This window comes from Salmo trutta, chromosome 10 (genome assembly GCF_901001165.1).
Source record: "Salmo trutta chromosome 10, fSalTru1.1, whole genome shotgun sequence".
Classification (NCBI taxonomy): Eukaryota; Metazoa; Chordata; class Actinopteri; order Salmoniformes; family Salmonidae; genus Salmo; species Salmo trutta.
The window spans coordinates 24,904,233-24,976,321 of record NC_042966.1 but is presented as its reverse complement, the minus strand read 5'-3'; the positions used below and the strand labels follow the sequence as shown (position 1 = coordinate 24,976,321).

Below are 72,089 nucleotides of genomic sequence, written 5' to 3'. Positions count from 1 at the left end.
TTCCAAAGGATGCTTAGAACAGAACTATTCTCGGGAGGACTTTCATAGGGGGGCTGATTGGCTGAAACCTGTTCGTGTTTTTCTGGGTTTGTATATATAGAGTGTGAGATCAGGGCGTCAGCGCAGGAGGCTGAACCATACGGATGGCCTTTTTAAACATAGCTGCATGTTAAGTGACGCTGTTGAGGAAAGCAACCAGCTCTCACAGTCTCACTGCAGAATTAGACGTTTATCCACTTTTTCCCAACGTCAAATATCAAAGTTGCTCCAAACGTTCAATTTAAAGTGGTTTTGACACCCTGGGTTGACTCCTGGCTCAGTATTGTTCTGTTTCTCCAAACGTCAACTGTATAAGGTAAAGGGTTAACCTGTCTGGGCTAGGGGGCAGTATTTTCACGGCCGGATGAAAAACGTACCCAATTTAAACAGGTTACTACTCTGGCCCAGAAACTAGAATATGCATATTATTAGTATATTTGGATAGAAAACACTCTGAAGTTTCTAAAACTGTTTGAATGGTGTCTGTGAGTATAACAGAACTCATATGGCAGGCAAAAACCAGAGAAAAATCCAAGCAGGAAGTGAAAAGTCTGAGAATTGTAGTTCTTCTTTTGATTCTCTATCGAAGCTACAGTGTCTGTGGGGTGACGTTGCACTTCCTAAGGCTTCCATTGGCATGCCGTTCCTTCTTGTTCTTCTTGAATGAATATGCTATTGTTCGGTTGGAATATTATCGCAATTTTACGTTAAAAATACCATAAAGATTGATTTTAAACAGCGTTTGACATGCTTCTAAGTACGGTAATGGAACATTTTGACTTTTTGTCTCTCGTTCTGCGCTCGCGCGTTATGCCTTTGGATAAGTGATCTGTACGCACGAACAAAACTGAGGTATTTGTACATAAATCTGGATTATTTTGAACAAAAACAACATTTCTTGTGGAAGTAGCAGTCCTGGGAGTGCATTCTGACAAAGATCAGCAAAGGTAAGAGAATATTTGTAATACTGATTCTGAGTTTAGGTTGCCCCGAACTTGGCGGGTGTCTGAATAGCTCACTGTGATGGCTGAGCTATGTACTCAGAATATTGAAAAATGTGCTTTCTCCGTAAAGCTATTTTAAAATCTGACACAGCGGTTGCATCCAGGAGTAGTCCATCTATAATTCTTTAAATAATTGTTATATATTTTGTCAACGTTTATGATGAGTATTTTTGTAAATTGATGTGGACATTCACCGAACGTTTTGGTGGGAATAAATTTTCTGAACATCACGTGCCAATGTAAAATGCTGTTTTCGGATATAAATATGAACTTTATCGAACAAAACACACATGTATTGTGTAACATAATGTCCTAGGAGTGTCATCAGATGAAGATCGTCAAAGGTTAGTGCTTCATTTAGCTGTGTTTTGGGTTTTATTGACACATGTCCTTGCTTGGAAAATGGCTGTGTGATTATTTTTGTCTATGTACTCTCCTTACATAATCTAATGTTTTGCTTTCGCTGTAAAGCCTTTTTGAAATCGGACAATGTGGTTAGATTAACGAGAAGTGTATCTTTAAAATGGTGTAAAATAGTTTTATGTTTGAGAAAGTTGAATTATGACATTTTGTTGTTTTTGAATTTGCCGCCGATATTTCACTGGCTTTGTCCCGCAGGTGGGACGCATAGAAGTTAAGGTTTTGTATAGGGTTAAAACATCAAGTTTAGGCACTCATTCCAAATAGTTAAGGCAAGGGTTAAGGTTTGGGATAGGGTTTAAAAAATTTAAAAAAAACGAGTGTCCACCACTGGGCTCAAACATGGAACCTTCAGATCCAGAGTCATGGGATTATACTCATCTGCCACCCCAGTCCAGAAAGTGCTAGCAAAACCCAAGCTTACTTGATGGGAATAGCACTTACTATTGCCCTTAGTGGCCGGTTTTTAAGGCATTTCCCGACATCCTCAGGATAGACATCCATTTTTAAAGACCCTCTTGAGCAATCTGCCTGGAAGGGAGGCCACCAATGGGTCAGTGGTGGGGGTGGAGCAATGATATGACATTCATTCCATTCTAAATCTGAACCTCCCTGGGATAATAGTAACCCTAGCTTGGTTGCACCAAATTGAATGCATCGCTCACCAGTATGATGAGGCCGGGAAGCGTTCAGTCCCAGTATAACCAGGGCTGTGTTCAGTATTTTTTTACGTTCTGGAATGTTCAATTGAACAGAAACAGTGCTGTAATGAACATGGACCGTGTGGACCATAAGGCCCCGCCTCCCTAGAACCACTGGAGTTAAACTACAGTAGATAGTGAGAAACATAAGCCTGCAGCCCGTTGGACATTAAGTGTAGCCAAGAGCAGGTCAGGAAAGAGTATAAGAGACGCACAGTAGCAGACTACCTTGATCTTAGAAACGTATGGTATAATCTCTATGATGCACACTCTGGACCCGGTATGTCTATGAGGTTAGCGTGTCTATTGCAAATGTCTAATGCAAATGCCTAGTATCTCTGATGCAAATTGTGAGATTCACAGGTAGGGCAGCATGATTTAGCTGGTAATTCCAGTCACAACAGACCTGTGAAACACTGCCTCTTTTATAACGAACACCCACACTTTCTTACTTACTATACAATTCAAGTCTCCCAATGAATGCTGTGCCAAACAATGGTATAGGAACACATCTTCATGGAAATACACTGCCAAAATCTCTGGCTTTCAAAGCCCCATTAGTTCAGCATTACTGGGGAGTGTGACTCAGTGGGAATAGCTTTTAACTTTCTGTTTGAGAGCAGCAGACCTGGGTTCAAATACTATTTGAAATCATAAAAAAATATTTTTTTCTGGGATTGATTTAGTTTGCCTGTTGCAATATAACCAATAGACAGTGCCAAAAGTGCAAACCCTACCCACCTGACACTCCAGGTGAGCTAAAGCAAATGCTCAACGTATTTGAATGATTTCAAATAGTGTTTGAATCCTGGTCTGGGGGCATCAGTCAGTCCAGTCATCCTGTTAAATCAGGCTGGTGGAAAAACAAAGAGGTAATGCAGTGTTATTGTAGTGAAAGCACAGAACCCCAGGGGAGACAATCACAGTAGAGTAATACTGACAGGCTCATGCCATGGAAAACAAAACAATGAGGAGTCCTATCACTAAGACAACAGTCCAGCATGAGGCACTGTCTATATTAGGCAGAGGAGGGGAGCCGTATTGGGCTGACTGTTGGGTGAGAATATTTACATCACTGTTAGGCTACAATAGCTCAACTATGTGAGTGTATCTACTACGGAAGGACCTAAATCATTCACAACCACCGCCTTTCATTGTGTAACTACATTCAAAAGGAAAAGAAATAGGAAGTGATCCTCAGTCATTTGCTGTCAGGATCATATTCATGTGATCAAGCAGAGACAGTAGCACTTATATAGTTCCTGCTGTTGTGTACATATTCCTCCTTGTGACACCCATTCCGCAAACAATCCAAAAAACTCTCCTGAGTAACTGCAGCTATGAGATGACATTGATGACAACCAGGGATGACGATACATCACAAGTTACTCTTACAAAATACCCTGAAGATAAATGTATCGCAAAACAATATAAGATACTATTGCAAAGAATTGTAATTAATTAAAATACATATATTTTGTATTTAAAACACAAAAATAAATGTGCAAGTAGGTGGCCAAACAGCAACAACATTCTCAGTAAAGGTTACAGAAACCTCTTCCTTGCTATAACTGTGATATGTTGTTTATCTACATTAGTTTAAATCACTGTCACTCTGAATTAGAGCATCTGCTAAATTACCAAGATATAAATGTTTTTGTGAAAATGAACAACTGCAAGGCATTGCCATCGGTCTTGTTTCGGAACGGTGCATATCAGAGCAATACTCAGCATGCTATGTAATTGTTCATTTTTAAAAGACCATGCCTATGGAAAGTCTACATCCCCTTAAACTTTTTTTCAAATTTTGCTGCCTTAAAATTACATTTTAAATTACAGATCTAAACAGATCTGCAGATCTTAACAACTTACTCCATTTCAAAGTGAAAGAAAGTCACTCAAATTTTTCCAAATGAATGGTGCAATATGCAGAAATCGCTCCACAATTTCCTGGTTGCTGAAGTCTAATAGTTTGCCTAAGTTCAGTTTATGTGACAAAACAGCATCATGTTATGGGTGTTTGTCACCGGCAGGACTGGGGAGTTTGTTAGGATCAAAATAAATATGAAAGGAGCAAAGACCAGCTAAAACGTTAGAGGAAAACTCAACCCAGTCTTCTGAAAACCTAACCCTAGGATAGAGTATAATTTTTCAGTGGGACAGTTACACACATTTTTATGCAAAACACACAAAATTGGCTATTCAAGAGGTGTTGGGTGTTCCTGAGTGGTCTAGTCTCAGTCCTGACTTAAATCTGTTAAAAATAAATCTGAGACAATGCTTGAAAATTGCTGTCCATCAATGATTCCCAACCAAATTTAATGAGCTTATGCAATTTTGACAAAAAATGTGGATGCCTTCAGAAAGTATTATTTTCCACATTGTTTTGTGTTACAGCCTGAATTGAAAATGAATTAAATTGAGATTTGTTTTTTCACTGGCCTACACAAAATACCCCATAATGTCAAAGTATGTCAAATGTTTTTAGAAATTCTTACAAATTAATAAAAAAATGAAAATCTGAAATGTCTTGAGTCAATAGGTATTCAACTCCTTTGTTATGGCAAGCCTAAATAAATTCAGGAGGAAAAATGTGCTTAACATGTCATATAATCAGTTGCATGGACTCACTCTGTGTACAATAATAGTGTTGAACATACTTTTTTTATGACTACCTCATCTCTGTAACCCCCAGATACATATGCAAGGTCCCTCAGTCGAGTAGTGAATTTCAAACACAGATTTAACCACAAAGACCAGGGAGGTTTTTCTAATGCTTCGCATTTTTTGTTGTAATTTCTTCAAATGTAACCTTTATTTAATTAGGCAAGTCAGTTAAGAACAAATTCTTATTTGAAATAACAACCTACCCGGCGACACTGGGCCAATTGTGCGCCGCCCTATGGGACTCCTAATCACAGCCAGATGTGATACAGCCTGGATTCAAACCAGGTACTGTAGTGATGCAGTGCCTTAGACCGCTGTGCCACTCTGGAGCCCTAAAGAAGCAAAGAAGGGCACATACTGGTGGTAAAGTAACACAAAAAAAGCAGATATTCAATATCCCATTCAGCATGATGATTTTATTAATTACACTTTGGATGGTGTATCAATACTCCCAGTCACTACAAAGATACAGGCATCCTTCCTAACTCGGGCTCATGACCAATTGTGCAATTTTTGTGCAGTGTTTACATTTTTTTGTACATAATGTTTCTGCCATCGTTTCCTATGACTGAATAGAGCTTCTGGACATCAGAACAGCAATTACTCACATCGAACCGGACAAGGATTTTTTTCTTTAATGAGTCGGACGCGAAGGATATACTGCACTTCCTGGACCAGGCCCAAATCCCCGTCATTGGTAAGAAGAGGAGAGGCCACTACAGAGGACGATGAGCCGGATGCCTGGAGAGACTGCGTTGGGGAGTGTATAATCCGCCTTCACCTCCGTTCTACTGGAGAACATGCAAGGACATGGATGATAGACAGTTACAGTGAATTCGGAAAGTATTCACACCCCTTGACTTTTTCCACATTTTGTTACGTTATAGCCTTATTCTAAAATGTATTAAATAAAATAAAAAACCTCATCAATCTACACACAATACCCCATAAACAGGTTTCTAGAAATGTTTGCAAATCTATTAAAAAAAACTAAAACAGAAAAACCTAATTTACATAACTATTCAGACCCTTTGCTATGAGACTCTAAATTGAGCTCAGGTGCATCCTGTTTACATTGATCATCCTTGAGATGTTTCTACAACTTGATTGGAGTCCACCTCTGGTCAATTCAATTGATTATTTAGAAAGGCACCTGTCTATATAAGGTCCCACAGTTGACAGTGCATGTCAGAGCAAAAACCAAGGCATGAGGTCGAAAGAATTGTCCTTAGAGCTCCGAGACAGGATTGTCAAAGCACAGAGCTGGGGAAGGGTTCCAAAAATGTCTGCAACATTAAAAGACCCCAAGAACACAGTGGCCTCTATCATTCTTAAATGGAAGAAGTTTTGAACCACCAAGACTCTTCCTACAGATGGCCAGCCCGGCCAAACAGAGCAATCAGGGGAGAAGGGCCTTGGTCTGGGAGGTGACTTGAACCCGATGGTCGCTCTGACAGAGCTCCAGAGTTCTTCTCTGGAGATGGGAGAACCTTCCAGAAGGACAACCGTCTCTGCAGCACTCCACCAATAAGGCCTTTATGGTAGAGTGGCCAGACGGAAGCCACTCATCAGTAAAAGACACATGACAGCCCGCTTGGAGTTTGCCAAAAGGCACTTAAAGACTCTCAGATTATGAGAAACAAGATTCTCTGGTCTGATGAAACCAAGATGGAACTCTTTGGCTTGAATGCCAAGCGTCATGTCTGAAGGAAACCTGGCACCATCCCTACGGTGAAGCATGGTGTTGGCAGCATCATGCTGTGGGGATATTTGTCAGCGGCAGGGACTGGGAGACTAGTCAGGGTCGAGGGAAAGATGAATGGAGCAAAGTACAGAGACATCAGGACCTCAGACTGGGGCGAAGGTTCACCTTCCAACAGGATAACAACCCTAAGCACACAGCCAAGACAACGCAGGAGTGGCTTCAGGACAAGTCTCTGAATGTCCTTTAATAGCCCAGCCAGAGCTCGGACTTGAACCCAACCGAACATCTCTGGAGAGACCTGAAAATAGCTGTGCAGTAACACTCTCCATCCAACCTGACAGCTTGAAAGGATCTGCAGAGAAGAATGGGAGAAACTCCCCAAATACAGGTGTGCCAAGCTTATAGCGTCATAGCCAACAAGACTTGAGGCTGTAATCGCTGCCAAAAGTGCTTCAGCAAAGGAATGTATAGGGTCTGAATGGTTATGTAAATTTGATACTTCAGTTTTTTATTTGTAATACATTTGCAGAAATTTCTAAAAACCTGTTTTTGCTTTGTAATTATGGGGTATTGTGTGTAGATTGATGAGGGGAAAAAATGATTTTAATACATTTTATAATAAGGCTGTAACAACAAGTCAAGGGGTCTGAATACTTTCCGAATGTACTGTAGCTGGGTTTTCATGCATCGGCAATAAATAGGCCCTAGAGGCGAAATAATACAAAAATTTAGCATTAATACTGGAGTGATAGATGTGCAGATGATGATGCAAGCAGAGATACTGGGGTGCAAAAGAGCAAGAGGGTAAGTAAGAATATGGGGATGAGGTAGTCGGGTGTGCTACAGCTGAAGTCGGAAGTTTACATACACCTTAGACAAATACATTTAAACTCAGTTTTTCACAATTCCTGACATTTAATCCAAGTAAAAATGTCTTAGCTCTGTTAGGATCACCACTTTATTTTAAGAATGTGAAATGTCAGAATAATAGTAGAGAGAATGATTTATTTCAACTTTTATTTCTTTCATCACATTCCCAGTGGGTCAGAAGTTTATATCCACTCAATTAGTATTTGGTAGCATTGCCTTTAAATTGTTTAACTTGGGTCAAACATTTTGGGTAGCCTTCCACAAGCTTCCTACAATAAGTTGGGTGAATTTTAGCCCATTCCTCCTGACAGAGCTGGTGTAACTGAGTCAGGTTTGTAGGCCTCCTTGCTCGCACACCCTTTTTCAGTTCTGACCACACATTTTCTATAGGATTGAGGTCAGGGCCTATTTATTGCCTACCACCCTACTCTTCTACATTTGCACACACTGTACATAGATTTTTCTATTTTTCTTTTCTTTGTGTTAATGACTGTACGTTTGTTTATGTGTAACTCTGTGTTGTTGTTTTTGTCGCACTGCTTTGCTTTATTTTGGCCAGTTCGCAGTTGTAAATGAAAACTTATTCTCAACTGGCCTACCTGGTTAAATAAAGGTGAAATAAATAAATGCCTGTCATGGCTGTGGGGGCAGCTGCTGCAACAGATACCAGAGCTAAACAACATCAGTTACACAGCACTCTCAAATGGACAGACAGACAGACAACCACAGCAGCCTCCGGTAAGATCAAGGAGCGTGAGGTGTGTCTCTTTGTCAACAACAGCTGGTGTGCAATCTCTAATATTAAGGAATTCTCAAGGTTTTACTCGCCTGAGTTAGTGTGGTCTACAGCTTATCATGAAGTACTCTATCTACCAAGATAGTTTTCATCTATTTTCTTTGTAGCTGTCTATTTACCACCACAAGCCGATGCTGGCACTAAGACCGCACTCAACGATCTGTATAAGGCCATAAGCAAATAAGAAAATGCTCCTCCAGAGAAATCACTCCTTGTGGCCGGGGACTTTAATGCAAGAAAACCTTTACTCCACACACAGAGACGCATACAAAGCTCTACCTCGGCCTCCATTTGGAAAATCTGACCTTAACTCTATCCTCCTGATTCCTGCCTCAGAGCAAATGCTCAAACAGGAAGTACCAGTGAAGCGCTCAATAGGGAAGTGGTCCGATGAAGCAGATGCTAAGCAACAGAACTGTTTCGCTAGCACAGACTGGAATATGTTCCGGGATTTATCCAATAGCATTGAGGAGTATACCACATCAGTCACCAGCTTAATTAATAAGTGCATCGACAACGCCATCCCCACAATGGCCGTACGTACATATCCCATCTAGAAGCCATGGAATACAGGCAACGTCCGCACTGAGCTAAAGGCTAGAGCTGCCGTTTTAAGGAGTGGGACACTAATCCGGACGATTGTAAGAAATCCTGCTATGCCCTCCGATGAACCATCAAACAGGCAAAGCATCAATACAGGACTAAGATAGAATCCTACAAAACCAGCTCTGACGCTCATCGGATGTGGCAGGGCTAGCAAATTATCATGGACAAATGGAAACCAAGCCGCGAGCTGCCCAGTGACGTGAGCCTACCAGACGAGCTAAATGCCTATTATGCCCGTTTTCTAGGAAAACAATACTGAACCAAGCATGAGAGCACCAGCTGTTCTGGAAGACTGTGTGATCACGTTCCCCATAGCCGATGTGAGTAAGACCTTTAAACAGGTTAACATTCACAAGGTTGCAAGGCCAGACGGATTGCCAGGACACATACTGACCAGCTGGCAAGTGTCTTCACTGGCAAGTGTCTTTTTCAACCTCTCCCTGACCCAGTATGTAATACCTAGCAGACCACCATAGTCCCTGTGCCCAAGAATGCCAGGATAACCTGCCTAAATGATTACCGCTCCGTAGCACTCACATCTGTAGCCATGAAATGCTTTGAAAGTGTCATGTCTACTTCCGCTTCTCATTCTTCTTCATACCGGCGAGTTTGACGTCGCCGGTATGCTAACCACCAGTCCTGGGATCCATCATTACGCACACCTGGCATCAATGATTACGCGCACTTGCACATCATCATGAGGCATACCTGGACTCCATTACCACAAACATTACCTCCCCTATATCTGGCACTCCCTTAGGTTCCTTCCCCAGTCAGTATTGATCCTGTGTTAGGCTAAGATGCTACAGTTATGTTGTCTTGTTCCATGTTTGTTGTTTTATTAAACGTTTCACCTGCACCTGCTTCTCGACTCACAGCTTCTTCACTACAGAAAGGCTGGTAATGGCTCACATTAACACCATCATCCCAGAAACTCTGGATCCACTCCAATTCGCAAACCTCCCCAACAGATCAACAGATGACGCAATCTCTATTGCACTCCACACTGCCCTTTCCCACCTGGACAAAAGGTACACCTATGTGAGAATGCTGTTAATTGACTACAGCTCGGCGTTCAACACCATAGTGCCCTCCAAGCTCATCACCAAGCTAAGGATACTGGGACTGAACACGTCCATCTGCAACTGGATCCTGGACTTCCTGATGGGCTGCCCCAAGGTGGTGAGAGTAGGCAACAACACATCCACCACTCTGACCCTCAACACTGGGGCCTCTCAGGGCCACGACTGCGTGTCCACGCATGACTCCAATACCATCATTAAGTTAGCCGACGACACGTTGTGGTAGGCCTGGAGCGGGTCGAGAGCTTCAAGTTCCTTTGTGTCCACATCACTAAGAAACGATCATGGTCCAATCACACCAGCACAGTCGTGAAGAGGGCATGACAACGCTTATTCCCCCTAAGAAAGCTGAAAAGATTTGGCATGGTTCCTCAGATCCACAAATGTTCACTTTGAACATTTGGAGTATGTGTCAAAAATGTGAAAAAATGTAAAGGGGGTATAGACCTTCTATAGGCACTCTATACATATACATTTAGCAGATACTCTTATCACACCATAGGGCCATCAGACTTTTGATACCAATGTAGGGTAAAAGAGGGCCAACAAGGAATGGTATAGAAAATGATTTTGTATTTTGAAAATACAAATTACAGCTTTCCAAAGTGTCTTATTACAAATACATTGGAGTGCAGTTCAGCTCAGAAGTAATTAAAATCCATATTTCAAATACATGTAGCAGAAATAAAGCCCATCTCTGATGACAACCAATGCCAATAGTTGCCGGCCACCATCACTCTGCCATACAAAATGTTTTGCTTTTGTATCTGTGCCCAATTTGCATATAATACAGTACATCTCATCACCTGTCTCACACTGACGATAACTGGAGACAAGCCCTGGGAGTGGAGGGCTACTGTCATTGTCAGTCCAAACCCAAAATCCTGATTACCCAGATTAGTGTCAAAGATTCTGGTAACATGACACACATATTGTTATTGTGTGCTACATTAGCTTACTGTGTGGACTCTTCCTGTGCTATGAATTATTAACCAGGAGACTGTAACCTATAGGCCCCAGGGTAGTTACCTCAGAGTGGGGTTAGGTTGTATGTTGTTGTGTCCAAAATGGCACCGTATTGCCTATGCGGTGCGTTACTTATTGGGCTCTGGTCAAAAGCAGTGCACTATGAAGTGAATAGGGTGCCATTTGGGACACAGCTCTGATGCTGCTGGAAGTGAAGACTGACTGAACTCATCTGCTTCAAACACTACCCATACAGAAATACAGAAAAAAATACATTTAAAATATACTTTTACATACATTTTTTAGGATACATGTGAAAAACGTCAAATTGGAGAAATAACCTCCCTCCGTTTGTTTTGTACACTGTTGCTACTCACTGTTTACTATCTGTGCATACTTCACCCCCACCTACATGTACAAATTACCTCGACTAACCTGTACCCCCGCACACTGACACGGTACCGGTACCCCTGTATATAGCCTCATTATTGTTATTTTATTGTGTTACTTTTTATTCCTTTTTTTTTTACTTTAGTTTATTTGGTAAATATTTTCTTAACTCTTCTTGAACTGCACTGTTGGTTAAGGGCTTGTAAGTAAGCATTTCACGGTAAGGTCTACACTTGTTGTATTCGGCGCATGTGACAAATAAAGTTTGATTTGATGTACTTTGTAACAAAATACTTTTGAGAGCTGAAATTAGTATTTTCAAAACACAAAATACTGTTCTATAATTTTTCTTTTTTTTCACAATTTTATGGCCTCCCCTTTCACCCTGCAGTGGTATTAGAAGACTGATAGCACTTTGGTGTGATAGAACTAAATATCTTTTGCCTTAAGAAAGTGTTCATCAACATAAAATACTCCATAATGACTAAGTGAAACATGTTTTTAGAAACACATTTATTGAATATGAAATACATAAACAAACCATTTACATAAGTATTCACACCCCTGAGTAAACACATGTTAGCATCGCCTTTGGAAGTGATTACCGCTGTGAGTCTTTCTAGGTCCCTAAGGGGCTTTGTACACCTGGATTGTACTATATTTGCACATTATTCTTTTTAAATTATTTAAGCCCTGTCAAGCTGGTTGTTGATCATTACTTGACAATCAGTTTCAAGTCTTGCCATATATTATCAAGCCAATTTAAGTCAAAACCGTAACTAGGTCACTCAAAAACATTCAACGTCGTCTTGGTAAGCGTCTCCAGTGTATATTTGACCTTGTGTTTTAGGTTATTGTCCTGCTGAAAGGTGAATTTGTCTCCCAGGGTCTGTTGGAAAGAAGACTGAACCTGGTCTTTGTGGCTGAATGTGTTTGAAATTCACTGCTCGACTGAGGAACTTTAAAGATTGGATTGGATGTGTAGGGTACAGATAAACACTGTTATTACACACAGATTGAGTCGATGCATTTTATTTTATGACTTGTTAAGTGCATTTCTACACTGAATTTATTTAGGCTTACCATAACAAAGGGGTTGAATACTTATTGACTCAAGACATTTCAGCTTTTCATTTTTAATTAATTTTTAAAGATGTCTACAAACAGAATTCCACTTTGACATTGTAGGGTATTGTGTGTAGGCTAGTGACACAAAATTTCAATTTAATCCATTTTTAATTCAGGCTGTAACACAACAAAATTTGAAAAAAGTCAAGGGGAGTGAATACTTTCTGAAGGCACTGTATGTACAGTACATGCATCTCTAGCCATATAGAAATCGGTGGTGGTAGTTAAAGTCGTTTTTAAGTGTGATGCAGTTGAATAGTGACAATGTCATGAACATGTATTGCAGTTGACATCCAGTGAAGCATTATACTCCAATTTGTACCCCAATGTGTGAAATATATACAGAACCAGTCAAAAGTTTGGACACACCTACTCATTCAAGGGTTTTTCTTTATTTGTTTTACTATTTTCTACGTTGTAGAATAATAGTGAAGACATCAAAACTATGAAATAACACATATGGAATCATGTAGTAACCAAAAAAGTGTTAAACAAATCAAAATATATTTTATATTTGAGATTCTTCAAAGTAGCCACCCTTTGCCTTGATGACAGCTTTGCACACTCTTGGCATTCTCTCAACCAGCTTCATGAGGTAGTCACCTGGAATGCATTTAAATTAACAGGTGTGCCTTGTTAAAAGTAGATTGTGGAATTTCTGTCTTTCTTAATGCGTTTGAGCCAATCAGTTGTGTTGTGACAAGGTAGGGGTGGAATACAGAAGATAGCCCTATTTGGTAAAATACCAAGTATTATGGCAAAAACAGCTCATATAAGCAAAGAGAAACGACAGCCCATCATTACTTTAACCTCTATGGGCTAGGGGGCAGCATTGAGAATTTTGGAAAAAATATGTGCCCATTTTTAACTGCCTCCTACACCAACTCAGAAGCTAGAATATGCATATTATTGTTCAGGTTTGGATAGAAAACACCCTAAAGTTTCTAAAACTGTTTGAATGGTGTCTGTGAGTATAACAGAACTGCTATGGCAGGCAAAAACCTGAGAAGGTTTCATGCAGGAAGTACCCTGTCTGACAAGGTGTTGTTGTTCTTGCTTCTGTTTATTGAAGAGTCAGGATCTTAGCTGTAACGTGACAATTCCTAGGGCTCCAATAGGCTCTCAGAACCCGGGAAAAACCTGAACGATGACGAGGCAGCCTCAGGCTGAAACACATTATCTCCTTTTCCAAGTGTCCCATCAGTGGTCAATAGAATTAGGCGCGTGCGCGATTCGCCCCCGTAGAGTATTTTCATTCGGCTGTTTAGCTAATTGCAGATTCCCGGTCGGAATATTATCGCTTTTCTACGAGATAAATTGCATAAAAATTGATTTTAAACAGCGGTTGACATGCTTCGAAGTACGGTAATGGAATATTTAGAATTTTTTTGTCACATTCTGCGCCATGCGCACGACCGTGATTTAGCATTCTGATAGTGTCTAGAACGCACGAACAAAACGCCGCTGTTTGGATATAACGATGGATTATTTGGGACCAAACCTACATTTGTTATTGAAGTAGAAGTCCTGGGAGTGCATTCTGACGAAGAACAGGAAAGGTAAGACCATTTTTCTTATAGGAAATATAATTTTGATGAAGGCTAAACTTGCCGGGTGTCTAAATAGCTAGCCCGTGATGGCTGGGCTATGTACTTAGAATATTGCAAAATGTGCTTCATCCGAAAAGCTATTTTAAAATCGGACATATCGAGTGCATAGAGGAGTAATGTATCTATAATTCTTAAAATAATTGTTATGCTTTTTGTGAACGTTTATCGTGAGTAATTTAGCAAATTGTTAGTAAATTCCCCGGAAGTTTGCGGGGGTATGCTTTTTCTGAACGTCACATGCTAATGTAAAAAGCTGTTTTTTGATATAAATATGAACTTGATTGAACAGACATGCATGTATTGTAGCTCAGTTGGTAGAGCATGGTGTTTGCAACGCCAGGGTTGTGGGTTTGATTCCCACGGGGGGCCAGCACAGAAAAAAATGTATGAAATGTATGCATTCACTACTGTAAGTTGCTCTGGATAAGAGTGTCTGCTAAATGACTAAAATGTAAATGTAAAAAATGTATAACATAATGTCCTAGGTGTGTCATCTGATGAAGATCATAAAAGGTTAGTGCTGCATTTAGCTGTGGTTTAGGTTTTTGTGACATTATATGCCAGCTTGAAAAATGGGTGTCTGATTATTTCTGGCTGGGTACTCTGCTGACATAATCTAATGTTTTGCTTTCGTTGTAAAGCCTTTTTGAAATCGGACAGTGTGGTTAGATTAACGAGAGTCTTGTCTTTAAATAGCTGTAAAATAGTCATATGTTTGAGAAATTGAAGTAATAGCATTTCAAACGTTTTAAAAATCGCGCCACAGGATTACACTAGCTGTTACGTAGGTGGGACGAATTCGTCCCGCCGGTCCCATAGAGGTTAAGACATGAAGGTCAGTCAATCCGTCAGTCAAATTTAACCTCTCTAGGGTCGGCGGGACGAAATATTCAAATACCTTAGAAATGCTATTACTTCAACAACAAAAAAACACCTAGGACATTATGTTATACAATGCATGCATGTTGTGTTCAATCAAGTTCATATTTATATCAAAAACCAGCTTTTTACATTAGCATGTGACGTTCAGAACTAGCATACCCCCCGCAAACTTCCGGTGAATTTACTAAAAATGTACTAAATTACTCACGATAAACGTTCACAAAAAGCATAACAATTATTTTAAGAATTATAGATACAGAACTCCTCTATGCACCCGATATGTCCGATTTAAAAATAGCTTTTCGGTGAAAGCACATTTTGCAATATTCTGAGTAGATAGCCCGGCATCACAGGGCTAGCTATTTAGACACCCAGCAAGTTTAGCACTCACCAAAGTCAGATTTACTATAAGAAAAATGTTATTACCTTTGGTGTTCTTCGTCAGAATGCACTCCCAGGACTTCTACTTCAATAACAAATGTTGGTTTGGTCCCAAATAATCCATAGTTATATCCAAATATCCTCTGTTTTGTTCGTGCGTTCAAGACACTATCCGAATGGTAAAGAAGGGTGACGAGCACGACGCATTTCGTGACAAACAAAATCTAAATATTCCATTACCGTACTTCGAAGCATGCCAACCGCTGTTTAAAATCAATTTTTATGCCATTTTTCTCGTAAAAAAGCGATAATATTCCGACCGGGAAATCGTTTTTTAATACAAAGAGAGCGAAGTAAAAGCATGGGATCCCCTCATGCACGAGCCTCAGTCTGATGGCCCTCTGATAGAGCACTTGCCAAAAGCGCTAATGTGTTTTAGCCTGGGGCTGGAATTACATCATTCAGCTTTTTCCCGCCTTCTGAGAGCCTATGGGAGCCGTAGGAAGTGTCACGTAACAGCAGAGATCCCCTGTTTTGGATAGAGATGATCAAGGAGGGCAAGAAATGGTCAGACAGGCCACTTCCTGTTAGGAATCTTCTCAGGTTTTTGCCTGCCATATGAGTTCTGTTATACTCACAGACACCATTCAAACAGTTTTAGAAACTTTAGGGTGTTTTCTATCCAAAGCCAATAATTATATGCATATTCTAGTTACTGGGCAGGAGTAGAAACCAGATTAAATCGGGTACGTTTTTTATCCGGCCGTGCAAATACTGCCCCCTATCCCCAACAGGTTAAAGAACTTTGTGCTATGGTGAAACTGGTTGCCACAGGAAAGGAAGACCCAGAGTTACCTCTGCTGCAGAGGATACGTTCATTAGAGTTAACCAGCCTCAGAAGTTGCAGCCTAAATGCTACAGAGTTCAAGTAACAGACACATCTCAACATCAATTGTTCAGAGGAGACTGCGTGAATCAGGCCTTCATGGTCAAATTGCTGCATAGAAACCACTAAAGGACAACAATTATAAGAAGAGACTTGCTTGGTCCAAGAAACACGGGCAATGGACATTAAACCGTTGGAAATCTGAGTCCAAATTTGAGATTTTTGGTTCCAACCGCCGTGTCTTTGTGAGATGCAGAGTAGATTAAGGGATGATCTCCGCATGAGTAGTTCCCACCGTGAAGCATGGAGGAGGAGGTGTGATGGTGTGGGGGTCCCTTGCTGGTGACACTGTCAGTGATTTATTTAGAATTCAAGGCACACTTAACCAGCATGGCTACCATAGCATTTTGTAGCGATACGTCATCCCATCTGGTTTGCGCTTAGTGGGACTATCATTTGTCCTAGAAAATGCAAAATAGTACAAATAAAGAAAAGCCCTTAAATTAGTAGGTGTGTCCAAACTTTTGACTGGTACTGTATATAAACAATAACCTAAAAGTAGGCTAATTTTGATTGGTGTCAATGAGGAGATTCTGAATCTTTCCCCCACAGAGGGATGCGTGAATGGCATTTCCATTGCATTTCCATCATCTTCGTTGAATACCGTTTATATTGTAACGAGTGCTATGAGATTCGGGAAGCAAGTTCAGGGAGTGAGTGTTTTAATGAATGAATGAATGAATGCGAACAATGAACATAAACCACAAACAACGCACCGACTTGAAAACAGAGTCAATAACACCTGAGGAAAGAACCAAGGGGAGTGACAAATGTAGGGAAGATAATCAAGGAGGTGATGGAGTCCAGGTGAGTGTCATGAGGCGCAGGTGCGCGAGACGATGGTGACAGGTGTGTGGGATAATCAGCAGCCTGGTGACCTAGAGGCCGGAGAGGGAGTATACCTGACAGATATTTTTATCACATCTATAAGTCAGGGGGGAGCAGAAATGTTGCCATGTAACTCCTGAAATGCAAAGAAGCAGTAAATAATCATAAGGATAGTTAATAATAGAAATACAATTTTACGGTGAAGAAAATATAGCAGCTTACCACTTCTGATGTGATATTGCACCCCAAAATGAGGAGATCCTACCAGAAATTCCAAAGTGACAGCAAATTTACGTTGCTATTTTCCATCCATCAACCATTTTCAGGTTGTTATAATGCAAACACTTATCCATATGACTCACAGATGTCCACTCTAAAGTAATTTTTCCCCTATAACATTCCTTCATGGCTATGCAGAAGGTTTTCAGCTCTGCTGGTGTTTGAGTTCCTCCTATTCTGATTTGACTAAAAGTTATCCTGGGAGGGTGGTGGTGGAGAAGTCCAGTTGTGTGCTCTAATGTGAGTTATTATACACAGCTGTAGTGCGAGGGAGGCCCATACTCCCTCTCCTGCCAAGATTTACAACCACTGTCCAAATGCACCCGCCAGATGTATCTGCCACTCCTAGGCCTAACCAACAGGAGCCAATGTCCAAAATCACACCATGGAGATATTATCTCTCTCACACACACACCCCCACACACACATGGTCCATTTCATCTGCACATGGATCTAGGCCTAGATCCAACAGAGCCATAGATGATTTAGCTGAGGGGCTTAACGCCCAGACAGACTGCACATATTACAGACACGTTTACCGTCCAGATGTTCAACATTCACATTTCATCGGGTCATAACCAGGCAGGAAGCCTGATTTTAAAAACCATAAAGTTGATATTCACATTTAGAGGCCTTGAAATGCGACCTTCAAGGCATTTAGCATTCATTTGATATTTTCATCAGCAAAGGATCTCCTCATTTTGGGGTGCAATATCACATCAGAAGTGGTAGGCTGCTGTATTTTCTTCACCATAAACTTGTATTTCTATTATTAACTATCCTTATGAGTATTTACTGCTTCTTTGCATTTCATGGTGCAGCAAGTAGCCTAGTGGTTAGAGCATTAGACTAGTAACTGAAAGGTTGCAAGATCAAATCCCTGATCTGACAAGGTAAAAATCTGTTGTTCTGCCCCTGAACAAGGCAGTTAGCCCACTGTTCCTAGGCTGCCATTGAAAATAAGAATTTGTTCTTAACTGACTTGCCTAGTTAAATATATATTTGCATTTCAGGAGTTACATGGCAACCTTGCTGCTCCCCCCTGGCTTATAGATGTGATAAAATATGCTTGAGGCTCAAACAGGTGAGCATGTGTTGAACCTTTTGAAATGTATTGCTTTGTTTTCATGGCAAATTAATTCAGAATGTCTCCAACTGTTACAGCTACTGCAATGGCTGTGGATGGCTGCTATTCAAATGGAATAGGCTATACTGTGACTATGTCCAAGGAGAATAGTGGATTTGGGGGTTAACTCTAAACTCCAACTGTCCTCTAAGTCACAGCAAATCCCATAATCAAAATTAATAATTATTTTGCTGTCAAGAGACACAATGCATGCAGTTGTGTGGGGACTCTCTCTGTACCCATTGATGTTGAAAGTATAACATCTGCAGTATGTCCATCAAGCACATTTTTTGATGGATTCAATCTATAAGGAATAGCCCTGAGCAGTATGCAGAAGGAAAAGGTTCTGTGTAACCGCATACTCGTATGCAGTGGCCTAGCCTACCTTGAAATATTAACCCCCCCCCAAAATGCTTCTCACTGCTTCTCATAGCAACCCATAGCAACTACCTCTGTGGCAACCGAAATGTAGGACAACTCACCTCCCAACTGAAGCAACCAGCCTTTCGGATGGTCCAAGATGCCATTGGCTTGTTTGAGCCCACAGCAGGAGTGGCCTGCGAACTTGTCCATCAATAATGTATCTTGGATTACCTTTCTAAATTCTTCAGCTCATTCTTAGGTGAGGACCAGTCGAGGTGAGCCTGTGTGCCGTTAGCGCTGGATGTCGGGGAAACCTTTGTCTATTCACGTGTAAGTGTATTTTATTTCAATTCAGCCTACTGTTATTTACAAAAGATGCTCACATACCTGTGACTAAATGGCTATTTTTGCAGGCAATTGGCCACGTGATATTTCTTTCAATTTACGTTTTTTCTGGTGGACATTTAATTTTCTCATATTATTTGCAATTACTCTATATATCAATGATAGTTAATGATGCCAAAAATGTGCGACATTCATGCAAATGTGGAATATTTAAATATTCTAAAATATTTTAAAAATCTTAAAATGTATTATAGGTGCGTGCACAAGTCAACGTCTGGCAGCAGAAAGTAGCCTAATTTTCCAAATCACATCCCAGAAACTGAAATGGGAGTAGCTGCAGCCCAATATGGCGACTGGAGTATGGGTGAGTGGGTGTGTGGAAGGGAGTGGGTAAGTGGAACTGAAAGTAGTGGACATGTGGAAGGGAGTGGGTGAGTGGAAAGGAAAGTAGTGGGCGTGTGGGAGGGAGTGGGTGAGTGGAAAGGAAAGTAGTGGGCGTGTGGAAGGGAGTGGGTGAGTGGAAAGGAAAGTAGTGGGTGTGTGGAAGGGAGTGGGTGAGTGGAAAGGAAAGTAGTGGGTGTGTGGAAGGGAGTGGGTGAGTGGAAAGGAAAGTAGTGGGCGTGTGGAAGGGAGTGGGTGAGTGGAAAGGAAAGTAGTGGGCGTGTGGAAGGGAGTGGGTGAGTGGAAAGGAAAGTAGTGGGCGTGTGGAAGGGAGTGGGTGAGTGGAAAGGAAAGTAGTGGGTGTGTGAAAGGGAGTGGGTGAGTGGAAAGGAAAGTAGTGGGCGTGTGGAAGGGAGTGGGTGAGTGGAAAGGAAAGTGATGGGCGTGTGGGAGGGAGTGGGTGAGTGGAAAGGAAAGTAGTGGGCGTGTGGAAGGGAGTGGGTGAGTGGAAAGGAAAGTAGTGGGCGTGTGGGAGGGAGTGGGTGAGTGGAAAGGAAAGTAGTGGGCGTGTGGGAGGGAGTGGGTGAGTGGAAAGGAAAGTAGTGGGCGTGTGGAAGGGAGTGGGTGAGTGGAAAGGAAAGTAGTGGGCGTGTGGAAGGGAGTGGGTGAGTGGAAAGGAAAGTGGTGGGCGTGTGGAAGGGAGTGGGTGAGTGGAAAGGAAAGTGGTGGGCGTGTGGAAGGGAGTGGGTGAGTGGAAAGGAAAGTAGTGGGCGTGTGGAAGGGAGTGGGTGAGTGGAAAGGAAAGTAGTGGGCGTGTGGGAGGGAGTGGGTGAGTGGAAAGGAAAGTAGTGGGCGTGTGGGAGGGAGTGGGTGAGTGGAAAGGAAAGTAGTGGGCGTGTGGAAGGGAGTGGGTGAGTGGAAAGGAAAGTAGTGGGCGTGTGGAAGGGAGTGGGTGAGTGGAAAGGAAAGTAGTGGGCGTGTGGAAGGGAGTGGGTGAGTGGAAAGGAAAGTGATGGGCATGTGGAAGGGAGTGGGTGAGTGGTAAGGAAAGTAGTGGGCGTGTGGAAGGGAGTGGGTGAGTGGAAAGGAAAGTGATGGGCATGTGGAAGGGAGTGGGTGAGTGGAAAGGAAAGTAGTGGGCGTGTGGAAGGGAGTGGGTGAGTGGAAAGGAAAGTGATGGGCATGTGGAAGGGAGTGGGTGAGTGGAAAGGAAAGTAGTGGGCGTGTGGGAGTGGGTGAGTGGAAAGGAAAGTAGTGGGCGTGTGGAAGGGAGTGGGTGAGTGGAAAGGAAAGTGATGGGCGTGTGGAAGGGAGTGGGTGAGTGGAAAGGAAAGTAGTGGGTGAGTGGAAAGGAAAGTAGTGGGTGTGTGGAAGGGAGTGGGTGAGTGGAAAGGAAAGTAGTGGGTGTGTGGAAGGGAGTGGGTGGGTGAGTGGAAAGGAAAATAGTGGGCGTGTGGAAGGGAGTGGGTGAGTGGAAAGCTCTCTGCTATATGTTAGAAGGTTTTGATTGAGCAGTGTTTTATTTCAACATTGAGTGGTAAGAAATTGAGCTACGATTTGTGTTTTGAAGCCAGAGGATTTATTTATTTTATTTAACCTGGAAGGGCTCATTGAGATTTGAAATCTGTTTTTCAAGAGCGTCTTAACCAAGATAGGCAGCACCAAGTCATTACACAATTACAGGCAGACAACATGAAAAACTACAGGTAGTCTAGTAAAAAAACAAAATTCACAAGAGTATACAAAATCATAAAACAGCAAATTAAAAACATTGACAGGTCAGGGAATCAGCCTCAAAATCCTTCATCAATGATTTAAAAACACCAATCGGGACAAGTTCTTCCAGTTTAAAAGTATTTTGTAAGGCGTTCCAAGCCGATGGCGCAGAGTACATAAAAGCCCTTTTACCAAATTCAGTTCGGACCTTTGGAACAGTTAGCAGGATTAAGTGCTGCGAACGAAGAGTATACCAACCACATTTCTGAACAATAAAAATGTCTAAATAAAATGGTTTTAAACCCAAAATGGCTTTGTAAATAAAAGTATACCAGTGACTGAGCCTACGATTGACTAGAGAAGGCCAGCAAACCCTTGTATATAATGTACAATGGTGCGTAAGGGTTTTGCAGTTTAAAATAAATCTGAGTCGTAATTTCACTGTTAGTTTTACACAAAGAATTGTACATTGTCGGTTATTAAACTGGCAATTGTTTATTTTTTATTAAAAGTACTGACGATGGGTGTACTGTTTCCTTATGTGTTGTACAGTATGTTTGTGCTTACTGTGACTGTCAGCCTGACTACTCCAGTAGGTAGCTACTTCCCATGCTGTTGCCGGTCAGTGGTGCTTGTTAAGCGGGAGCGAAGGGCACTGTGTCCCAGTGTTGTTACCATTCTTGCCCTCCCCATTGAGTAGTAGACTGTATGTATCTATCAAGATGACATCTAGATGATTATCAACCTTAGTTATTTCTTGTGTAGGCTGCTATCCTACTTGAAATAAAATCATAGGAGGGAAAGAAATTGGCCACCTCAGCAACAGATAGCGACACAATGGTGATACCAAAGCTATATATTAGTAACCCAAGATTGTTCATCTGTGTCGTTATCAATGGGAGCAAATTAAGCATAGTGGACAGAACAAGCAAAGAGGTGGTCAGAGCCAAGCATGAGCTAACGAGATCCTATTGGCGGGTTATAGGATGTTTTTGCATATTTCCATTGGGGAACACCTTCTCTGTAAAGTGAGTGAGCACAATAACTCAGTTCACCCTTGCACTCCTTGTAAACAACGCAAAGGGTCACGTCTACAAAACTTAATGCACTCTTTTTGTAACAGATTGTAGTTTTGGCAACAGAAAACTGTATTGAGATCAGGCTTTTATTTGATGAGAAAATCAGCAGAATGTTGGCCCAGTTCCATCTCGCTGGCCCAGTTCCATCTCTCTCACTGATGGCCACTGGGCTTCCTCTCCTCACCGTATTGTTGGGGAGTGGAAATTCCAACCAGATGCTTCAGAATTATACATCCAGTGAAACATCTGGCCCGTTGTTCTATCTGTGGTGATAACCAGTAGGAAGCAGGGACGTCAATACAACACCGGTGATCTGGTCGCCGGCTTATCGGCTCCTTGTGTAGCCGAATCAGTCACGCAAAACGGTCTTGTGGCAACAAATCTGCCCAATTTCCTGATTCGCTTTCCATACACCCACTCCTTTCGACATACCCACTTGCCTATACTCCCGTTGCCAAATTGGGCTGCTTCTACCCATACTTGTGGAAACTGTAAGTATAGCAAGTATAGCATCATCACTTCAGACTTTTGTATCTTACTGCCTTCAAAGATTGTCAATTAAATCAGTAGTCATGACATGTTCAGTGAAACATTTGTTGACTGTAAACGGCAGTAGAATGACTCAACTGTTTGACAGATAATCATCAATTTATTGACAAAATGTCTAAATCACGACTCTTTTTCAATCCTAGAAGACATTAGAATGTGTTGGGCTTGTGAAAATATAAGAGACAGATACCAATCTTTCTCAGTCTTATAAAGACTTATTGATAACAGATGACATGTGATATGCAAATACACTAATACACAGATCCAATATTGCATGTTTTCAGGAGAAAAGAAGAGCCCTGAGAAGAAGAGCGACAGATGGAGCTAATGGGATCCACCCTGACGGCGGAGTACACCCGACCCAAAACCAGCCAATTCTTCCCAGCCATCTCCAACATGGTGTCCTCCTACCGGAGCAACCAGCCTGTGCTGGCCATGAACCCCAGTGCTAACCAACCCTGGAGGACTAACGCCTATTACCGCACAGGCAGCGCTACCACCATCCCCTCCCTCTCCTCCATCCAGAGGGAGAACCTAGGCTTCGACCTGGTCCGGGCCAAGACCATGTTCTACCCGTCAAACCGGTCAGCCATGATCACCCGCTACACCCCAGACGACTGGTACAAGTCCAACCAGAGCAACTACCGTGAGTCGGAGTCATCCAGGAACAGTGCGGAGCGGCTGAGGAGGGATACCATCAGGTTGATGCAGGATAAAGAGCAGCTGACCAGGAGGACCCAGGAGACCACCAGTAAAAACATCGGGGAACGCCTCAACGACATCAGCTTCTGGAGGTCAGAGTTGAACCATGAGATAGACAACATGGTGAGCGAGATCATGGCCCTCACTGAGGTGAAGAGAAGGCTGGAGAGAGCCCTGCAGGAGACCGAGGGGCCTCTGCAGGTAATGGTGTGTGTGTGCGTGCGTGCATGCACGCTTGCACGTGTGAGTGCTAAGCTCTAAGTGAGGGACATGTGCGTGCTAAGTGTCCTGTAACTCCAACAGTACACAATGCATTCACACAGAAATGCAAATTGTACAGTATAAAGCACAACAAACTCCATCTCCAGTGCACCTATTTAATCATCCATGCATGTCACTTACTCAACACAGGGTCTTACTGTGTCTGATGGTGGTGGATAAAGTGACAGTAGAGTTATTGGTTCTTCACACCACTTCAGAGCAGATGGGTTGAGCATTCACAATACTCTAAATTAGGTCACATGTGTCCTGTTAAGGTTGCTGGGCAACCAGACAACCTTCCACAGAACAGCACCAGTGGTGGTCATTTGTCCTAACCCAAAGTGCTTTGGGGTGTATAGTAGCGTCAACTTGATCTGGCTGGAGATCTGGTGACATGAAGGACCCACACAGGGTAGTGGAGATCAGGTAGCAACAGATAGTTTTCCCGAGAGGAACTCTAATAAGTAATTGGAACCTATGAATAGAATGTATACTCACTGTATAGAGAGACATACAAATCAAATCAGCATTTTTGTATATACAGTACCAGTCAAAAGTTTGGACACACCTACTCAAATCAAGTGGAGAAGATGCAGGTCTCCCTCTACAGTATTCACCCAAGGAATGCTCTTTGTTTCAAAATACTTTTTCCCGTCGAAACTAACACATTCAGAAGTGAATACTAGAGCAATAATTCTAACATAGAACGTTGGGAATGGTCAGAGGCGATCTATAGAACACTAATGTAAATTGTATTTGTTATTTTGTGATGTCATTAAAAATGTTATAAAGGAAATACTGTAACTTGGAAAGTATACCCACTACATGTGCAGTTTCCATGCTATGCATTGTGCATGTAATTTGAAAAATGATTAAACTGTTTTTGTTAACAGGGATGTGATCAAATAACCTCTTGAGCGCCTCATCCCGCAAGCGGGATCAACATCCAGCGAAAAACTCCTAGCGACATTAGCATAACGAAATTCAATATATTTTTTTTCAAATATAGGACTGTCTCATATCGTTTTATAGATACACCTCTCCTGAATCGACCCACGTCGTCCGATTTCAAAAAGGTTTTACAGGAAAAGCAAAACATTAGATTATGTTAGAGGAGTACATGGTAAAAGTAGCAACATAGCAATTTTCCGACCAACCACATGCATCACAAATAACCAAAAAACAGCTAAATGCAGCACTAACCTTTTACAAACTTCATCAGATGACACACCTAGGACATCATGTTACACAATGCATGCATTCTTTTGTTCAATAAAGTTCATATTTATATATAAAAACAGCATTTTACATCGGCACCTGACGTTGACTAACTATTTTCCCTCAAATGCATCCCGGGAAACAGTGCTACAATTTACTAAATTACTATTCGAAAACATTTTTTAAATGTAATATTGTCATTCTAAGATTTATAGATGAATATCTCTTGAAAGCACCTGTCATACCAGATTTAAAAATAACTTTACTGGGTAATCACACTTTGCGATAAAAGGGGATGCGATACTCAGAAAATTAGCTGGTAAACCTAGCTCGGCGCCATCTTGGAACAATCGCATATCACATCTAATCTTGTATACTATTGTCAATAATCCCTTACCTTTAGTTGTCTTCATCAGAAAGCACTTCCAGGAATCCCAGGTCCACAACAAATGTATTTTCGGTCGAAAAAGTCCATCCTTTATGTTCCATTAGCTTGCTGTTGTTAACGCGTCTGAAGGGTGTATCCAAATGCTCCGTCGGGCGCGGGACAGCGGTTTCGAAAAATAACTTTTTTACCCCATTTAGGTTCGTTCAAACATGTCAAACGTTGTATAACATAAATCTTCAGGGCCTGTTTCAACAAGAGAGCCAATAAGATTCGAGGGGGACGATTGTATTGTGTTTCAAAACGTTTCGAAAGGAGGGGGTAGACAGGGCCGCCGACGTCACAATGGTGATGGCCTTCCTACTGTGACCAATTTCCACAGCGTCTCATTCATTCAGTTTCGACAGTAGAAGGCTCAAAACACTTTGTAAAGACTGGGGACATCTAGTGGAAGCAATAGAAAGTGCTCAATGAACGACAGCTGACGGTGTGATTAATAGGCAAAGATGTGAAGTTGAGTCCACATTTCAGAATTCCACTTCCTGTTTCAATCGGTCTCGGGGTTTTGACTGCCATATGAAGTTCTGTTATACTCACAGACACCATTCAAACAGTTTTAGAAACTTTAGGGTGTTTTCTATCCACAGGTATTAATTATATGCATATCCTAGCTTCTGGGTTTGATTAGTAGGCCGTTGAAAATGGGCACACATTTTTTCAAAATGCGCTGTGGCGCCCCCTATCCTAGGGTGAGCCCAAGAGGATAAAATCAAACTTTTTGTCACATGCGCCAAATACAACAAGTATAGACCTTTCCGTGAAATGCTTACTTACAAGCCCTTAACCAACAGTGCAGTTCAAGAAGAGTTAAGAAAATATTTACCAAATAAACTAAAGTAAAAAATTATAAAAAGTAACACAATAAAATAACAATAACGAGGCTATATACAGGGGGTACCGGTACCGAGTCAGTGTGCGGAGGAACAGATTAGATGAGGTAATTTGTACATGTAGGTAGGGGTGAAGTGACTATGCATAGATAATAAACAGCGAGTAGCTGTCAATGTAAATAGTCCGGTGGCCATTTCATTAATTGTTCAGCAGTCCTATAGATTGGGAGTAGAAGCTATTAAGGAGCCTTTTGGTCCTAGACTTGGCACTCTGGTACCACTTGCTGTGATTTGAGAAACTATAAGAGATAATTGTTTTACATTACTTTGTACAAGTGACAAGTCACGCCCCCGAGTGAGGTCAGAGAGCGTGTCAGCCTGATGGAACCGTCCCTTTGGGTCAAACTGTGTAAATCACTGGTACGACTGATTAGCTGTCCTAAGTAAAGTATCTTCGAAAGCGAATTTAAGTAGGACCATCCTACTACTCTGCTCAAACCATCGTATTACGCTACTCTCATCACTGGGAACCATCGACCTGGCTGGCTAGCCTATCTTCATGTTCGAATGTAAGGAAAATAAACTCTGTTGTTCTGTTCAGGATTACACAACAAGTCACCGGATACCGGACAACTACAGAAGAGAACAACCCTTTTGGACAATCAGAGCCTTACAAGCATGCCGGGAAAAGGCCCAACCCCCTTTCCAAGGAGGCCTGGTTCAGAGAGAGATACACGGCGAACCCAGACATTTCACATATAAACATTCATGAATACTGGCTCAAAGAGGGTGGCGGTTTGTGCGTAAAGTATATGATTACTGTAAGTTAGAGTAACAAGCAGCCATGTTGTGTCATTCCACTAGGGACCTGTTTTTAACATGTTAACTGTGTATGTTTATCCTGTGTTACCATTTAATTAGCTAGTAAATAAATAATTAAACCTATATGTGTAATACTGAATCATAAGTAAGGCTCGGGTTTTTGCAGATGCAAGGAGGTTACAACTGTTCAGAAGGATGATATGATACAAGGTTATGATTTAGAAGTTGACTGTTTATAGATGTGATAGGTAAAGACCTTTTAGAGTTGAATTCGGGAGATGGTAACTCTTAAAAGAACCGCTCTCAAGGTGCCCCAGATCCTAATGAGTTAATTGTTGCATGATTAATTTAAAATCGGGTAACAATTAAACATAGTTAGTTGATAAGATAAATAACAGTCCTCAAATGAACGTTAAAGTCAAGTCACACATAAGTATTCAGACCCTTTGCTATGAGGCTCGGTATTGAGCTCAGGTGCATCCTGTTTTCATTGATCATCCTTGAGATGTTTCTACAACTTGGAGTCCACCTATGGTAAATTCAATTGATTGGATATGATTTGGTAGGTTTACAGCCTTATTCTAAAATTAATGGAATAGTTTTTTTCCTAATAAATCTACACACAATACCCCATAATGACGAAGCAAAACAGTTTTTCAAATTTTTTTGCTAATTTATTAAAGATGAAAATATCACATTTACATAAGTATTCAGACCCTTTACTCAGTACTTTGTTGAAGCACCTTTGGCAGCGATTACAGCCTCGAGTCTTCTTGGGTATGACACTACAAGCTTGGCACACCTGTACTTGGGGAGTTTCTCCCATTCTTCTTTGCAGATCCTCTCAAGCTCTGTCAGGTTGGATGGGGAGCGTCGCTGCACAGCTATTATCAGATCTCTCCAGAGATGTTTGATCGGGTTCAAGTCCAGGCTCTGGCTGGGCCACTCAAGAACATTCAGAGACTTGTCCCGAAGCCACTCTTGTGTTGTCTTGGCTGTGTGCTTAGGGTCATTGTTCTGTTGGAAGGTGAACCATTGTCCCTGTCTGAGGTCCTGAGCACTTTGGAGCAAGTTTTCATCAAGGATCTCTCTGTACTTTGCTCCGTTTTTCTTTCCCTCAAGCCTGACTAGTCTCCCAGTCCCTGCCGCTAACAAACATCCCCACAGCATGATGCTGCAACCACAATTTTTCACCGTAGGAATGGTGCCAGGTTTCCTCCAGACATGACACTTGGCATTCAAAGAATCTTGTTTCTCATGGTCTGAGAGTTTTTTAGATGCCTTTTGGCAAATTCCAAGCAGGCTGTCGTGCCTTTTACTGAACTGTGGCTTCCGTCTGGCCACTCTACCATTAAGGCCTGTTTGGTAGAGTGCTGCAGAGATGGTTGTCCTTCTGGAAAGTTCTCCCATCTCCAGAGAAGAACTCTGGAGCTCTGTCAGAGTGACCATCGAGTTCCTGGTCACCTCCCTGACCAATGCCTTTCTCCCCCAATTGCTCAGTTTGGCCGGGCAGCCAGCTCTAGGAAGAGTCTTGGTGGTTCCAAACGTCTTCCATTTAAGAATGATGGAGGCCACTGTGTTCTTGGGGACCTTCAATGCTGCAGGCATTCTTTTGTCTCAGAGCTCTAAGGACAATTCCTTCAACCTCATGGCTTGGTTTTTGCTCTGACATGCACTGTGAACTGTGGGACCTTATATAGACAGGCGTATGCCTTTCCAAATCATGTCCAATCAATTGAATTTACCACAGATGGACTCCAATCAAGTTGTAGAAACATCAAGGATGACCAATGGAAACAGGATGCATTTGAGCTCAATTTTGAGACTCATAGCAAAGGGTCTGAATACTTATGTAAATAAGGTATTTCGGGTTTTTTATTTTTATAAATTCGCAAAGAAATCTAAACAGTTCTTTGCTTTTTCATTATGGGGTATTGTGTGTAGATTGATGAAGAAAAATATTTATTTAATCCATATTAGAATAAGGCTATAACATAACAAAATGTGGAAAAAGTCCAGGGGGCCAAATACTTTCCGAATTCACTGTAAATCAGGAATGCAGACAGGTTAGCTCATTATATCTATATGAGTGACTGTGTCCAACACAATACCCCCTGTTGTTATGTTGGACACATAATGACCAAAAAAAGGATGTTATTTTTCTCAATGACATGTAAAAAATAAAGGTTTAAGGAAATACATTACTACACATCAAAACTGCTAACTAAATCAAGCCTGATGGTCTTGTAAGTATAAAAGCAAAGCTTGCTTTCATGTAATAAAAAAAAACTGAAAAGATAGTGGAATGGGATGATGTCTTCGTGTGTGAAGTGTGTGTGTGAAGAATCAAATACTTGCCTTGTATGCAGTACAATCACATTATTGTGGGAGCACCTCCTGTAAGAGAATAAATTAGGCTGTTTGAGAAGGTTTAAATTCGAAGAAACCTGCCTACACATTGTTTGAAGTACAACAGACCAACATAGCTACTTTAGTAGGTCAGAGCTGTGTGCTGGAAAATCTGGGTAGAGAACAGGTGAAGTAGGCATTGTGGTGCACATGTGAATTTCCATTATTTTTCAGCTTCAGACCAATGCCTAATTTTCAGCTAAAACATTGTTTTTTGTTTTTAATATTAGATAATGTAGAGTAATTTGGCAATTAGATTGGAAGACAATCCTTCTACCAGACCAGACTCTGTCTGTGCTTTACACTACTGCACAAATATATTTCCTATATAGTGCCTACTTTTGGCCAGAGCCCATAGGGCTCTAATCAAAAGTAGTGCACGATGGGCTCTGGTCAAAAGTAGTTCACCATGTAGGGGAATAGGGTGCCATTCGGGACACTGAATTAATATTGTGTGACCATCAACAGGTGTCCCAAGAATGCCTGTATCACAGAGAGAAGCGAATGTCCATTGATCTGGTTCACGACAACGTGGAGAAAGATCTCATAAGGGTACAAACAAAGACGTCAATACAATCATGGCATGACTTATGACTATTTATCCTAATGATCAGAAACGTATTAACTGAACTGATACCTGTTTTGCTCATTATGTAACCAGGAAGTGGAGACCATTAAGTCATGCCAGGAGAGGATGAGGAGACATCTAGACAAAGCCATCAATCAACTAGCGTGAGTCTACACTCCTAGAGTATGACACAAGACTACAGTAAAATAGGCCTTCACTGTTTGATAACTACATATCAAATTCTCCAATGTAATTTTTTTTTAAATTAACACAGAGTGTTAAATCAACACTGACTGTGTTAAGTCTGTGGACCCATATAGACACCAGAACCGTATTAAAATACATACTGTTTAGTGTAAAGCCTTTTTCAAATATTTCCCAGAGTGCCTTGCCTTTCGTGTAAATTGTATAACCACTCATGACTGTATTTGTTAGTGACAGTGACATGGTTGTTGCATTCATCCATTTTCAGTCCTATGGACTTCACCAAGTGAGATCCTAAGTGAATAAGTTATTTTTTTATTATTTAACACAATACCATATGTATTTCATAAGGCCTTATATTAAGGGGCTGGTTCTACCCTAATACAGGGGCCTGAAACTCATACGCATCACTTTGAACCAAAACCATGCCCATCATTATCGTATTTCCCAGCATGCTCTATAGCAGGTTGATTTTGAGAATTGTTTATTTCAATATCTATGTTTGTGCATAATTGATTGGTTACTCTTATGCTTCACAAAGATAAATCACAGATATTTTTCGAAACTAATCCAATCAGTTTGTTAGATTTTTTTGCATCCGTTACAGAAATGTTTGTTCCAGTTTAAATGAAATAGGTAGTCTCTTCATAACATTCCTAAATGCAGGTGAATAAAAACTATTGGAATCTGACCTCTAGCTAGTTTCCAGTAGGAATCACCCAAAACTTTGTAGGACAGCACTATGTGACCTGCGGGTAGGGTTGCAAAACAAACTGGCAGCTTCATTAAATAGTACCTGCAAAACACCAGTCTCAACATCTACGATGAAGAGACAACTCTGGGATGATGGCCTTCTAGGAAGAGTTCCTCTGTCCAGTGTCTGTGTTCTTTTGTCCAACTAAAATCTTTTCTTTTATGGGCCAGTCTGAGATATGGCTTTTTCTTTGCAACTCTGCCTAGAAGGCCAGCATCCCGGAGTCGCCTCTTCACTGTTGACATTAAGACTGGTGTTTTGTGGGTACTATTAATGAAGCTGCCAGTTGAGGACTTGTGAGGCGTCTGTTTCTCAAACTAGACACTCTAATGTACTTGTCTTCTTGCTCAGTTGTGCACCGGGGCCTCCCACTCCTCCTTCTATTCTGGTTAGAGACAGTTTGCACTGTTCTGTGATGGGAGTAGTATGCAGCGTTGTACGAGATCTTCAGTTTCTTGGTAATTTCTTGCATGGAATAGCTTTCATTTCTCAGAACAAGACTAGACTGACACGTTTCAGAAGAAAGGTCTTTGTTTCTGGTCATTTTGAGCCTGTAATCGAACCCACAAACGCTGATGCTTCAGATACTCAACTAGTCCAAGGAAGGCCAGTTGTATTGCTTCTTTAATCAGCACAACAGTTTTCAGTTGTGCTAACATAATTGCAAAAGGGTTTTCTAATGATAAATTAGCCTTTTAAAGTGATAAACTTGGATTAGCTAACACAACATGCCATCGGAACACAGGAGTGATGGTTGCTGATAATGGGCCTCTGTACGCCTATGTAGATATTCCATAAAAAACCTGCCGTTTCCAGCTACAATAGTAATTTACAACATTAACTATGTCTACACTGTATTTCTGATGAATTTGATGTTATTTTAATGGACACATTTTTTTTTTAAACTCTTGTCCTTCCGCTACCCTCAACCTCTCCCATATATTATTTTTCTATTTGCCATATCTTTCAAACTGTGCTCTTTCAAAAAAGTTCTTAACCTATATACGTTTTACGGGCACAGTATGTTTTACATTAGTTATCTTGTTGTTATTAGTCCCAACCTTCAGCTCCATTCAACCCCTCCCATCTATATCTTAACACCATCCTAATTGGATTTCTATTTGCCATATATTTTTCAACTGAGCTGGAATGTTTAACAAAAGTTCTGAACCTTTCTATTCTCATAGTTCTTGTTCATTGTTTCTACAGATTGTAAATTGAAAATAAAATGTTTTGCTAAAAGTATTATTATATTATTGATTGATTGACTATAACTTTTCAGATTGCCCAGTAGTGCTATCTGCAGGGTTAGCTCCAGGTAAATATTGCAATTCTTCAGCCATTCCTGGACTTGTGACCAAAAACATAAGATTAATTAATGAATCAATCAATCAATGTACATCCACAAACATACATTGCATTCGGAAAGTATGCAGACCCTTTGACTTTTTCCACATTTTGTTACATTACAGCCTTATTCTAAAATTGATGAAATGTCAGGTCCCGAATGCACTGTAGATATTGAAACAAACAATTCCAAAAAACAACCTGTAATAGAGCATGCTTGGAAATATGATAATGATGGGCATATTTTTGGTTCAAAGTGTATGTGTATTAGTTTCAGGCCCCTGTATTAGGGTAGAACTAGCCCCTTAATAAAATAAGGCCTTATGAAATATGTATGCTAGGCAGCGTTTATACCGGCAGCTCAATTCGTTTTCCACTTATTGGTCTTTTGTCCAATCACATTAGATCTTTTCACATCAGCTATTTTTCAGTGCTGATATGATTGGTCAAAAACCAATTTGTGAAAAAAAGATCAGAATTGGGCTGCCTGTCTAAAACATGCCATATTGTGTTAAATAATATATTTAAATAATATATTTATTTAATGATAACGTTTTCGCTTAGGATCTCACTTGGTGAAGTACATTGGACTGAAAATTGATAAAGCAACATTGATGTCTCTGTCACTAACAAACCACAGTCATGGGTGGTAACTGTACAATTTACTCGAAAGGCAAGGCACTCTGGGATATTTTTTAATAATGCTTTACACTAAGCAGTGTGTTAGTGTAACACTGCTCCAGTATCTATATGGGTCCACAGAGTGTTGATTTAACACTCTCAGTTTTGTTTGTTTTTAACACAGGAGAATTTGCTGTGTAGGGGCCATTTTAACCAATAGTCCTTCTCAGGAAAAAGTAAGCTAAAAAAAGGTTTCTCTCCAGGTATAGAAATATATTTAATATGATGAGACTTATAATAAAACATTACAACGGCTCATACATGCTCATAACATAATAAAAAATGACACCTGTCGGCGCAACGTCAAGTGTTTAAGTGTTACTATGCCTCTGTGTGTGTTACTTCCATCAGGTCAAACCGAGCAGCTCAGCATGAGCTGGAGAGAGACCTCAGTGACAAGGTGACAGCCCAGAGAATAGATAATAGGTGTCACCATCTCAGGAATGCGTCAGACGGGATCAGCTACTACAGAGGGATCGAGAGACTGGACCCATCGTAAGTCATACCTACCCACTACTTTAGATGTTTGATGCTATACAGCTTTGTGATTGAAATGGGAGATACTGTATATGCTGTGAAAGGAACTGCCCCCTCAGCCATGAACTTTGTAAAAAAAAATCATGATCTTCAAGCGCGAAAACTTTCAAAAATGAAAACAATTAAAAATCTTAATAAATGGCATCTGGTAGAAGTAAATGAATCCACAAACAAATACAATTGTAGATACAGTCGAAGTCGAAGGTTTACATACACTTAGGTTGGAGTCATTAAAACTCGTTTTAGAACCACTCCATAAATTTCTTGTTAACAAATTATGGAATGGCAAGTTGGTTAGGACATCTACTTTGTTCATGACACAAGTAATTTTTCCGACAATCGTTTACAGACAGATTATTTCACTTATAATTCACTGTGTCACAATTCCAGTGGGTCAGAAGTTTACATACACTAAGTTGACTGTGCCTTTAAACAGCTTGTCCTAACCGACTTGCCAAAACTACTGTTTGTTAACAAGAAATTTGTGGAGTGGTTGAAAAACAAGTTTTAATTACTCCAACCTAAGTGTATGTAAACTTCCGACTTCAACTGTATAATCTGTAGATTTATTGTATAGCAGATGTAACAGATATACCAGCCACCCCTATCTTTATCAAAGCTGTGAGGACGTGATGTAACAAATAAACAGACGCCCTCGCTGTAACTTTAACGAAACTGTGGGAAAGCTCGGCAGGCGGAGGCAAAAGACACGGTTTACCGGTGTCCTAGCTAGCTAACTACCAGTGTCGTCCCCACCTGTGTACCGGAATCTAGTGATGGAGAAACAAAGCTTCCTGAAGTATTGTGGTTTTCCAGCCAATCGTGTCAAAAATAGGTTCATTACGAGGCTTTGATCAACACAGTGTACAATAGTGGCACCTGCTGGTCAAAATAATTATGAGCAGCCAAATTATTATAGATGACATCCCACACTCCGTAGCGCATGCATAGCATAGCCTTTTTGTCTTCTACCAAACCAATACCAAACCAATCAGGTGGTTGTTCGATGAAACTGAGCTTTGCACACTGATCCTGTGTGTCTGATAAAGTAATACAGGCATCGGCACACTACTTCAAATTACACTGCTTAGTAATTTCAACACATGCCTCAGAGCTTCTGTATCAAACATAACATCACTACCGGAGGCCCAACTAACTAGCAAGTACCCAGTGTCCTTCGCCCCCGCCTGCCGAGCACCTGCCCTTGCCGTAACATTAACAGACCTGCCTTGAAAGCAGTGCTCGGTAGACGGGGGCGAAGGATACTGTCTACTGGTGTCCTAGAGTGCTAGCTACCTACATCTGCCCCCGCCTCCCGCCTGTGTAACGTTACCAGAGTCCTAGCTTAAAAATGGACCGGTAGAAGTATAAAGAGGGCTTCCTACAGATGCAGGAATGCCCACATGCAGGAACGCCCCGAGTTGCGGGCGGCAATCACACCCTTCTCTGCACATGTGCAGAAACTGTGTGTGACTATGTAAGAGCGAAGTCTTGCATCTCGCTCATCTCAAAATCTGCGGTGCTGCTCATGGCAACCTCATTTTGCTACCTTTAGTCTACCTTTAAATGACTGCATTTCCACAAATTGGATGATATTATCTTTAATCCCATTCAAACTAGTACGGGACTGGATATGGAAGTAAAGCAGAAGGGGACATCACATTCAGATTGTATTGACACAGGTGCTTCACATTTTCTCTGAATATAAAGCACCAATCCCAAATTCAACTCTAGCTACATCCACCCCAGTGTATGTCCTGCATGCCTTCCAAAGGCATCCCAATCCATTGACCATTGTGTCCATTGTCATTTCTCACCCACTTGACCAGGCTCTCCCTGCCCGACTCGTGGTCAAAGTTCACGGATGACAACATCCTTCACTCCCAGAGCGAGCGGGCGGCTTCCCACAAGCTGCGTGATGTTATTGAGATCCTGCTGAACGCCACGTCCAACGAGATGTGGAAACATTTCAACACGGTCAACGTGGCCTTCACCAACCGCATGTCAGAGACCGCCGACGCCAAGAACAGCCTGCAGACACACCTGGCTAAGGTGACTGACCATTACCTGACCAATGACCATGAAGCTCGTCTTTCATGTTTAATTCCTTTTTTGTTTAGTTCCATTCAAATCAGTGAAACGCAGTTTGGTTGTATCTTGTTAAACATCATTGTACTTCAACATCAGGTCCAGGGGACAGTAAGGAAGGCGTTGTAAACTGCCTGCATACCATAGTTGATGATTGCTGAAAATTTACTGCTGTCTTTAATTGCTTTTCCTGCTGAAAAAGCAGCATAGACCAGCATAAATTTCAAGCTGGTCCATGCTAGTTCTTGCTGGTCTATGCTGGTCAGCGCTGGTCAGATGCATGGCAGGGTTGTAGTACTCGAGACCCATCAAATTATTGTATTTTTTGAGAGTGTAATTTTGAGAGTGAAAATTGGAGAAGTCTAGGAAAACTCATTAAAAAAAAATAGGATTTTGTATTCAGACAGGGTGCCTTTCCTTCACTGGGCGGGCTATTTGAGAACTTTAAGCAAAATTAGAGTATACCCACTTCTCAAGGCATCACTCACGACACCACTGCATAGGGCCAATGGAAAGCAGTCACACACAGCATGATGTTAAAGGTTAAGCGATCCATAAACTCGGCCATAATAGGCCAGTAGGTTCCAATCATAAGAATACAAAAACACAACCATTAAGCATTTACCAATTGAAATGTACAACTATTACTTCCCATTGCAAAAAACATTTAAAATTAAGCACACAAAGTAACTGGTGATCTAAAGTTTGAAGTGGAAATGACAGCGTTTTAACAACTTTGCAGATATGAACAAACAGACAATTAGAATATCAGTCAAAAATATCAAATTCCCAGTTTATGCTACAAAAGCAACTTTATAAGAGGTTTCAAAAATAGGCTATATTTAACTCAACGTTCCATGACGTACACTAAGATATTGTTGGCAGAATAGATGGATGCAGTTCAATGCATGATTCATATAATTCACCAATACATTTCATGGTAGTCCAAAAAATATTGCTATCAGGTTGTAAATCACAGCTGGCCTAGTACATTGTTTGCTGCCTCCATTTGGGATGCAATGTTTCAGTTTCAATGACTCAATATTCTGGACAAAAACTGACAAAGCTGGGAATGTCAATACAATCAAACTAGCAATGATCACAAGTCAGTCATAACGTGGCTAATATGCTAGAGTATTTATGTAGCAAGCTAAAAACACGGAGCCTAACATTAGCTTGATAGCTAGCTGCTAGGAGAAGGTCATGTCATGCCATTCGAGGAGTGGGTGAATGCTAGATTTTTTTTACCCTCATATTGTTTTCCGGTGGCTATACACAGCTAGAGATGCAGGTGTCATTTGGTTAGCTAGCAAGAACGTGAAAGACTGCTATACAGATAGCATATTTGCATTGCAAATTCACTTTGGCTATCTACTCCGATTACAGAGTACTCTTGTTTGAGTGTGCCAGAGCACAGAACAAATTATGAATTTACAAACATGCAACACCTGCTGAATATGACCGGTGTCAGTAAATGTAGGGGGGAAAGTGAATTTGCAATGCAAATATGCTATCTGTATAGCAGTCTTTCAAGTTCTTGCTAGCTAACCAAATAACAACCCACAAAATAGACCTGAATGGATATCAGCAAATATGTAAACACCACAGGAGTCTGATCAAACAGTCCTATTGATCAAACAACCATGAAAAGGTAGGCTCTCCCTCCCTCAGTTATGCACATCAATAATAACAAGATCAACAACTATTGTTAGTCAAGAACGCTCTAGATATCATGTAAACAGCCTAATCAGCTTTGCATCGGAGAGTAAAATGGCAGAGTGAGGTGTTCTCTCATTTGTGTCTGGAAGTAGCTAGCTAACAAGCTTGCCAACTTTAGCCAGTTAGCTTTGGTGCTTGGTTGGGACAAGTATGCATTGGCAGGCAAGCTGCAGAAGGATGAGGAGGCTACAATTCCCCATTGTTTATCAGTGCAATTTTGATAGGCAACTAGCTGAAAAAGTTTGAGAGGGTTTATCTAATGTTCCCTCGTTAGATTTTTTCTCATCTTGCTCTGGCTAGCAATAGTTGTTGATCGTGTTGTTATTGATGTGCATAACTGAGGGTGGGAGAGCCTACCTTTTCATGGTTGTTTGATCAATAGGACTGTTTGATCAGACTCCTGTGGTGTTTACATATTTGCTGATATCCATTCAGGTCTATTTTGTGGCTTTAGCGAATGTGTTCGCCAAAAGAAAGTTGTAAGAATTCTTTTTTTTTTAAGTGCCATATTATTCCTGGGGGTGTATATGAACAAATTTTTATAAGATTTCATGTCGCTAAAGTGCTGTCGCTTCCACTTTAAACGCAACAATGTTTCACACACACGTTATTTTCAAAGAGATGACTAACAACAGCAACAGCTTCTGATGGCCTTGCCCATAGCTGACTTAGCTAGCTAGATTTATCTCCCCAGAGACCAGCAAGGAAAAATCCTAATTGAATATTTTTTTCTCTTCTGTGTTAACCCTTTCCTTTCCAACAAAACTGAAGGGATTAAATCAGGAAATCAGGAAATCATTGAAAATAATAATCTAATTATCATTATTATAATCACCTTCTCTGAAGGTGTAGAAGGCTCATAATTTGTATAGTGGCTCTATTTTCCCTCAGCCTGCATTTATTCACTGTTCTGAATGTCTAAAGAATCCATATGTTGTTCTGAAATATGAACACAGAAATATTGGACATTTTGAACTCTTGTTATGGTGGGTATTTGACAAAATTACAATCATGGTCTTTAATTGGACTCGGCCTCGATACAGTCTCGGACCTCTTGTCACCCTCCCAGTCTCGGTTATGACTCGGTCTCGCCCCCAACCGGCCTTGGTCTTGACACGGATTCGATTTGCTCCGATCTTGGCCTTGAATCGGTCTCGCTTTAGGTGGTCTCGAACACAATATTGCAGCATGGTCTAGCTTGTCTGACCAGCATGGTCTAGCTGGTTCTGCTGGCCGACCAGCATGGTCTAGCTGATCAAGCTGGCAGACCAGCCTTCGGTGTGTTTTCGCTGGTAACTAGCCTTCGTTGTGATTTTGCTGGTGACCAGCCTTCATTGTGTTTTCACTGATGACCATCATTCGCTGTGTTTTGGACACTGGTGACCAGCATAAGCTAAAGTAAAACCAGCATGAAGTCACATTATGCTGGCTTGCAAAGTAATGTTTATAAAGGTCATGAACAGTAAAAATCATGTTTTTCAAGAAATTGGATGATATTTGAAGGAAACCAGATCAAAGTATGATGACGAAAGTATAAAAAATGACTATTGCTTCAACATTGATACAGTTTAAACATAAAGTTACTCGTCCCCTCCCCATGTGAAACACTTGGATTCATTATTAAGGGAACAATGAGAAATCGCCTGAACTCTGATTTTAATACAACGATAGTAACATGATATTCTCTTACCTAATTTAAATAAGTACTGTCTCGTAAACAATATCGGAACAGGCATTTTTGCAGAGGATTGTGGTTTATATAGATTAGATACAGTGCCTTCAGAAAGTATTCACACCCCTTGATTTATTCCACATTTTGTGGTGTTACAGCCTAAATTCAAAATGGAATCAATATATATTTTTTACCTATCTACACACAATACCCCATTATCACAAAATGAAAACATGTTTTTAGACATTCTTGCTATTTTATTGAAAATCAAATTCAGAAATATCTAATTTACATACAGTACCATTCAAAAGTTTGGACAAACCTACTCATTCAAGGGTTTTTCTTTATTTTTACTTTTTTCTGCATTGTAGAATAATAGTGAAGACATCAAAACTATGAAATAACACATTTGGAATCATGTAGTAACCAAAAAAGTGTTAAATAAATCAAAATATATTTGAGATTCTTCAAAGTAGCCACCCTTTGCCTTGATGACAGCTTTGCACACTCTTGACAATATCATAACCAGCTTCAACTGGAATGCTTTTACAACAGTCTTGAAGGAGTTCCCACATATGCTGAGAACTTGTTGGATGCTTTTCCTTCACTCTGCGGTCCAACTCATCCCAAACCAGTTCAAATGGGTTGAGGTTGGGTGATTGTGGAGGCCAGGTCATCTGATGCACCACTCCATCACTCTCCTTCTTCGTCAAATAGCCCTTACACAGCATGGAGGTGTGTTGGGTCATTATCCTGTTGAAAATCAAATTATATTGTTGCAGAATGCTGTGGTAGCTATGCTGGTTAAGTGTTCCTTGAATTCTAAATAAATCACTTACAGTGTCACCAGCAAAGCACCCCCACACCATCACAACTCCTCCTCCATGCTTCACAGTGGGAATCACACATACGGAGAGCATCCGTTCACCTACTCTGCGTCACACAAAGACACAGTGGTTGGAACCAAAAATCTCAAATTTGGACTCATCAAATCAGACCAAAGGACAGATTTCCACCGGTCTAATGTCCATTGCTCGTGTTTCTTGTACCAAGCAAGTCTCTTCTTATTATTGGTGCCCTTTAGCAGTGTTTTTTTTGCAGCATTTCGAACATGAAGGCCTGATTTACTCAGTCTCCTCAGAACAGTTGATATTGAAATGTGTCTGTTACTTGAACTCCATGAAGAATTTATTTGGTCTGCAATTTCTGAGGCTGGAATCTCTAATGAACTTATTCTCTGCAGCAGAGGAAACTCTGGGTCTTCCTATCCTGTGGCGGTCCTCATGAGAGCCAGTTTCATCATAGCGCTTGATGGTTTTTGCGACTGCACTTGAAGAAACTTTAAAAGTTCTTGAAATTTTCCAGATTGACTGACCTTCATGTCTTAAAGTAATGATGGACTGTCGTTTCTCTGTGCTTATTTGAGCTGTTCTTGCCATAATATGGACTTGGTGTTTTATCAAATAGGGCTATCTTCTGTATACCACCCCTACCTTGTCACAACACAACTGATTGCTCAAATATATTAAAAAGGAACGACATTTCTCAAATGAACTTTTAACAAGGCACACCTGTTAATTGAAAAGCATTCCAAGTGACTACCTACTGAAGCTGGGTTAGAGAATGCCAAGAGTGTGCAAAACTCTCATCAAGGCAAAGTGTGGCTACTTTCAAGGATCTCAAATATAAAATATAAATATTTTAATTTGTTTTACACCTTTTTGGTTACTACATGATTCCATATGTGTTATTCCATAGTTTTATGGCTTTTCAACCTCTGCCATATTGTGGATTCCTAGCTTTCTATCTAATCGAACTCAGTTTTTTTATGGAAGCTTCTCTCATGTCAAACATGTAGGGTATGGTGTACCACTGGGCAGCTCTCTAGGTCCTCTACTATTCTATTTTTACCAATGACCTGCCACTTGCATTAAACAAAGCGTGTGTGTCCTTGTATGCTGATGATTCAACCATATACATGTCAGCAACCACAGCTAATTAAGTCATTAAAACCCTTTACAAGGGGTTACAGTCAGTTTTGGAATGGGTGGCCAGTAATAAACTCTAAAACTAAGACCATTATATTTGGTGCAAATCATTCCCTAAGCTCTAGATCTCAGCTGATCTTGATAATGTTGAACAAGTTATGGAGACTAAATTATTTGGTTTTACCTTGGATTGTAAAACTGTCATGGTAAAAACATATACTGTAGATTCAATGGTTGTAAAGATGGGGAAGAGGTCTGTCCATAATAAAGAGATGCTCTGCTTTTTAGAGTCATACTGTCCTCTAGTTTTGTCTTATCTTGACTATTGTCCAGTCATGTAGTCTGCAAACAAAGACTTAGTTAAGCTGCAGCTGGCACAGAACAGAGCAACACGTCTTACATTGTAATCAAAGGGTAATATAAATACTATGCATGCCAGTCTCTCTTGGCTAAGAGTTGAGGAGAGACTGACTGCATCACTTCTTTTTCTAAGACATGTGAATGTGTTTCAAATTCAAATTGTTTGCATAGCCAACTTACACACAGCTCTGACACACACATATACCCCCCCCAGACATGCCACTAGGGGTCTTTTTACAGTCCCCAAATCCAGAACAAATTCAAGAAAGCGTACAGTATTATATAGAGCCATTATCGCGTAAAACTCCCATACATCTCATGTTGCTCAAATGAACAGCAAACCTGTTTTTTTTTAAATATATAAAGCAACACCTCACGGCACAATGCCTCTCCCCTAATTTACCTATATATTTTGTGTGTATGTGAGACTTTTTAAAATGTATGTAGTTCTGTCCTTGAGCTGTTCTTGTCTCTTAATATTTCATGTTTTGTGTGGACCCCAGAAAAAAGTAGCTGCTGCTTTCACAACAGCTAATGGGGATCCTAATAAAATACAAAAAACCTGATGTAAAACTGTGCAAATGTGAAGGTGCATTATAACTCTGCCAGAATTGTCACCTTTTATGGTGACAATAACACCCTTATTTGCTGTCTACTTTGTAAGTATTGGAATTAGGCCAAGACAGTATATCTAAGGGAAATACAAATGGTAAACTTGATCAAATGTCTTTAGCGGTGTTAACAGAATGTTTTTTTCAATGACATTTGCTGTATCTGACCGTTTCTGAAACACAAAAACAATAACAAATTGCCATGGACCTGTAAACAGATCATTTGAATTCAATACTGTTTTGCAATTACTTTCTCTTATTTTGTATTTTTTTGGAGAAAAAAATTATTCACATTTTCACAGTCCATTTATATTTTCCAAAGGGGCTATACATTTGAGTTTTTTTTCTCACCTAAGTCGCCTCGTTTCACTGCCAAAAATACAATTAAACCATCTAGTGTTCAGTGAAATAACAACACAATGTCAAATACAGGTAGCCTTGTCAAATAATTAACATCCAATCACATTAACCATTATCATCTCGCAGGAATTCCACTAATGGTCAGTATGTAGCCAAACATAGCTGCTGGTTTAAAAAAAATGAGGCCCACGTCCATAGAGACACATACCAGCAGTACTACACCTGCACCTGGACGTTGGACCATCGAAGAGGCGTAAATATGATGAGAACTACATTGATTTGGGGTTCACTTATATTGGGAGTAGTGCCTTTCCTCAGCCACAGTGTGTTATATTTGCAAAAGTACTATCTCATAACTCGATGAAACCTTCACTCTTGCACAGACATTTAGAAACAAAACATGCCAATTTGAAAAATAAGAGAATTCAGACAACTTTCGAGTAGTAAGTCATGTATAAAAGCAACAGATACCATTAATAAGAAGGAGCTAGAAGCATCTTATATGGTGAGCTACTGAGTGACTAGGACAGGCAATCCCCATACTATTGTGGAGGACTTAATTCTTCAATTATTTTTAAAGTACTGGACAGCTTTGTGACATCAAATGGATTTGATGGGAATGCCATCAATGGGAATGCCAAGGAAATGCCTGACAGCTTGAAAGACGTTTTGGACACTACAGTGAAAATGGTTAACTTTGTTAATAAAGCAAGGCCCCTGAACTCTCGTGTATTTTCTGCACTATGCAATGATATGGGCAGTGACCATGTAATGCTTTTACAACATACAGAAGTGCATTGCTTGTCAAAGGGCAAAGTATTGACATGTTTTTTTGAATAGAGAGACAAGCTTAAAGTTTTCTTTTACTGACCATAATTTTCACTTGTCTGACCGCTTGCATGATGACGAGTTTCTCACATGACTGGCCTATCTGGGGGATGTTTTTTCTCGCCTGAATGATCTGAATCTAGGATTATAGGGACTCTCCACAACTGTATTCAATGTGTGGGACAAAACTGACGCTATGATTAAGAAATTGTAGTTCTTCTCTGTCTGCATTAACAAGGACAACACACAGGTCTTTCCATCATTGTATTTTTGTGTGCAAATGAACCCAATCTTACAGGCAATGTCAAATGTGATATAGTGAAGCACCTGAGTGAGTTGGGTGCGCAATTATGCAGGTACTTTCCCGAAACGGATGACTCAAACAAATGGATTCATTATCCATTTCATGTCCTGCATCCAGTTCACTTACCGATATCTGAACAAGAGAGCCTCATCGAAATTGCAGCAAGCGTTCTGTGAAAATTGAATTTAATCAGAAGCCACTGCCAGATTTCTGGATTGGGCTGCGCTCAGAGTATCCTGCCTTGGCAAATCGCGCTGTTAAGACACTGATGCCCTTTGCAACTACGTACCTATGTGCGAGTGGATTCTCGGCCCTCACTAGCATGAAAACAAAATACAGGCACAGACCGTGTGTGGAAAATGATTTAAGACTGAGACTCTCTCCAATACAACCCAACATTGCAGAGTTATGTGCATCCTTTCAAGCACACCCTTCTCATTAACCTGTGGTGAGTTATTCACAATAGTCGATGAACAAATAAGGTTTTATATGTAAGATAGTTAAATAAAGAGCAAAATGATTGATTATTATTATATTATTATTTGTGCCCTGGTCCTATAAGAGCTCTTTGTCACTTCCCACGAGCCGGGTTGTGACAAAATTTCACACACATTCTTATGTTTAATAAATGTATTGTATAGTGTTTGTGTGGCAGGCTTACAATGATGGCAAAAAACAACATTTGAGAGTGCGCTGACCCTGGTGCTAGAGGGGGTACGCAGCTGGAGGTTGAATGTTTGAAGGGGTACGGGACTATAAAAAGTTTGGGATTTTGTACAAAAAGTTTCATCCGACTGGTACAGTAGCTTAGCAGGTCAACAATGGAATACTCAAAAGAATGAGGGTATGATGTCGAATCCTGTTGAAGGCAAACTATTTTGAAAATTGTTTTATGTGAAACCACACTGTTGTTAAAATAATTTGTTTTATTTAGTATAGTATACGCTTCTGTGTTAAGCATCCTAAATATTGCCATAAATTCTGTTTTTGAAAAATAGTAAAGTTCAAGGCAAAAAAGTTAAGCATGATGTATGCAAACCTGGTATTCCAATTGATTATAGGTTACGAAAGTCAACAACTTACCGCTGCGCCACGAAATTTTGATGAAAACAGTGGAGAAAAAAATGTCTATCTGATAATAACAGGCTGCTATTTATTGTTGAACGGCAAATGTCACTCATGTGCATTGTGAACAGATAATGAAGCTCTGAGTAATGAACCGTTTTTCGGAACAATTTGGTGAAAGCCTCGATGTCTTCAGACAGCCTCGGTTTCCCATCACTAGCGAAAACACAACGAAGGCTGGTCACCAGTCTATGCTTGTCTATGCTATTTTTTTCTCCAGGGTTGTTTCAAACTATTCAAGGGTCTGTTGCATTTTCACGTGACATCTTTCATGATAATGGAAAACAAAGGTTTATTCCTATCACATTGCTTTTACTGTTCAATGAGGAGAAAAATACAACTCCTTTCAGCCCCTTTTACTTGTGTGTCACAAGATCAGCGTTTAACGGGCGAAGACGTGAGTATTGTGGAGTGATCACCCTCTTCACTGGTCTAGGGCTTATTTTTACTGTAATCGTGTTATGGAACCCAGGCATGCAAACTAATTCACCCAACTCTGTTACTGCTAGGCTAAATAGTCTTGTCAAAAGAAGGACACCAAAAATAGATTTATCTTGCATTGCCTGTGTTCAACATTTTCCACTGATACATACCCTTGGTAGTAGAGTAGTAGACACTGGAGCCCATTGTTGTCGAAGGGTTAATTGGATGTTGCAGGGCTCTATCCACCTCGGCTGTTCTCTGGGCTTATCCATTGACAGCAGCTATGATGTGAGGCACACAGTCTTTAATAACGGCAGTCAGCCAGCCAGTCAGTCAGCCAGGGATGGTTCTGAGGAGTTGTTGAGTGATTCAGGGCAATGAGATTACATGATAATGTGATGGTGGGATGAGAAGGAGGAAAGTACTGTACAGTACAGTGTTAATCTGATTTGATCTACAGTTACATTTGGTGTTAGTTTTGCTTTTACAGACACCTGCATCTGTACTATACATTTCACATCACCTAACTGTGTGGTGTAAATAAACAAGTTCTTTGAGTTTCCTACACCTCTTTACCTCAAACCCTTACACAGCAGGCAAAACTGGTTGCAATGACGTCCATAGCATTATAGCCATTTCCGGTTGTAAACTGGTTGTAACAGCGCCATTTCAACCACTAGAACTGCTCCATTCCTGACCACTTAAATTCATCTGTTTCCTTACTCCCTGGATCGTCTCACCATCCCTCTCGCCTATTTCTACTGGCAGACCCTCCAGGAAATCTTCCAGACAGAGATGCTGATAGAGAGCCTAAAGAAGGCTCTGAGGGACAAGGAATGCCCCCTGAAGGTGGCCCAGACCAGGCTGGACGAGAGGACACGCAGGCCCAACGTGGAGCTCTGCAGGGACAACCCACACCACAGGTAGGGCTCGAACGTGTGGTGGGTATTTTATAGCCTGTAAAATGAGGACGTTCAACACGTACATTCCCTTCCTCACTCCTCCATTTACTTGTCCCTATCCTTATCGCTATTTCCAGACTGGTGGGAGAAGTGAGGGAGATAGAGGACACCATCCACAAGCTGCGTGAGAGACTGATGGAGGCAGAGAACACCCTGCAGAAGCTGGTGAAGACCAAGGCTGCCCTGGAGCATGACCTGTCTATCAAGGCTAACTCCTTGTTCCTGGATCAGGAGAAGTGCATGGGCATAAGGAAGAGCTTCCCCAGCACCCCACGCCTGGTGGGATATACCTAAAGCCATCACATACAGTGCATTCGGCTTTTACAGCCTTATTCTAAAATGGATTAAATGGTTTGTAGTTTTTTTTCTTCTAATTTATCAATAATAAAAACTGAAATATCACATTTACAAAACTATTCAGGCCCTTTACTTAGTACTTTGTTGAAGTGCCTATGACGCTACAAGCTTGGCACAGTTGTATGTGGGGAGTATCTCACATTCTTCTCTGCAGATCATCTCAAGCTCTGTCAGATTGGATGGGGAGCATCGCTGCACAGCTATTTTCAGGTCTCTCCAGAGATGTTAGATCAGGCTCAAGTCCCTGCTCTTGCTGGGTCACTCAAGAACATTCAGAGACTTGTCCCGAAGCCACTACTGCATTGTCTTGGCTGTGTGCTTAGGGTTGTTGTCCTGTTGGAAGGTGAATCTTCACCCCATTCTGAGGTCCTGAGGACTGGAGCAGGTTTTCATCAATGCTCTCTCTGTACTTTTCTCGGTTCATCTTTCCCTCTATCTTTACTAGTCTCCCAGTCCCTGCCACTGAAAAACATCCCCACTGCATGATGCTGCCACCACCATGTTTCACCGTAAGGACAGCGCCAGGTTTACTTCAGATGTGACTCTTGGCATTCAGGTCAAAGAGTTCAATCTTGGTTTCATCAGACTAGAGAATCTTGTTTCTCATAGTCTGAGAGTACTTTAGGTGCCTTTTGGCAAATTCCAAGCGGGGTGTCGTGCCTTTTAATGAGTAGTGGCTTCCCGTCTGGTCACTCTACCATAAAGGCCTGATGGTTGCTGCAGAGATGGTTGTCCTTCTGAAAGGTTCTCCCATCTCCACAGAGGAACTCTGGAGCTCTGTTAGAGTGACCATCGAGTTCTTGGTCACCTCCCTGACAAAGGCCTTTCTCCCCCAATTGCTCAGTTTGGCCAGGCGGCCAGCTTTAGGAAGAGTCCTGGTGGTTCCAAACTTGTTCCATTTAAGAATGATGGAGGCCAGTGTGTTCTTGGGGACCTTCAATGCTGCAGAAATGTTTTGGTACCCTTCCCTAGATCTGTGCCTCGACACAATCCTGTCTCGGAGCTCCATGGACATTTCCTTCGACCTTATGGCTTGGTTTTTGCTCTGACATGCACTGTCAACTGTGGGACCTCATATAGACAGGTTTGTACCTTTGCAAATCATGTCCAATCAATTGAATTTACCACAGGTGGACTCCAATCAAGTTGTTGAAACATCTCAAGGATAATCAATGTAAACAGGATGCACCTGAGCTCAATGTCGAGTCTCTTAGCAAATAGTCTGAATATTTATGTAAATAAGGAATTTCTGAAAACCTGTTTTCACTTTGTCATTATGGGGTATTGTGTGTAGATTGATGAGGAAAACATTTAATACATTTTAGAATAAGGCTGTAACGTAACAATGTGGAAAAAGGGAAGGGGTCTGAATACCTCCTGAATGCACTGTAGTACTGTACATGTATACCACAGGAGGTTGGTGGTACCTTAATTGGGGAGGACGGGCTTGTGGTAATGGCTGGAGCGGAATGAGTGGAATGGTATCAAATACACCAAACACATGGTTTCCATGTGCTACACTTGGACGATGACAAAGTACTGTATACACTAACTAAGGCCCAGAATTTTTCCTGGTCAAGAGCATTGCAGAAGGGAAAACTCCTGGATCCTATAGCAATGAGCACCACATAGGGATAGGGAAATGCATATCCTTTCCATGCTATTGTACTGACCTGACCTGTACTGTTCTGGCTCCGCTTTTCACATTTTCCTTTCTAGCATGGTTCCAGCCAAGCCCATCTGAGCTATACTGCTCTGGCCTGGTTCTTCCTACGCTGAGGAACCAGGCCAGAGCAGTAATACTCAGATGGGCTTGGCTTGGCCATATAGAAGGATATAGACGACTCTAGTGCACAAAGCTTGTTTTAGCATGAGCACCGCCATTGAGGGCTTTTACCATTTTGGAGTAGTCAGCTGGGTGTGACTTCCTTTAGGTTAAGGAATGATTCAATAATTTCGTCCAGGTCATCAGGAGGGATCAGCCAATGAATTTTACTTGTGAGTAAACATTCCATAACTGCAGGTGGCAGTAAATCGCTAACTTTGGCTTTATACCTTTTCAAACAACACACTACAGGTGGCAGTATATACCATTTCAGTTTGTTTGCCAACTCATATAAGTAGTAGAAGAAAACAATTGACTACTTCCAAAATGTAGATAGCCTCAATGGCACTGTCCATGCTCTAACATATGCCATAATGGGACAGATACAATGATGTGATTTCTATCTAAGTCTGTGGTGGAACATTATCACGACAATATATTATACAGGTTTGGGACTCAGGTTAGGGGACAGCCCTATTGGTCTGACAGTCCATGGAAACCAAACAGTGGTTCTGGGCGAGCAGCAGATGTGGCAGTAATCTCCAAACAAAAATACAGGATTAGCTCCTGTAGCAGAGAGGCTAGAACAAATATATAGGACTCTGGAGGGTTACTTAGTCAACCTCTGATCTGTCAGAGTCAATAACTAGCCTGGATGATACCTTTGTGAGCCATTGACACTCACTGGTGGTGGTTTTACTACTGTTTGAAGGAAAGCTCAGGCCCTGGAAAGACACTAAAAGTTCAAGGGAAACTGACACAGGTGGCCATCTTTTTATTACTTCCAGGCTGCTTAGTATACCATTATTAGTATACCATATATTTAAACCATTCAGTGAGTGAGATTCCTTGTATTGTCAACTTCATTTAGTATTTGATTGCCTTTACTGGTGGTATATAAATAATATGACACAATGGTGGAGCTGTGTATTTAGTACATTCTCCACCCATCTTCTTCTTCTCCCTGTATAGATTATAACTATCACCCTCTTCTCCCCCTTTCCTTCTCCTCCTCTTCCTAATGTCTTTATAGTCCAGCATTGGGCGGTGATGGTGATGGATTGTTGTAATAGTTTTCCAGACACATACGATAACACACAGAGAAAGACATCACCCTGTAGCACTCACTTCTATCATCATGAAGGCTAGTTAAGGATCATATCACCTCTACTTTATCTGACATCCTAGACCCACTTCAATTTGCAACACAACAGTAGTAGGCCTGATTCCCAACAATGACGAGACAGCCTACAGAGAGAAGGTGAGGTCCCTGGGAGTGTGGTGGCAGAAAAATAACCTCTCACTCAATGTCGATAAAACAAAGGAGCTGATCGTGGACTTCAGGACACAGCAGAGGGAGCATGACCCTATCCACATCGACAGGACCACAGTGGAGCAGGTGGAAAGCTTCAAGTTCCTCGGCGTACACATCACTGACAATCTGAAATGGTCCACCCACACAGACAGTGTGGTGAAGAAGGCGCAACCTCAGGAGACTGAAGAAATTTAGCTTGGCACATAAAACCCTCACAAACTTTTACAGATGCACAATTGAGAGCATCCTGTCAGGCTGTATCACTGCTTGATATGCCAACTGCACCGCCTGCAACCACAGGGCTCTCCAGAGGGTGGTGCGGTCTGCCCAATGCATCACCGGGGGCAAACTACCTGCCCTCCAGGACACCTACAGCACCCAATGTCACAGGAAGGCCAAAAGATCATCAAGGACAACAACCACCAGAGCCACTGCCTGTTCACCCCGCTATCATCCAGAAGGCGAGGTTGGTACAGGAGCATCAAAGCTAGGACCGAGAGACTGAAAACCCGCTTCTATCTCAAGGCCATCATACTGTTAAACAGCCATCACTAGGCGGCTTCCGGTTTACGTAACCCTGCACCTAAGAGGCTGCTGCCCCATATACATAGACTTGAAATCCCTGTCCACTTTAATAATAGAACACTAGTCACTTTAATAATGTTTACATATTTTTGCTTTACTCATCTCATATGTACAGTGGTTTTTCCTTTAAATCTTTTTAGCTTATGCAGCGACTGTTTGTGGAAGAGTGTGGCAGACTGTGGGAAATTGCATAATTCTGGCAACAATGGCTGACACTTAAATAACGTGCCATAGAATTCTGTGGCACCCTGCAAGCTGTGCTGCAGTACGCCTCAACTTCTAAAGAAAGAACCACTGTACATGCTGTATTCTATTCTACTGTATTTAGTCTATGCCACTCCGACATTTCTCATCCTAATATTTACGTATATATTCCTTAATTCCATTCTTTTACTTTTTGGTTGTGTGTATTGTTGTGAAGTGTTAGATTTGACTGCACTGTTGGAGCTAGAATCACAAGCATTTCGCTACACACGCAATAACATCCGCTAAACATGTGTATGTGACAAATAAAATTAGATTTGATGAACAAAATTGATTTCCATTTAACTCCTTTGAGCGCCTGTACTAACCATTAACCTGATATGGATATGGGGCAGTATTTTTACGGCCGGATGAAAAATTCGTACCCGATTTAAACTGCTTACAACTCTTGCCCAGAAACGAGAATATGCATATTATTAGTAGATTTCGATAGAAAACACTCTGAAGTTTCTGAAACTGTTTGAATGGTGTCTGTGAGTATAACAGAACTCATATGGCAGGCAAAAACCTGAGAAAAAGTCAACCAGGAAGTGTAGGATCTGAGAAATGTAGTTCTTCTTTCTAGTCCCTTTCGAAACTACAGTATCTGTGCTGTTACGTTGCACTTTCTAAGGCTTCCATTGGCTGTCTAAAGCCTTCAGAAAGTGGATTGAGCCTTCTCCTGTCTCTGGGCAGAGTATAGGAGCTCAGTTACTGAGTGGTCTGCCTGAGGACAAAGAGATTGAATATGCGCGTTCCCGCAAGCACGCTGTTTTTTCTTTTTCTCCTTGAATGAATACACTATTGTCCGGTTGGAATATTATCGCAATTTTACGTTAAAAATACCATAAAAATTGATTTTAAACAGCGTTTGACATGCTTCTAAGTACGGTAATGGAACATTTTGACTTTTTGTGTCTCGAATTGCGCTCGCGTGTTACCCTTTGGATAGTGACCTGAACGCACGAACAAAACGGAGGTATTTGGAAATAACTATGGATTATTTTGAATAAAAACAACATTTCTTGTGGAAGTAGCAGTCCTGGGAGTGCATTCTGATGAAGATCAGCAAAGGTAATACAATATTTCTAATACTAATTCTGAGTTTAGGTTGCCCCGAACTTGGCGGGTGTCTGAATAGCTCGCCGTGATGGCGAGCTATGTACTCAGAATATTGAAAAATGTGCTTTCGCTGAAAAGGTATTTTAAAATCTGACACCGCGATTGCATAAAGGAGTTCTGTATCTATAATTCTTAAAATAATTGTTATGTATTTTGTCAACGTTTATGATGAGTTTTTTTGTAAATTCCCCAGAAGTTTTTGGTGGGAATACATTTTCTGAACATCACAGAAAGTTGAATTATGGTATTTTAGATGTTTTTGTATTTCACGCCATGCGATCCCATTGGCTGTTGGCTAGGGGTTCGACACTCGTCGTATGTGGCAGGGTTTGAAGACGATAACAGATTACAAAGAGAAACCCATCTGTGACATGCCCAGTGATGCATTTTATGCATGCTTTGAGGAATGCAACAACGAGTCTTAAGTGAAAGCCCCTGTTATTCCAGATGACTCTGTGATCACGCTCTCCATGGCCAAAGTGAGTAAAACATTTTAAAAGGTTAACACTCGCAAGGCCACCGGTCCATACAGAATACCAGGGCGCATTCTTAAAGCATGCGCAGACCAGCTGGCAAGTGTCTTCACAGACATTTTCAATCTCTCCTTGTCCCTGTCTATAATCCCAACATGTGTGAATACGCTCTTTATGGCCGATGTGAGTAAAACTTAAAAAGGTTAACACTCATGAACCGCCGGGCCAGTTGGAATACCAGGGTGCATTCTTAAAGCATGTGCAGACCAGCTGGCAAGTGTCTTCACTGATATTTTCAATCTCTCCCAGTCTGTAATCCCAACATATTTCAAGTTTACCACCATTGTCCCTGTTCCCAAGAACTTCCAGGTAACCTGTTAAAATAACTATTGCCCTGTAGCACTCACATGGTGAGGGTAGGCAATAAACAACACCTCCACCAAGCTTACCATCAACATAACTCCAACCCCATCATCAACTTTTCTGACTACAAAATGGTGGTTGGCCTGCTCACCGGCGGCGATGAGACAGCCTACAGGGAGGATGTCAGAGACTTAGCAGTGTGGTGCCAGGACAACAACCTCTCCCTAAATGTCAATAAGACCAAGGAGCGGATCGTGGACTACAGGAGGAGAGAGCACGCCCTCATCCACATCAAGAGGGCTGTAGTGGAGCGGGTCAAAAGCTTCAAATTCCTTGGCATCCACATCACTAAAGACTTAACATGGTCCCCACAAACCCGCATAGTCGTGAAGAGAGCCCGACAGCACCTCTTCCCCCTCAGGAGGATGAAAAGATTTGACATGGGGCCTCGGAGCCTCGAAAGGTTCTACAGCTACACCATCGAGAGCATCTTGACTGGCTGCGTCACTGCTTGGTATGGCAAATTCCCCTCCTTCGACCACAAAGAGCTATAAAGGTTGGTGCAGACAGCCTGGTACATCACTGGTGCTGAGCTCCCTATCATTTAGGACCTCTACTGGTACTGGTACTCCATGTACATAGCTCCATTCTTGTATTTTATTCCTCTTGTGTTACTATTTGAATTTTTACTATAATTTTTTTGACTCTGCATCGTTGGGAAGGGCTCGTAAACAAACATTCACAGTAAAGTCTAAACCCGTTCGGCGCATATGACAAATACAATTTTACTTAATTTGATACTGTTTGAGTCTGTAACGGTCGTCGTAGTGAATGGACCAAGGCGCAGCGGGTACGTGAATGCTCATGTTTATTTACCAAAAAACAAAACAAGAAAACGAACAGACAACGAACAGTCTTGCATGCACCACACAGCTATGCAAAGAACAAACTCCCACAATTCCCATGACAAACACATTCCTAATTATAGGACCTTCAATCAGAGGCAACGATAGACAGCTGCCTCCAATTGAAGGCCCCAATCCCAATTACCTAAACACAGATCTAAACACCCTAGAACACACATAGAAATATACAAACATAGAACAATGACCAAAACCCCGGAATACATAAATCAAACACCCCTCTACATACACACACACACCCCGAACCATATAAAACAAATACCCCCTGCCACATCCTGACCAAACTATAATAACAAATAACCCCTTTACTGGTCAGAACGTGACAGAGTCCCTGCCCATCTTCCGAGAACTTCTGAAACCCTACCTCTTCAAAGAGTATCTTAAATAATACATTTCAGTCTTACCCCCCAGTATTTTTGTCACAAAATGTTGCATTAACGCAAAATTGCGGGACATAGCCAGTGAAATATCAAGGCGGCAAATTCAAAAACAACAAAATGTCATAATTCAACTTTCTCAAACATACAACTATTTTACACCATTTTAACGATACACTTCTCCTTGATGTAACCACATTGTCCGATTTCAAAAAGGCTTTACAGCGAAAGCAAAACATTAGATTATGTTAGGAGAGTACATAGACCAAAATAATCACACAGCCATTTTCCAAGCAAAACACAGCTAAATGAAGCACTAACCTTTGACAATCTTCATCAGATGACACTCCTAGGACATTATGTTACACAATACATGTATGTTTTGTTCGGTAAAGTTCATATTTACATCCAAAAACAGCATTTTACATTGGCGCATGATGTTCAGAAAATGTATTCCCACCAAAAACTTCCGGTGAATGTGCACATCAATTTACAAAAATACTCATCATAAACGTTGACAAAATATATAACAGTTATTTAAAGAATTATAGATGGACTACTCCTGGATGCAACCGCTGTGTCAGATTTTAAAATAGCTTTACGGAGAAAGCACATTTTTCAATATTCTGAGTACATAGCTCAGCCATCACGGTGAGCTATTCAGACACCCGCCAAGTTCGGGGCAACCTAAACTCAGAATTAGTATTAGAAATATTATTTTACCTTCGCTGATCTTCGTCAGAATGCACTCCCAGGACTGCTACTTCCACAAGAAATGTTGTTTTTGTTCCAAATAATCCATATTTATGTACAAATACCTCCGTTTTGTTCGTGCATACAGATTACTTATCCAAAGGCATAACGCGCGAGTGTGAAACGAGAGATGAAAAGTCAAAATGTTCCATTACCGTACTTAGAAGCATGTCAAACGCTGTTTAAAATCAATCTTTATGGTATTTTTAATGTAAAATTGCGATAATATTCCAACCGGACAATAGCATATTCATTCAAGAAGAAAAAGAAGGAACGGCGTACTCGCGTGAATGCGCATATCCAATCCCTTTGTTGCCAGGCAGACCACTCAGTGAATAAGCTCCTATACTCTGCCCAGTGACAGGAAAATGCTCAAACCACTTTCTGAAGGCTTTAGACAGCCAATGGAAGCCTTAGGAAGTGCAATGTCCCCCACAGACACTGTAGGGGGAGAATCAAAAGAAGAACTACAATTCTCAGACTTTCCACTTCCTGCTTGAATTCTTTCTCAGGTTTTTGCCTTCCATATGAGTTATGTTATACTTCACAGACACCATTCAAACAGTTTTAGAAACGTCAGAGTGTTTTCTATCCAAACCTACTAATAATATGCATATTCTAGTTTCTGGGCCAGAGTAGTAACCTGTTGGGTACGTTTTTCATCCGGCCGTGAAAATACTGCCCCCTAGCCCAGACAGGTTAAATTGCAAATATACCAACTCTGGTCTTGGCACATGCCTTCTAGCCAACAGCTCGCAGATACAGTGCCGGTAGGCTGGTCTACATGATGAGATTATTGTTGATAAGAGCATTCAAGCATCATGTCACCAGAATAAGACCCTCAATATGTATTGGAAAGGAGCATCAAGCTCATAGTGTGCACTTTCAACACCCTGTGAAGTTCATTGTCATTTATTTAATCTGTAGCCTAATAATCTGAATGGTTTTCCAAGTCATAGTGGGAGGACCACACACCATATCTATCAGGAATCAAGGTAAGACCCAGATGCAGACTGTCGAAGTAACAATGTTTATTATAGCAACAGGGGCAGGCAACAACAAGTCAAGGTACGCAGGGGTCGATAATCCAGAGTATAGGGGCAAAGGTACAGGATGGCAGGTGGGTTCAGGGTCAGGACAGGCAGAGTAGTCGGGCAGGCGGGCTCAGAGACAGAACCAGCAAGGGTCAAAACCAGGGGGGGGCGAGAAAAAGGGAGACTGGGAAAAAGCAGGAGCTGAGAAAAATGCTGGTTGACTCGACAAACAAGACAAACTGGCAACGGACAAACAGAGAACACAGGTATAAATACACAGGGGATAATGGGGAAGATGGGCGACACCTGGAGGGGGGTGGAGACAATCACAAGGACAGGTGAAACAGATCAGGGTGTGACAATATCATCTGTGTCTCCAGGTTTGCTTTGATATGATGGTTATTAGATCAGTATTTGCGCATAAAGCTGTTTCCACCGCCATTTCTCGCATAATTCATTTTCCGAACACAAAAAGATCCCACCATGTCGAATTCACACATTATTTGTCTGCATTTATAAAATTCTACCGATAATTTCTGTTTCCATCACAGCTGTCATCATTTTTTTAAATAAATGGTATGACTGCAAAAAAAACTGATTGGCCCTCTGATTGGATCAATTAACACAGGTTGGGTGAGCTAGCGCAGTGAGAAGGTTTTTAGGGTTGCCAGTCTGAAACTGAATGGGAAAAATATATTCATACATATTTTAATAGGCTACATATAGTCTACCATTTGTATTTTATATGTATCTTTGCTTATTTGATCTGGTCACTAACATAGGCCTACAGCATTGCACCAAAATCTTGTTTCAAAAACAAGAACCAAAAAAGTGCGCTTCTTGACTGTTGACCAATGACCAGTCATCAGCATTGGGGCGCAAAGGCAGGCGCACATGTGCAGATTAGTGACCAGAAAACTTTGTTCAATTTTCTCTGGTTTTGCATAACTCTGCCTACCTACATTAATATTATCCAAAAACTACTATTTAGCGATCTGCTTTAGATATCTTTGCCACAACACTACCTGGTGATGATTGAATTTATCATTTTCATATTTGTGCACGGGGTTCGCAAGCTTTGAACCACGTCTTATTGGTGGTCATGGGTCAAAGCATCTGATTTGCTGTACAGCTATAGGATTAGGTGCAGCGCAAACATCAAAACATCAAAATATCATATCAAAATATCATATCATAAATGAATATGCATCTGCAGCTCCAAAAATTGTTTGGTGATCAAGAATATGAACCGTTTGCTTTGCATGCTCACCAGCAATGGGGCATCAAGCAACAATTACTAGCATAGGCATAATGGTCTTTTGGTGTGTCAAAATTGCTTGAAATTGATCATTTGCTTATCAACAAAGTCATTGCCTATAAGGCCAGAGGGGAAGCCATCCTTATCAGAAAAGGCACCCCGTTTGTCTCCTTCAAAGTAATTTCAGACACTAATGGCAGTGATGGGGAAATTGTTTAGCACACAGGTTGTTCTGGCTAATCTCTATGGTCCTAATTGGGATGATGCTACATTTTTCTCTGACCTCATTGCAACACTTCCTGACCTTAAACCAAGTCTAGACATATCCAGACTGATGCCCAACAATGTAATTTCAAAATTAGGCTCGGTAATCAACTCATTTTTAGAATCCTATAATTTGTCTGTTCCATGGAGGAGGAGCAATCCCACTGCTAAACAGTACTCCTTTTTTTCTCCAGTCCACCAATCATACTCTAGAATTGACTTTTTCCTGCCGGACAATAGAATTCTTCCTTTTGTAACTAATAGCCAATATCACAGCATCTTTATCTCAGACCATAGCCCTGTCCGGCTAGATATCCGTTTTCCGGACAGTACCATGTCACAACACGCGTGGCAACTTGACCCACTACTACTATCCTGTAGTGCCTTTAAAAAATATACTGCTGAAAAAAATAAAGGGAACACTTAAACAACACATCCTAGATCTGAATGAAATACATAATCTTATTAAATACTTTTTCTTTACATAGTTGAATGTGCTGACAACAAAATCACACAAAAATAATCAATGGAAATCCAATTTATCAACCCATGGAGGTCTGGATTTGGAGTCACACTCAAAATTAAAGTGGAAAACCACACTACAGGCTGATCCAACTTTGATGTAATGTCCTTAAAACAAGTCAAAATGAGGCTCAGTAGTGTGTGTGGCCTCCACGTGCCTGTATGACCTCCCTACAACACCTGGGCATGCTCCTGATGAGGTGGCGGATGGTCTCCTGAGGGATCTCCTCCCAGACCTGGACTAAAGCATCCGCCAACTCCTGGACAGTTTGTGGTGCAATGTGGCGTTGGTGGATGGAGCGAGACATGATGTCCCAGATGTGCTCAATTGGATTCAGGTCTGGGGAACGGGCGGGCCAGCCTATAGCATCAATGCCTTCCTCTTGCAGGAACTGCTGACACACTCCAGTCACATGAGGTCTAGCATTGTCTTGTATTAGGAGGAACCCAGGGCCAACCGCACCAGCATATGGTCTCACAAGGGGTCTGAGGATCTCATCTCGGTACCTAATGGCAGTCAGGCTACATCTGGCGAGCACATGGAGGGCTGTGCGGCCCCCCAAAGAAATGCCACCCCACACCATGACTGACCCACCGCCAAACCGGTCATGCTGGAGGATGTTGCAGGCAGCAGAACGTTCTCGATGGCATCTCCAGACTCTGTCACGTCTGTCACGTGCTCAGTGTGAACCTGCTTTCATCTGTGAAGAGCACAGGGCGCCAGTGGCGAATTTGCCAAACGTCCTGCACGGTGTTGGGCTGTAAGCACAACCCCCACCTGTGGACGTCGGGCCCTTATACCACCCTCATGGAGTCTGTTTCTGACCGTTTGAGCAGACACATGCACATTTGTGGCCTGCTGGACATCATTTTGCAGGGCTCTGGCAGTGCTTCTCCTGCTCCTCCTTGCACAAAGGCCTCCTCCATGTCTCCTGATGTACTGGCCTGTGTCCTGGTAGCGCCTCCATGCTCTGGACACTACGCTGACAGACACAGCAAACCTTCTTGCCACAGCTTGCATTGATGTGCCATCCTGGATGAGCTGCACTACCTGAGCCACTTGTGTGGGTTGTAGACTCCGTCTCATGATACCACTAGAGTGGAAGCACTGCCAGCATTCAAAAGTGAACAAAACATCAGCCAGGAAGCATAGGAACTGAGAAGTGGTCTGTGGTCCCCACCTGCAGAACCACTCGTTTATTGGGGGTGTCTTGCTAATTGCCTATAATTTCCACCTGTTGTCTATTCCATTTGCACAACAGCATGTGAAATTTATTGTCAATCAGTGTTGCTTCCTAAGTGGACAGTTTGATTTCACATAAGTGTGATTGACTTGGAGTTACATTGTGTTGTTTAAGTGTTCCCTTTATTTTTTTGAGCAGTGTACATATCAACTTACATTGATATCTTTTTACAGATCAACTGCACACCTGACGTGTCTCATTCTACTGTGTGGGAGTCGTTAACAGCATATCTAAGGGACAAATGATTTAATACACAGCGTATGACAACAAACAGTGCACTAAACGCTTATCGGCGCTATCTCAACTCATTCTAGATATGTGTGTGTGTGTGTGTGTGTGTGTGTGTGTGTGTGTGTGTGTGTGTGTGTGTGTGTGTGTGTGTGTGTGTGTGTGTGTGTGGCAGACAGGGAGGCCTTGGACCACCCCATGTAAGACGTGTATGCACTTGTTTTGAGTACCAGCAAGCTTGTTTTTGTGTTAGAGGTTAAACTTGCACTTTTATTCAGGGGTGCCATGTTTTATGACTGCACTGTATGTTATCTATTGTTTGCACAGAGCTTCCCATTTGACACACATACACACACACACACAACACACACACACACACGTCACTGCCCTCCCCCCTGCTGTACAAACAATATTGCGCTTGACTGTGACCTACAGCAGTAAGTACATTGTGGATCCACAGCATTCCCACCCTCCAGTGTTTGTTTGCAGGCCCCCCCACCTCTCCCTTACATCACAAGACTTGCGCCTCTCATCGCTCAGTGATTAGAATTACTGACGGACAGAGAACAGAGCTGAGGCTGTCCCTCCTCATCTCCCTCTCTTTGTCTCTCAGTTTCTAAGTGTGTTTCTCTTTCTGTCTTTTTCTCTCCCCCTCTCTGTATCTCCCTCTCTCCCTCTCTCTCTTTTTATAGTCCCCCTTTTGACCTCCTCTCCCTCCTCAATTCCAGGGAATGTCCTCTGGAATTGTCCCCACAGTCCAAGCATCTTGGCAGTTTATAACTTTGGTTATATATGACCCTCAGTTCATAAACTCAGCACAAAAAGAAACTTCCTTTTTTCAGGACCCTGTCTTTCAAAGATAATTTGTAAAAACCGAAATAACTTCACAGATCTTCATTGTAAAGGGATTAAACACTGTTTCCCATGCTTGTTCAATGAAACATAAACAATTAATGAACATGCACCTGTGGAACAGTCGTTAAGACACTAACAGCTTACAGACGGTAGGCAATTAAGGTCACAGTTATGAAAACTTAGGACACTAAAGAGGCCTTTCTACTGACTCGGAAATACACCAAAAGAAAGATGCCCAGGGTCCCTGCTCATCTGTGTGAACGTGACTTAGACATGCTGCAAGGAAGCATGAGGACTGCAGATGTGGCCAGGGCAATAAATTGCAATGTCCGTACTGTGAGACGCCTAAGACAGCACTACAGGGAGACAGGATGGACAGCTGATCGTCCTCACAGTGGCAGACCACGTGTAACAACACCTGCACATGATCGGTACATACGAACATCACACCTGCGGGACAGGTACAGGATGGCAACAACAACTGCCTGAGTTACACCACGAACGTACAATCCCTCCATCAGTGCTCAGACTGTCCGCAATAGGTTGAGAGAGGCTGAACTGAGGGCTTGTAGGCCTGTTGTAAGGCAGGTCCTCACCAGACATCACCGGCAACAATGTCGCCTATGGGCACAAACCCACCGTCGCTGGACCAGACAGGACTGGAAAAAAGTGCTCTTCACTGACGAGTTGCAGTTTTGTCTCACAAGGGGTGATGGTCGCATTTATCGTCGAAGGAATGAGCGTTACACCGAGGCCTGTACTCTGGAGCGGGATCGATTTGGAGGTGGAGGGTCCGTCATGGTCTGGGGCGGTGTGTCACAGCATCATCGGACTGAGCTTGTTGTCATTGCAGGCAATCTCAACGCTGTGCGTTACAGGGAAGACATCCTCCTCCCTCATGTGGTACCCTTCCTGCAGGCTCATCCTGACATGACCCTCCAGCATGACAATGCCACCAGCCATACTGCTCGTTTTGTGTGTGATTTCCTGCAAGACAGGAATGTCAGTGTTCTGTCATGGCAAGCGAAGAGCCTGGATCTCAATCCCATTGAGCACGTCTGGGACCTGTTGGATCGGCGGGTGAGGGCTAGGGCCATTCCCCGCAGTAATGTCCGGGAACTTGCAGGTGCCTTGTTGGAAGAGTGGGGTAACATCTCACAGCAAGAACTGGCAAATCTGGTGCCGTCCATGAGGAGGAGATGCACTGCAGTACTTAATGCAGCTGGTGACCACAGCAGATACTGACTGTTACTTTTGATTTTGCCCCCCCCCTTTGTTCAGGGACACATTATTCCATTTCTGTTACTCACATGTCTGTGGAACTTGTTCAGTTTATGTCTCAGTCATTGAATCTTGTTATGTTCATACAAATATTTACACATGTTAAGTTTGCTGAAATTAAACAGTGAGAGGACGTTTGTTTTTTTGCTGAGTTTATATTTTATGAACTATGTTTATGTTTAGACTAGAGAGCTGATGATGTTTAGTGGGGAGCCACAGTTCTATACTATATTATTGAGAGGTTTGCGGTCTCAACTCCACATACATTTTTGATAGCCATATGGGTCGTTCCACCAATTTTGAGAAGTTTTAATTTCACCTCATTTTAACATTCTGTCAAAAAGACCACATGGTCATCTTCATAAAAAACACCTTTTCCCATTTCAAGAGGTTAAATAATGAAAGGTCTGTAGTAAGTGCTTATTAAAGACATGGTCCGGTGACTACGAAAGTATTTTAAAAACCTCCCAATTTGGGCTGGATGTGTCACTGCGTAGTTCATACATGCATAATCTATGAGCAGCGACTGTTTTCTTAAAGCTGTGCCGCTCCATTTTCCGATTTTAGTCATTTAGCAGACACTCTTATCCAGTGCAACTAGGGTTAAGTGCCTTGCTCAATGGCACATCAACACGTTTTTTTTACCTAATCGGCTCGTGGATTCAAACCAGAAACCTTTTCATTTACTGGTCCAAAGCGCTTAACCGCTAGGCTACCTGCCACCCATTCCCTACAATTCCCTCCACGTGGGTCAGCCCCCTAACAATTACAGTTCTAGCCAATGAGCTTCAGCTTCTCGCATTTGAGTGACAGCTAGTCCCAATGGCTCAGTGGACACAGCAGAGAGAGACAGAGAGAGAGAGAGCAATATCTGCACATGTCGGACGTAGTACCCAATTTTGAGCAATGACATCGTGCACATACCTGCACATGTGTGACGTAGTATGCAATTTTCGGGACCACTTTTGGCTTGTGAGTGCTATGCAAAAGTATACAAAAGTACCGGAGAATTTGTTTAAGTATCAAATAAAGTAACAGGGTTGACTGTAACAGGGTTGATGATTTCTTAAATCAGCCATAAATCCCCCTGTGACAGGGGAAATGGAAGCTTACTGTGTGTAACAGAGTGGCAATTGAATGCAAGAAAATATTTAATTGTATAAAAATTGGGTAGCAGGGTTGAAGTGTTGTGCTTGACCAGCTCGGTTTTCCACCACAAAACATCAGAAAATGGCCAAAATGAGTAGAACCAGCTCACATGCTTTTACTCTATGATTTTACTATCAAATGTTAAATCTTTAAAAAAAAATACATAATATTTTCCCCCTATTAAAATGAGAGTTCAGTTCACTTAACAGGATTTTCCTTAAAATGAGGGACAGACGTAAATGATTCACTAATGACATGAAATAAACAATAATCTTCAGAAATGACTTTGTCAAAGCAACAAAATAACTAGGGCTTTGCAATGATGGTGTAACTTGGCGACATTTGGTGATTAAGTGGGTTAAAATCTTCCTAGAAGTGACACAGGGCTGACAGAGGGACATAACTATATTAAAGGGCACTTCATTTATTATAACAGGCTTTTAAAATGCAATATTGGTGAACAAGTTCTACTTAAAATATCAAAGCGACGCAAAAGGATCTCATTTCGTGGAAGACCCACATAAAATAACATATTTTTTAATGAAAATTATATTTTCCAGGTGTGAGTCTTGGAGACACATTGGAGAGAGAGTGATGTGAAACTAAACATTCTACTTATCCCACTCTAGGAATTGATATTGAATTACTTTACATTTCTCACTTTCATTTACACTCCTCATTTTGACCATTCAATTCATTTTCCTTAGGAATCAAGGCCAATTTAATCTAATCCTATAGTATAATTTATGTGGCTCTACTACCTGTGTGCATAGATTAGTCCGTTGAAAAACTATATTACACTTGTATACTAGAAAATGCAATGATATTATATAACATCAAAAGGCAATACCTCAATGCATCCAAGTCTGATACTGGTTATGACAATGTTGCCTGTTAATTTCACAAAACATCAAAGGTGTGATTCTCTATCTGAGAGGAGTGTCATATTACAACATTATGGCAGTGATATGGATTATTCAACAAGTGGAACATTAGCTCAGCTAATCTCTCATGGACAGACTAATTACTCAATATTTTAGTTCTGGACAGAACCCGGGGTTAACCGGGATTAGCTCATTTCTGATCCCATAGTACCACCAGGGTCCCCACACAACCAAATCCTCCACAGCTGGTACAAAGGCCTGCAGGAATATGACAGCACGAACTAACTCTGTCTAACGTGACTTCTCCTATTGAGTTTCCAGTTTCCACATCATGCTAACAGTGAACCTTAACATCCATGGGAACAATTGTCTTCTTAGGGGACATGGCCAAACTCTTCTTCTCAGCATTCTTAGATACTCGTCTCACCACTAATATCAGGCTAGTGTAGATTATGACTATGAGAAACGGAAGGGCTGTGATGGTGAGAGAAAAATAGTAGTAGAAGGGTGTGATGGTGAGAGGTCACACCCTAGTACACATGATTTCATCTACGGCTAAGCAGGCATTCAGCGTGACTTGTTTCATGGGAACCTATGTGTAATAATAGGAAATGTTGATACCAAATGTGTCTCTATCCTGGGGATGATGAAATACATTTATTTTTGGTCATTTTGTAATAATCCTAGACCTCATGGAGATACAGTCAGTATATGATGTCAGCTCTCTCTCTGTGGTCATGAGAAGAAAAAAACGGCCCAACATCAGTCACTGTAGTCGTGCAATCCCGACCGTTAGAGTGAAGAGAGAGGAAGCCTGAAGCAGCCAAGATAATGTTTTTCTCTGTATGGTTTCCTGTCATAGCTGACATTGGCCATGTCACAGTGTTGCTTGAGTAGTGGTGGTTATGCCTTAAGTGTTAGTATCCCTTTTATTCTCAGTATTGCCACAGTTCTAACCTGTCATTCAATCGCTCATATCACTCACCAGCATACTCCACATAACTCAGTTTCACCATACAAAGTGATATGATAAGAATCAACTGCAACCTGAAGATCAAGGATCATAAGCAATGTATTGAATCACATTGGGTTTAAAGAGAGATGGCCAACTCATGGAGCCAAGAGTCTGAAGATTACACAGTGAAATTGTCTGGAATGCCTGGACAATCTATTTAATAGATCTGTTGTTCTCTCCTTTGTTCATTCTGCAGGCAGATATTATGTTATACTGAATGAGAGAGAGAGAGAGAGAGAGAGAGAGAGAGAGAGAGAGAGAGAGGGAGAAGGATAGCGAGATGGGTGGGTGGGGTGAAGGAGTGAGGAGAGGGGGGTGATGTTAGCCGACTGTGCTGAATCAGAGTGTGGGATGATTCTAGAATTTATTTTCATTCACTGTTGTTTATTTATTTGTCTGTCTCTAAGGAGACAACAGGAAATGGGGTAGTTATAGAAAGATAAGGGAAAGAGGCCGTCAGGCAGCCAAAGCAGAGCACTTCCTCACACCACAGCAAACTGATTCTGATCATAGATGATCACATTATCTTTATAAGCAGCACAAACACCTCGCAAATGAGCATATTTTAGCAGTGGCACTCTGGTTTTGTTCCGAATGGTACTCTATTCCCTATGTAGCAGACTACTCTAGTCAAAAGTAGTGCACTAGGTAGGAAAAAGGGTGCCATTTCAGACACAGCCTCCATTGTCAACATCTCGTGCTTTGTTTGTCTGAGAATGTAATGTAAACCTGATGACAAGACTACCATACTAGAGCATGAGGTTAAACTAATAGATCCACAAACACACTTCATCGTGTATCCCTCTCTCTCTTTCTCTCTCCAACCATCCCCCTCTCTGCCTGTTCCCAGCACATTCTGTTTCTCTGACTACACACGCAACATTCTCCTAACCTCCTCACACACACATGCTCAGAAAATGTGCTGACAAAAGTCATGCCACTGTTTCCTATGCATGCCATTTTACCCTAAGAAACACCATGTGCCTTCACTAATCCCCTCTATGTAAACCTGCTTTATCTTTGCATCTCCATTAGGTGTGCTTTCACGGACATGCATATATACGTGCATGTGTGTACGTTTGAGAGAGACCGCATCTCAATGTCTTTAAATAGCAGGACTTAGCGGTCCATTGTGACACATCTGGGCTGTGTCAGACAGAGGGAGGGAGAGGGGCAGAGCGGGGCCGGGGAGGGGGGGGGGGGGCGTGTGGGATGCTGTTGAACTAACTCTAAGGGCCAACAGAGATGAGCACTTCACACTGATGCCAGTGTGAAGTACTCCTGAGAGTAACCTAACCCCCATCTGACCAACACCCAATAGCAGCTTTCCCAGTGGTTACCCTTTGCCCCTGGGTACTCCTGACCTCCAAGGTAGGAATCCCACCTGGAACCTATTGCTGTGCTGTCCGTCAATAGCCAATCCACTGTAAATCTGATGAGTTCTTTCCCGGGTAACTACGTATCAATCTTTTTTTGCTCTCTGCACCTACAAGTAATTGAATGGACTCTATTTGAACATACATAACACAATGGTAGCATCCCGGAGTTGCTTCTTCATGTTGAGACTGGTGTTTTGCGGGTACTATTTAATGAAGCTGCCAGTTGAACACTTGTGAGGCATCTGTTTCTCAAACTAGACACTCTAATGTACTTGTCCTCTTGCTCGGTTGTGCACCGGGGCCTCCCACTCCTCTTTCTATTCTGGTTAGAGACAGTTTGCACTGTTCTGTGAAGGGAGTAGTACACAGCGTTGTACGAGATCTTCAGTTTCTTGGCAATTTCTCGCATGGAATAGTCTTCATTTCTCAGAACAAGAATAGACTGAAGAGTTTCAGAAGAAAGTTATTTGTTTCTAGGCATTTTGAGCCTGTAATCGAACCCACAAATGCTGATGCTCCAGATACTCAACTAGTCTAAAGAAGGCCAGTTTTATTGCTTCTTTTATCAGTACAACAGTTTTCAGCTGTGCTAACATAATTGCACAATGGTTTTCTAATGATTAATTAGCCTTTTAAAATGATAAACTTGGATTAGCTAACACAACGTGCCATTGGAACACAGGAGTGATGGTTACTGATAATGGGCCTCTACGCCTATGTAGATATTCCATAAAAAATCTGCCGTTTCCAGCTACAATAGTAATTTACAACTTTAACAATGTCTACACCGTATTTCTGATCAATTTGATGTTATTTTAATGGACAAAAAATGTGTTTTTCTTTCAAAAACAAGGACATATCGAAGTGACCCCAAACTTTTGAACGGTAGCGTATCTTTACTAAATACTTTAACTTGAACCCATTTGCAGTCCACATTGTTCTAAGTAATTGCATGGCTTCAATAGCATTCACAATGATATAGGGGCTAGGCCTACTGTAAATTGCATTATGGCTATGCATGGTTATGCCAAACATTGTCAATAAGCAAGATTCAATTCATTATTGATAAGGCCTAAAAAGTGAACGAATAATTCTAATCAAATTCTAAACAAAATAAAAACTTGTTTTAGATAGACTATGTCACACTTACAGGTACCATCATTTCTCACTGTGGGCAAATAATATTAAAACAATGCAGACTATGGAGAGTTTTATGCACATCCAAACGTTTCACACTAGCCAGACAAAGATTGCTCCCAAATAGGCCTATGTTTTATGAACATAATCGGAACCATTTTACAGATTAGATAGCATTCCCACATCTCCAAGAAGTTACATTGCAATCACGCCTCGGACGTTGGCACCATGAAACCAGGAAGGTTAACATTTCTGTTAGGTGGTAATAAAATGAAACACAACATAAGCATACAAATAATAATACATAAATCAATGTAAAATGTAATGATATCATAATATCGCCAGAATAAAAAAGACACATATTGCTGTTGAACCACCCTTCGTTATAGTAGGCCTAAGGGAGGGCTTGGGTTTTGAACCTATAAAACAGAAGACAAGCAATTTTACAGGTTGCAGATAAACTTCTCAATACAAAAGTTCAATGGTATTCACCGAGGTTCAATGATATATCTCTCGTTGCATGATGGGCATGGGCACGTAGCCTACATCATTTTACGCACGTCCAAAACGGGACTTGCGTGGCTAAAATAAGGTGGACCTGCTTACAATGAATAGATAAAAAGGAAATGCCAGCTCACTGTTTTATTTGATATAAGGCAGGTAAATTGCCGAACCTGGCGTTAGGGGTGGGAAATGTCAGTGCGCAAGGTTTTACATGACGAAATTGTAAACTAATGTGCGTTTGATATTAGCGCCGCCTTAACACCAGCCGAAAATAGAGCCCAATTTCCTCATACTTTTTTGCTACAATATGGAATGAGTATTATGTTGTTTGTTTGTCTTGAAGTCGCGATGACATTTGATTACATTTCCTCAAGAATGTTTTAGTAAGATAACACCATATTTCCCATATCAAGGATACACTGATAACAACATGTTTCTCCTTTCCTTCAGGTCTCAGTGTTTCTGAAAATGTTAAATCCTCATTTTGATTTAGCTTTGACGAAGTCCTTTTCCTTAGGCTTTCAAGTGCTTTGATTTTTGACATTAAGAATGAGGTGTTGATTCACTTGGAAAAGGGAAGACAGAGCTCCTACCATATGGTTGTTTGCAGCCACTGATAAGATACAGAAATAGAAAGGCCGTGATAGTCATTCACTTAAACTTTCTCCAAACAGTGCACATTTTGTGGCTTATTTCTGAACATATGTCTTCTTTGTAATGCAGAGATAAATCACTGTGTTAGCTAGTTAGTGACGGAGATGCAACGTTAGACACGTCAGATCCTGAGCAGTTGACTGTCTCTTCCAGCTGGGTTGGCTCTGGGCCTCTGCTAAACAGATAGATTTAATCTAACACTCCCGTGCAGTAGGAACGTCCACCCACCAACACACCCACTAACTCTTGTCAGTCTTTTACAAACATTGGCATATATGGGGCTAGGAGGGTGTGCTAGCTTTTCATTTCAAGCAGTACTGAGCTACTCCTCTAGCCTGGTCCCAGATCTGTATGTGCTGTTTGGCAAGGCATTGACTATATCAGTTGAATATGCTGAATAAACAGATTTGTACTTCTCAGCACCTCTGGGGCAGTATGCTGTCTCTATATCACTGCCAAGAACTGCCATTGTATAGCTACTACTACATAAATACATGGAATAAAGTGTAATAGGTGTCAGTGTCATCTTGATACACATCTACTGTCCTACAAAAGTACATTGACTGGTTTACAAGAAGCTATGGGATTGTTTCTAGATGAAGACAAAATGGAGGAGTTTTGAAATACTCACGTGCTGTGAGGTCAATCAATGAACTGAGTTGAAGCTCTGTGTATCAGACGTTTGTTCATTGAAGCACACAGAACGTAATAACATTCCATTGTTTGACAATGTTTTACTAAGGGTGGGCAAACATTTCTATTGGGCATCATCCCATGACAATAAGATACATTAAGATGTGAATGTTTATCTCTCACCAACACTTAACTGATACTTTTTCATTCGGCTGAACTTGCTTTCAGCCAAGATGCCTCCACCATTATCCAGAGAGAGGTTTGAGTGTGTGTGTGTGTGTGTGTGTGTGTGTGTGTGTGTGTATGTCTGCGGACATGTGTTATCTAAGTCCTGTGGGCCTGTAGAGCTGCTCTACTAGCCTACTGAGTGTGTGTTAAGTGTCTGTCTGTCTGTCTCGTGCTGTGAATGTGACATCCACCCAACACACCCTGTATTCATCATCCAGGGCTAAAACACTATGCTGGAGTATTCTTCCTCATAGGCATAATGACTGACCGTTGAGTGCAGCAGTGTGTGTATCTAATGAGCCTAATCTGGACCACAAAGACCCTTACACTGTATAATGTATAGAATATGTCTTTCACTATGCAGAATTCAGTCTCTTTCAGTCAGAATGCAGAATTCAGTCTCTCTCACTGAGGGTGAAGCAGCATTGACTGACAGTTTCTATACAGCAGGTCTCCGTGCTGTAGTGTGCTACAGGTTGTTTAAGTTAGAGGAAAAGTTCAAGACATGACTTCATACTTACAGAGAGAGTTTGGGACGGTTTCTCCAAAGTACTCCTGCTGAATGGAGAATCTCCATTGAAAGTACTTTTCAGTCCAGGATTTTGAGTATAATCTGTGTCCAGGAATCAGGGTCCTAAAGTTTTGTTTTGACTCCTCACTGCTCTTCACACTTAAAAGAGGCTGTCTGAATTCCGATCATTGTAATCATTGCAACACCCATGGCTTTACTACCCTGTTATCTGTATCTGCGCCTGTAAAAAGGAGTAGAATCCATCCCTATGGAGGTTGGAACACCCTGACACTCCCACACTCCCAGTTGTATGAGTCAGGTCAAACAGAAGATAGAGGGTAGCCCCATATCCTGTCTGTGTCCCAAATGGCACCCTAATTCCTACATTGTGCATTACTTTTGACCGGAGGCCTATGGGCTCCCAGCTGAATGAGTCATGTCAAACAGAGGATAGGGGATAGCCCTAGATCCTATCTCTCCTATCCAGCAGGCCTATGTCCCATAGGCGCTGCGCTGCGGCTGGGGCATACCCCCCCCGTCCACACTTTCACACATGCAGTGTGATGGGGTGAGTCACTCATTGGGCAGACCACACTGTATGCTATGGCTAGTATCCAGCGGGAGGGAGAGGGACTCCCACCCTTGGAACCAACAATGTTTGTGTACCTCATTGCCCAGACAACACTGCAGCAGGATGAATGAATGACTGACTGGAGGGAGACACCTCAGTATTTATTCAGTTTGGAGCACGTCCAACATACCTTATTCTATAGCCGTGTGGTCTCGTGTGGCTCAGTTGGTAGAGCATGGTGTTTGCAATGCCAGGGTTGTGGGTTCAATTCCCATAGGGGCCCAGTATGAAGAGAATTTTTTTTGTTAATGAAATGTATGCATTCACTACTGTTAGTCACTCTGGATAAGAGCATCCGCTAAATGACATAAATGTAAATACAGTATATTGTACATCCAGTTTCAACATGAGATAAAGTATCATGTCTAAGGAATTCTATCCAGAGAGATGAATAAGTGCATGTGTTGTTCATGGTATTCAGGATGAACAAACAATGCGTCATGAAATCCCTTATTTTAAAGTACACAAAGTGAGTAACTTACAAGCGGCTTTCCTGCTGCGTAAATACGCACCGCGTCTTCTAAGGATATCAGGAATCCTAGGCGTCGGGCACTCCCTGACGTAGCGACGCACCGATGGGCGTTGTTCTTCCATAATGAGATACTTTATAACTGCAGCGCTGCCACTGACGTCAATCTAGCCAGAAGGACTTGTGACCGGTGGACTACAGTTTTGGGACTCGTTGGGAAACTTGCTTTTTGCGATTTTCGGCAGAAAACCATTTTTGTGAAATTATAGTCACTCCGCAGTCGCATTAAGTAAGTTGACTTTTCTTCCAATTGTGGTTATGTATTCGCTAGATTAATGCGCATGGAATATGTGGCACGCACGGAACACCAACACCAAGCGGGCTTTCAGGGGAGCGGCTTGGTTTATTTTTCTAGTACCTATAACGCTCATAACGTGGTTGACAGATGGTTGTCCTTATTTTACTGATCGACTATCAGTGTGTCGACATACAATAGCCTTTTCCGTTATATTATGTGACATGTTTTATTTTTGCTAGATAGTTGGAGTAGAATTCTGATTGTTTATAATTCATGCGCACTTATTGATAATATGGATGCAACCAATACAAACAAATGGGCATGAGTCATTAAGTATCCTACACATGCTGTTGATAATGGTCGCTGGTTTCTGTTCTTATCTAGACTGCCTTTTTATACATTTTTAGTAAGGACAGGCTACACTAAAAATCGTGTAGGTAGTATGCACATATCTTCAGCTTATTACAAGTTGAATATTAGCAGGACATTAACATTCTCTTTTAGAACTCTGCTGATAGACATTCCACGGTGCAGATAAAGTTTTGGAGTAGGCGCTGTTCTGAGTTCAGAACGGGTACTGCAAATCCTGCAGTGACACACCCATGTCCCAGTCCCACAGAACTGGAGAGAGACTGAGACATTCACAAACTAATGGTGTCCCTTCCTTTTATCATTTAGCTTCTTCTGGCAAGATGCTGCTCCTTCTACTGGGAATTGTCACCCTGCACGCCGCAGCCCTAGTCCTCCTGTTTGTGTCAACAATTGTCAGCGTAAGTAAACCATATTTATCAATGAATGATCTGATAAAGCAATAATGTATTATTGGTATCTCATTTATGATAATCATTCCAAACAGAAAAAAATGTTTTATACATTTAAAAATCAGTAGTTTGTTTTAAAGCATTGACATCTCTGCTATCTGTAAAGGTGTTTTCTAACAGGCTGCAGTGTTCTCTTGTTAATAGCAATACTGTGTTTATCCTCTAGGCCTGGACAACAGGGTCCACTAGCAGCTCAGACCTCTGGAATAACTGCTCTACAACCAATGGAGGATACCACTGTGACCCAGCCTACACTGGAGGTAAGATGCAGTACAAACTGACTCTGTACATCTGCTGCTGTGGCTTGTTTTGTTTTTTTCATTCTGCATGATGCTGATGATGCCTCTTGTCCAATAGTACATTTATTTTGAAAGTATATACTGTAGACATGTATTTCTTGACCCTGTAAATTCAGTAGTCTGTCTGTGCATTTGACATCAAGCTGGTTGTCAATTCTTCTGAGGTGTGTCTTGAGAATAAGTTAAGCACGGTTGGTTGACTGAAAGATCAGTAGACGGTAAGACAAGGGAAGACCTGAATTGTGATTAACTATAACTGGCTTAAGCCCTGAAAGCCCACCCATTCACTCTCTAGTTTACCGTGCCCCTGAAGGGTGTGTCAGGTGCCACTGTAACTCTACTGCCATCAAGGGGTGAGGATGTGAACCTACAGCTTAG

At 41.5% G+C, this 72,089-nt stretch overlaps 2 protein-coding genes across 3 annotated transcripts in view; both read left to right on the top strand.

Annotated features, from left to right (window-relative positions):
- The first annotated feature begins 18,851 nt into the window (after positions 1-18,851).
- On the top strand, positions 18,852-46,423 carry tekt3 (tektin 3). The gene is made up of 8 exons (XM_029765056.1): positions 18,852-19,119; positions 23,144-23,762; positions 30,015-30,098; positions 30,208-30,278; positions 33,452-33,595; positions 35,467-35,689; positions 45,884-46,038; positions 46,155-46,423. The coding sequence occupies exons 2-8, from the start codon at positions 23,178-23,180 to the stop codon at positions 46,369-46,371; spliced, it is 1,479 nt and encodes a 492-aa protein (XP_029620916.1). The 5' UTR covers positions 18,852-19,119; positions 23,144-23,177; the 3' UTR covers positions 46,372-46,423.
- A 24,015-nt stretch (positions 46,424-70,438) lies between these two features.
- pmp22b (peripheral myelin protein 22b) overlaps positions 70,439-72,089 on the top strand; it is a 9,320-nt gene continuing 7,669 nt past the window's right edge. Inside the window, exons 1-3 of one of the 2 annotated variants that reach the window (XM_029765055.1) lie at positions 70,439-70,578; positions 71,270-71,361; positions 71,579-71,672. In XM_029765055.1, coding sequence (XP_029620915.1) covers positions 71,284-71,361; positions 71,579-71,672 — 172 coding nt within the window. In that variant the 5' untranslated portion in view covers positions 70,439-70,578; positions 71,270-71,283. Of the gene's footprint in view, positions 70,583-71,269; positions 71,362-71,578; positions 71,673-72,089 lie in introns of both variants that reach the window. The other variant, XM_029765054.1, reaches the window with a different exon arrangement.

Coding starts and splice junctions, on each gene's coding strand:
- tekt3 (XM_029765056.1), top strand. CDS start 23,178: ATGGAGCTAATGGGATCCACCCTGACGGCGGAGTACACCCGACCCAAA. Junction 35,690..45,883: donor TGCAGACACACCTGGCTAAG/GTGACTGACCAT, acceptor TTCTACTGGCAG/ACCCTCCAGGAAATCTTCCA. Junction 46,039..46,154: donor AGGGACAACCCACACCACAG/GTAGGGCTCGAA, acceptor CGCTATTTCCAG/ACTGGTGGGAGAAGTGAGGG.